The sequence below is a fragment of the Nuphar pumila genome, chromosome 4, assembly GCF_984573655.1.
Source record: "Nuphar pumila chromosome 4, dmNupPumi1.hap1.1, whole genome shotgun sequence".
In the NCBI taxonomy this organism is placed as follows: Eukaryota; Viridiplantae; Streptophyta; class Magnoliopsida; order Nymphaeales; family Nymphaeaceae; genus Nuphar; species Nuphar pumila.
The window spans coordinates 17,525,217-17,597,305 of NC_143252.1; the positions used below are offsets into that span (position 1 = coordinate 17,525,217).

The 72,089-nt window shown below is 38.1% G+C and overlaps 1 protein-coding gene and 1 non-coding gene across 3 annotated transcripts; one reads left to right on the forward strand and one right to left on the reverse strand.

Annotated features, from left to right (window-relative positions):
• Positions 1-6,274: 6,274 nt before the first annotated feature.
• On the reverse strand, positions 6,275-55,076 carry LOC149839538 (DEAD-box ATP-dependent RNA helicase 40-like). 2 transcript variants are annotated; one of them, XM_090002609.1, is made up of 9 exons: positions 54,978-55,076; positions 40,188-40,278; positions 37,088-38,274; positions 25,306-25,527; positions 10,854-10,922; positions 10,048-10,317; positions 9,334-9,684; positions 7,920-8,197; positions 6,275-7,544 (listed from the first exon to the last, which is right to left on the reverse strand). In XM_090002609.1, the coding sequence occupies exons 3-9, from the start codon at positions 38,270-38,272 to the stop codon at positions 6,548-6,550; spliced, it is 3,372 nt and encodes a 1,123-aa protein (XP_089858735.1). In that variant the 5' UTR covers positions 38,273-38,274; positions 40,188-40,278; positions 54,978-55,076; the 3' UTR covers positions 6,275-6,547. The 2 variants fall into 2 exon arrangements, with proteins under 2 accessions (XP_089858735.1, XP_089858736.1); XM_090002610.1 differs by lacking the exon at positions 40,188-40,278 and having other exon boundaries at positions 54,978-55,063.
• On the forward strand, positions 27,521-27,615 carry LOC149839539 (small nucleolar RNA snoR127). The gene has a single exon (XR_016431757.1). It is a non-coding gene; the product is annotated as a small nucleolar RNA snoR127 (small nucleolar RNA).
• Positions 55,077-72,089: the final 17,013 nt, after the last annotated feature.

Sequence of the window (72,089 nt, forward strand, 5' to 3'; positions counted from 1 at the left end):
ATTTGAAAATTTTGAAATTTGGGTCAAAATGACCAAAATACCCCTGATAGCAAGACTATGGCCTTGAAATCAAGGTTTTCAGAAAGATATTTTGTAAAAATGAGGTTTTGGAATTCAAATGAGAATAAATCAAACTAAATATGATATGATATGATTAAAAATGAGAAAACCAAAGTTTGGAATTTCGAAATTGAGGTCAAATGATCAAATTGCCCCCGCTAGCAAGACTATGGTCTTGAAATCAGGGTTTTCTGAAATAGATTTTGGTAAAAACTTGGGATTTATGACTGAAATAAACATAAAATCAAACATGAAACATCCTAATATGATTCTAAACATGAAAAAACCCTAAAAACATGAACTTATACACGAAAATCAAGAAATATCATGAAAAACATGATTTTGGCAGTGTTTTGGGATCCTACGGGTACCCTGTTTTACAATTTAGCTCATCTAAGCATCAAATGTATTCCAAAATTCAAATAAAATTGACATTTGCACTTGTTATAACCCTAAAATCAGATTGTAATCATAAAAATATATTTTTGATATTATTCCAATTCGAAAATTGCACTAAAACCTTAAAATAAGCTATGTTTACCCATGGTCACAGACCAGTGTCAGTGTTAGACCCAAATCAGGTGTCAATTCACCATAAAAATTTATGAAATTTTACAGAGATAAACTAGACAGATAAACAGAAAATCTCCTTCTTACAGATTGGAAAAATCATCTTGATGAGGGAGAAACCCTTCCGACAATCTGGACTAAAATTTAACGAATCTAACATTGGTTAAACCAGATACTTTCGGTTAAAAATACAGAAACAAATAGCAGCCTTCATAAAAAATTTCTGAAATTTCAACAGTGAATAGTAGACAGAAAAATAATGATTTTTTTTTTTTACATATCATGAATCGGATCTACGGTTTGAGACCTATGATCAACACAAGTTAGATCAGAGTTTGTATAAATCATAACGAGTTTTAAAAGATGGATCCGACTTTCTAACCGAGAAAAAATATCAAACAGAGGCAAAAAATTATCAAAATTTTTGAGTAAATAGTTTACATTAACATGAACCCACTTCATTTTACGGATCTCGAATCGAATATCGGATGAGATAAATAACACAACTGCAAGTTATGTTTGAAATTAAACAATGATTTTAATCAACAAAAATCCCGATTTGACTTTGTATTTTATTAACAAAGTTTCCGAATCCCAAAACATATGGAATTTTTACAGTAGTTCACTGACATATCTTTGTATCACATATAAAAAAATCAATAATTTATAAACAGTATTTCAATATGAACTAACATGCTTTCTACTTATCTGAAATTAGAATCTACAGAAATCTAAGAAACACTAAAAAAAATATGATTTAATCATAAAAAACCATAAAAATTATCAAAACTGCAAAACAAAATTGATTTTAATGATGGAATGCATGTAATAAACACTCATATGCTAAAAAAATAAATAAAACACAGGGAATTCATGGCTGGAATTGCTTTTACCATTGAAATCATGGATTTAATCTATTTAACGGATAGATCTCATGTTTTCTTGGTTAAGAATATAAAAAATAATGCAATAAATGATTCTAATGAATTAAATTCATGGAAAACAGCATGGAATAGGGTTAGATCATCTTCTTGAATTGAACTTGAGGTTTTTGAGGTTGAATCCATGGTTTAATCCATGAAAGGGGAGGTGCCAATGGTGAAATCTAATATAAAATCATAAAAAACTAATAAAAAATAATAAAATAATATTAAATAACTCACCTTGGGGCTGCAGCTGCAATGGAGGAAGGTGGAGGTGCTGGAGAGGAGAGAGAAGCCACAAAAATTTGAGAGAGAAAAGAGCTTTCTTTGACCCTCTTTAGGTCCCCTATTTATAGATTTTTTTTATTTGTTTAGGAAGAGTTTTGATTTTTTGGGACTCTTTTTAATTATTTTTGATAAACCACATGGGGAGGACGTTTTTTTTGGAGAATTCTAACCTAAATGGACTCTAATTAATCCCTAATTAACACCTAATTAAACCATAGAAAGTCCAAATATGACACCACCTAGTATGGACCCACATTTGGTTTTTAAAACTTGAATTTAAAACCTTTAAAAAACATTGGTTTAAAACTTAAATAAAATGGATATTTAAAATTGCTTTTGACTCCTCTAAACCCCTAACCAAACTAGTACATTGACTAACCCTAGTCTAACCTTGACTTCTTCAAATGTGGCGCCACCCCGAGTGGGCCCAACTTGATTTTTTCAAAAACGATTTTAAAACTTGAAAATGAGTGGTTTTTCAAAAGATATTCAAAAGTAGGTTTTGAGATTGAAAGATTTGAAATGACACAGAGTTTTGACTGGATCAGAACTCCTCTAGATATGGCGCCAACTGAGTGAGCCCCACATCGAAGTTTTGAAAAACTTGAAACAAAGACTGAAAATGATTTTGAAAAGGGGTTAAAATCATAGTTGAAATTCAAAGTTTTGAAAATAGAGTTTTAAGCAAACTGGAACTCTGGACTAGAGTCCTGATTTTTTAGAACTCTGAGATTTTGGATTTTAAAAGACAAATGAAAGAGTTTTTGAAAGATTTTATCAAAAAATGGTAAAACAAGTCAGAAAATACAATCAGGGTTAGACTCCTAACTCAATCAGAGCTTTGAAATAGAGTTCGGAATCAAATGGGACTCTACAAAATTACCTAATTTTTGGAAAAAAATGGAAAAGAGTAAAATGGGAGCAAAAACAGACTCTAGAACAGACTCCTGACTGGATTAGGACTCTAGGACAGAGTCCTGATCGGACTAAAACTCTAGATTTTTTTGGTATTTTCTGAAAAACAGATGAAAGAACTTATGAAAACAGTGAAAATAATAACAAATATTGAAATAAAACATAGTTCTGATTTAACTGAGACTCTGAGGACAGAGTCCTAATTGAACTAGGACTCTCAGATTTTTGGATTTTCTGAGAAAGCTAATGAGAGAATTTTGAAAAACAGTTAACATAGGATAAAATTGAAGTTTTGGTTCATAGTCCTGATCTGATTAGGACTCTGAGAAAGAGTCCTAATTCGATCAGAACTCTAAGAATTTTTGGTTTTCTGATAACCAAGTGATGAAACTTAGACAGAAATTTTGAAAATCAGTGAAAATGAAGTGAGAAAACCGACTTTGAATAGAGTCCTGATTCGATCAGGACTTTGGGATAGAGTTCTGATTCTATCAGGATTCTAGGATAAAATCCCAGAATTTTGAAATTCTTTGATAAAAGTGTAATAGTTTTGATAGATGGAAAGATTTTTGAAAGATTTTCTCAAAATTGAAATCAGGATCAGAGTCCTGATCCAACTAGGACTCTCTGAACAAAGTTCTGTTTTGACTGAAACTCTGAGTTTTTGACTCATTTTGAAAGATTTGGTTAAAAACAAGTAAAAATAGTGACAAAAGACAGAGTCCTAATCTTACTGAAACTCTGAAGAAGAGTCTTAATGCGATTGAGATTCTTGAAGAAGAGTCCTAATCCAACTAGGACTCTGGGATTTTGGCCAAAACGGAAGGTTTTAAAAGGTTTTCTCCCAAAACAGGTAGAAAAGGTAGTAAAAAGTAGAGTTCTGATCCGACTGAGACTCTGGAAAAAGAGTCCTGATCCAACTAAAATTTTGGAAAAAGAGTCCTGATTGGACTGGGATTCTGAAATTTTGGCCAAAAATGACAAGAATGAGCAAGGATATGACCACAACTGGTTTAAAATCAGAATGGAGTTTTAAAAAGGTTCAAAAAGATGAAAATACAGTCCTGATCCAACTAGGACTCTAAAATTTTTGAGATTTTTTATAAATAAAGGAATCCAGAAGCGACGCCACCTAAATGGGCCTCATCTGAGAATTGAAATCAATTAAAATTGAGATTGAAATGAATCCAGATTATTTTCTGATGAAAACATTTCGAAATATAAGATCCTGAGGGTTGGTAACTGACAGAATGCTGATTAAAAACCCAGGTTTTTAAAATTGATTTTGAAAGAAAAGTTTTAAAACTCGAATCTGGATTAAATATTTTGAAAACAGGAGTTCTGAATCTCGATAATGAGATGCAATAACATGCAATGCTATGCAATGCAATGAAATGATATGTCAAATGCATGTAATGATATGCAGCGACACATGAAATGTAAACACTGGATGAAGGTGAAAATTTGAGGTGTTTACACAGAGGCGTCTGGAACAGAGCCTTAGATCCCTAGAACAGGGATCCAAGGTCATTATCTTCTGTTTAACAAAAAGGTTATGTGACCAGCTTGCTCGTAGCATTGGACGAAACTTTCGTGCAGCTGCTATTCATGGAGATAAGTCTCAAGGTGAGAGAGATTGGGTGCTGAATGAGTTCCGCGCTGGCAGATCGCCAATATTAGTTGCTACAGATGTTGCTGCTAGAGGACTTGATATCAAGGATATAAGGTTAGATTTGCTTCTCATGGTTAACCATAAAATTGTGCCATTAGCTTTCAATGGTTGACTTGCTTGGCAATTCTTAACAAGCAAACTGAACCTGGCCAAGATGGTCGGTGATTGTTGAGACATGGATGTGAACTGAGATCAGGTTGTATAATTCATGTTCATCCATGCAAGTTTCTGCATATGTAGATGACTCGGTTGTCAGTCAGAAGGTTAGTCAGGTGGACATGCCTGAGCACATCTGACCCTTGCTGCCATTTCATGTTTGATAATGCTTGTTTTGCCAGCTGAATAAGCATGCATTGTAGTTTTTGTGTCATGTTGATGTTTATATATTTACGGCTGAACCATTCTTCATCCAAACTAATTATGCCCCAGGGTGGTGACCAATTATGATTTTCCAACCGGTGTTATTTTCCGAAAGAAAAAAAAGTTCCTCTCCAAGGCATTGGCAGTAGGGATGCAAACGAATGAGATCCGGTTTGGATCAAGTACAGTCAAAAGTTGCAAAACCTCCATCCTGGATCCGACCCACTGAAAGGCATGTCGCACAAATCTTAAACCCTTAAACGCACATTTCGACTATCTTTTGATAAGGTCAATTAGCTCGAGCAGAATCGACCTTGAATATGGCTGTTTAATTTTGGCTCGAGCTTGAGTTGAGCTTAAACATTCCTAATTCCTTTTTTAACTGGTCCAAGCTTAAATATCCCAAGCTTGGCTCGTGTGCAAACTTGTGGTGGGTGGTTAGGGATGTAAACGACCTAATCAATTTTTGCCTAATCAGATCTGATGTCAGAAGGAAAAAAACTCATACTAAATCTGGATTCAACTAGCATAAATAATTAATCAAGTATGTAATCAAATTCCGTTCTGATTTGAAGGGATGTAAAACTTTGAACCTGATCCCCAAGTGATTGTTATTTGGATGTTCCTTTAATGAATCCAACTAAATGGATTCAAATTGGGTCAGATATCTGAGCCTCATCGAAGCAAATTGCATCCCTATATTGATGAACTTGACTTTTGGGGTTGTCAATGATCAAGTTAACACTGACATCAAGGAAATCTTGCACCTTGGATGCGGGACCTCATGGAATGGATATAGGAATTTCCTAATGGGAACCGAACCAACATGTTTTTAGATCTTGTGATCAGATCCCGGTGATAGTCAAGTCCTGGTCCTACTAGGTTTTTAACTGTAATTGGTTAGGCACTTTTTAATTTTTTTGATAGGCAAGATGGGGTTAGGCAGACCCCTACCCTATGTGGCAAAGGGATTCGAACCTAGGCCTTCAGCTTGGCATAGGACCTCGCTTACCACATGGTAAGCCACCTCAGTAATCGGTTAGGCACCTTGTTATAGAAGATCAGAGGTACTTTCTAAGCTTAAAGGACTATAGAAAAAAGCTTTCACAGGTTAACAGTGTTTGGTCGCAGATCACGAAATCTTCACCGAAAAAGTTTCTGGCTTATTTTTCAAATTTACGACTGGCAAAGAAACAATGTTCATTGTGTAAGAAGATGAGCAGCCACAACAAAGGCCAAGATCCAAAGACTAAATTGTTTTTGCTTGTACAAAGACTGTTACTTTGGTGATTAATGGGAAGTATGCAAAAGATTAGGGGGGAAAAGCGGAATAGTTTAAAGGTGGCTGCAGGCATAAGTTAATAAGGCATTCATATGCAAAGACTACCAATAACACTCTACAATCCAATCAATCCTTGATATGACAGATTTACACAAAGAACAAACCACAGAAACTCACCGCATAAAGGGAACGAAGACAGTTGGGTCATGGCAGCAAAACAATTATCAATAATTTCATAGGAATACTCGAGATAAAAAATCATGTCACTTTCTCACAATTTCCTTTGTTCTTTGCTTTAACCTTCTCTCTATCTGCTCTGATCGTTAAAGTTACACATTTTATAATATCGGTTTAGTAACGAATGTACGAACCCCACACGCTTGATTCTGAAAAAGAAATCCGGTAAATTTTCATTATAACAAAGAAATAAATCCCAACAAACAAGCGTTGAGGGCTAAATTGTTAATGGAAGACGCTTCATGGTGTGACCGCTGGTTGTTGAATCAGCTCAACCCCTGGTTCGGTTACATGCGCTCCATGCGAACTTTCAGGAGGCAACTGCTCAAGTTGTGGCTGTGTTGGAGGGGCCAAGTCACCACCTGGTGGATTGGTGGCATAAGGTAATGGTTCCGGCAATGGAGACCTTGCCCTTTCTGGTGGGCTATCCCTTCTTGGAAGGCGATCATAGCTCCGGCTTCTGCTCCTGCTGCGACTGCGGCTGCGGCTCCAGCTCCGACTTTGGCTCCTACTACTACAACTCCTACTCCGACTTCGGCTCCTATTGTAGCCCCATGTCCGTACCTTCTCTGGGCTTGAACTGTAACTGTGTCCTCTATTACGATCACCACCAGCTCTTCGACCATCAAACCTTCCACGTCCATTCATACGATTAAATCGATCATGTGGGCCACGATCATACCGACCACGCCCAGCAGGGGCCCCAGAAAAACTTCTTCCTCGATTTCCGCGGCCCCCAAACACATCACCACGACCACCACCACCACGGCCACCAGGAAAGTCATGATACCCACCACCACCACGGCCACCAGGAAAGTCATGGTACCCACCACCACCACCACCACCACCACGGCCACCAGGAAAGTCATGGTACCCACCACCACCACCACCACCAGAGAAGGCATTGTTGCCACTGCCGCCACCACCACGGCCACCGAACCCACCAACACGACCACCTGCACCATCACGGGTTCCCCGGCCACCTGAATCCCATCGGGTGACGCCTCCACTACGGCCACCTTTTCCAGAATTACCATAACGTGAGGCTATCTCCCTCACTTCGGGAGGCACCTGTTGATTAGCTCCCTCCAGGACCTTGATCAGATCTGCAGCATACTTCCAATCTTGGTCAGAAAAGAAGGTGTAGGACACACCAGTAGCACCAGCCCTTCCTGTTCGGCCAATCCGATGAACATAATCCTCGACACCGGTTGGAAAATCATAATTGATCACTACCCTGGGGCATAATTAGTTTGCATGAAGAATGGTTCAACCGTAAATATATAAACAGCAACATGACACAAAAATTACAATGCATGCTTATTCAGCTGGCAAAACAAGCACTATCAAACATGAGATGGCAGCAAGGGTCAGAGGTGATCAGGCATGTCCACCTGACCAACCTTCTGACTGGCAACCGAGTCATCAACATAGGCAGAAACTTGCATGGATGAACATGAATTATACAACCTGATCTCAGTTCGCATCCATGTCTCAACAATCACCGACCATCTTGGCCAGGTTCAGTTTGCTTGTTAAGAATTGCCAAGCAAGTCAACCATTGAAAGCTAATGGCACAATTTTATGGTTAACCATGAGAAGCATATCTAACCTTATATCCTTGATATCAAGTCCTCTAGCAGCAACATCTGTAGCAACTAATATTGGCGATCTGCCAGCGCGGAACTCATTCAGCACCCAATCTCTCTCACCTTGAGACTTATCTCCATGAATAGCAGCTGCACGAAAGTTTCGTCCAATGCTACGAGCAAGCTGGTCACATAACCTTTTTGTTGAACAGAAGATAATGACCTTGGATCCCTGTTCTTGGGATCTAAGGATCTGCTCCAGACGCCTCTGTTTCTCCGGTTGGGGAACCACCTCAACATACTACAAATGATGGGAAGGAACAGAAAATTCGAGCTTCATAAGAATGAAGAAACAATGTGAAACTATTTTCAAAAGTACAAAAGAGATCAGCCATATGGAATCCATGTGTTTGCATCCATGTGCAGGTTGATGCAGGTTTATGTGTGCAGTGTGCACGCATGTGCACCGAATCATTGGCAGTTCCTTAGCAGCACATTATAAACACACAACATCTGTGTTTATTTACAACAGTAAGCTATCTACAACTGACCAATTATTAAAGTATTATACGATTATGAAGCACATGCTACCACTAACTTCTGCTAGATTTCTCAATATTCTTTCAACAAACAAGTTTCATCACCTGAAGTTTGAAAGATGGACTAAACTCCTGGAAAAGCCTGGCCTTTGTCTCAAGTCAACAAGCATCCCAAAAGAGTGCACCAGCAGTCCATGATACCTTAGACTAAGTCATGGTCCTCAACACAAGATCCATATCCCTGATTCTCCAACCCTTTCCCCCAACAAGGATCAAGGATAACAAAGACAAAGTATGCATAGTGTGATATTCCACAACAAAGTTATCCAAGCATAACACCATTAATGTCCAACTCATACCACAGAGACAAGTAACACATCCAAGTTGCATCCAAATTTCATGTGAATGTACAAGACATTGAAAACAGAAACCACATAGAATGTCAGGAAAGGTGGAACTGCTACAACCAGAAATAAAGAAATTTGTGTCTCTTTCTTGTTTACATCATATGTTGTGGATTGGTCAGCAATAAAACTGCGTTGAACTTTCTTTTTTCCAGATCTATCCAGACCAGACCACCAAGATAGGGCGTCACTGACATTAAAAGCTACAGCATAAAATCCATCAATCTGCTGAGAAAATGGTTTTCCCTTTAAAATCACAAAAATCAACTCCTACATTCCAGTCAATTTTTTTCCTTATACAATCACAAAAAAATGGACTCACACATTCTGATCAAAGACATACTGATATTTCTGATTATTTATTCTTAACTAGATTCTAATATGATATAGTAGTACTCAACAGTAAACTTTTGACGAGTCAAAAGTTCCTAATTGTAGCATTCAACAACCTTGAGTCCCAACCAACCAAATGGGGAGAGAGAGAGAGAGAGTACCTGTGTAATTGCTTTGTTGGCCTCAAGTTCATCCACACTCCCAATGTTCACCTGTACTGGATTCAGAAGCAAGTCCCCAGCAATCTTCCTCACCTCCTTAGGCCAGGTTGCTGTATACATAAGAGTTTGCTTGTGCAAAGGTATCTCATCCACAATTTTACGAATTTGGGGTTCAAAACCCATGTCCAACATCCGGTCTGCTTCATCAAGCACAAGAAAGGAAACTTGACGGAAGTTAATCTTTCTCATCTCTAAAATGTCATTGAGTCGACCAGGAGTTGCTACTACAATATCAGCTCCCCGCTCAAGCTCTCTCAGCTGAGGACCCTTTGAAGCACCCCCATATAAACACTAAACAGATGGAAGGTTCACTTAAGAGTGCACAGGTGATACAAGAAAATTAAATATAGAAAAAGACTGAACTGCAATTTTGAATTTCAATGAGACATTTAATCAGATCAAATTTAGAATGATCATGAGTGTTTAGCATTTTATTGGATTCACAAGATAACCAACAGGAAAAATAATACCGTTTGGTGGCAAAGAAAATGAACTTCCACCATAGGCACAGCTTACCAATTAAGAAACAGACAAGAAAAAGAGTAATTTCAGTGATTCCAGTGCACAGGCTAAAACAATCACCAGACTGATATGAAATATCTTTCAAAGATGAGAAAGTTTGCAGTACAAATGCAATAAGCAAGGTGATCATACCGTGCAAGAAATCCTTGATGACTGCCCAAACTTGATGACCTCAGCTTGTATTTGTGTGGCAAGCTCCCGAGTTGGAGCCAAAACTAGCACAGTTGGACCTATCTGAGGATTATTTCTACATTGTCTCAGATGAATAAAAGCAGGAATGATATAGCCCAGGGTCTTTCCTGAACCTGTTTTAGCAATAGCAACGATATCCCTCCCCTGTAGGGCAACAGGCCAAGTTTGTGCCTGTATAGGTGTTGGGGAAGAAAAGCCGGCAGAATGGATCTGGAAGACAAAAATCGAAGGAAATAATTTCAGGCTCAGAAGAAATCAGTGAAACAAAATTCAAGAAATCACAAAACAACCAATTACAAGGGAAAAAACTGCTCCACAAGATGCAATTTCATTTGATGTAATTAGTTAAAAGAATAAACCCCATGTGTACATTGTTGCTTACAGAAGCAACTCGAAGCAGCAAAGGGGCATTTTGGACATAGTGGCGGAATCAACAAATAGGGATCCCCACATGCAATTTCCAGAAACCCGCCCTCTGAAAACTTGTCCACAGGAAAGGCTCCAGCTAATATTTTCCAGTTCCCAAAGAACATTGCAGTAGCTGTAGTAGGGGTATCTAGCAACACAGCGTACGACATATGCTCATCTGGAGCAGATATCGCACCTGCGACAAGCGACAATAAGTTTAACTTCCAGCAAATACGAAAAAGAAAAGGGAAAGAGTAAATGTTTCAAGTACCTAAATTTATTTACAAGCAAAAAGTTGGGGGAAAGAAAAAAGTATGAAGCAACCTAAAACATCGTACCTCTCTGAGTATCTCTTGAGGAAAACCGGTTGCTTCAAAGGTAATGAATGGAGCAGGAACATTTTCTCCCTAAGAAAATCATGCATAAATAGATAACCATAAAATCATTAATGAACCAGTCACAGAAGAAACAAGTTATTCATACAAAAAACCTTGTCTGAAAAAGCAACCCTTTCTGGAGAACAGAAGCAAAAAATCTTGTCTGAACAAGCAACCCTTTCTGGAGAACAGGAGAAGGCAGTGACAAATAAACCATAGAAGGTAAGAAACATGAAGTAGCACTCAGAAACAAAAGGAACACCTGTCTCCGTGTACCGACTGCTAAAGCACTTCAAACTGGAAAGTTCTGACTGTGAACAGGTAATAGTTTCAACAGAAAAACAAATTCATCTGTCCTGAGCAGAATAATGGAGGTGCCAACAAAAAGAGGATGGTGCCTCCAGTTTGAGGGCGAAATAATTGTCTAATCTCATGCAGCTCAGCCTTTTCTTCTCAAAAGTCTATGTGCCCATGAATTTTTCAATTTACAAAGTACATCATAAATATTTTATTGATATAGGAGTAAGCAAAACTCAGCCAAGTCATTGGGCTGACCAAGCTGAGTCTCAAATCAAGACCGAGCAAGTCAAGTCACAAATTGATGAGTTTAGGAACTATGCTGCACAATCCACTATAATTATCTCCTTCCTCATCCCTATTGGTACCAGTAGCTTCAACGTCCCTCCTAGTTATACTGGCATTGCCAGTGCTGGATGTCCCAAGGGTCTGGCTTTTATTATATCCTACCTATGTCACATAGGTGCAGGTATGGGTGCAGATGCAGCACTTTAAAAAAACTTGGGTGCAGGGCTGCAGGTTTGATATATATAATTTTTAACAGTTTTAAGTTAACACTACGTGTATTTGTGTGCATTTATGTATTTATATATATAATATAGATAAAAATGGACTTGATTAGGGTTAACTGAATCTACTTTTGGATAGAAATGGACCTCAGTGTGGTTGACTTCACCTAACACAAAGGAAGCTGTGTCCAAGTGTTGCACCCGCCTGGGTGCGGGTGCGATGCAGGTGCGGTGCCATGTTAGAAGAGTCTGTGTGACATAGTATCCTACCTACGTGACCCACATCCTGTTAATATATATATTCTAATGCCCACTAGGGGAAAATTGGTCTTTTTCATCTATTTGTAAACAGACAGATCCATTAGTGGCATTTTTTTAGTTTTTTATTTTTTATTTCTCTTTTTTCCTTTTGTTAATTAAAGTGGTAAAAGGGGATTCCCTTAAGAGTCGTTGGGACTCTCCCCAACAGTCACAAATGTGACCGTTGGAGAGCTCCCAACGACTCTTTTGGGAGCTCCCGTTGGCCGCTCTTGTTGTGTATATAAAGGGGACTTCTCTCCTATTCTCAATGCTTTTTCAAGCATTTCAATAATAGATTCATTATTATTTCAAGCTCTCTCTTCTCTCTTGTGTGTGTTTGGTGTTTGCCCTTTGTGGCATATTGTATCTTGTCCATTAAAGAGATTGTGCTTATGAAATTGTGCTTTTTTGTAGACACTTTGTAACATTGTTTTTTGGCACTTGTATTTTATTACATGGTATCAGAGCCCCTAGGTGTTGAAGCACTCTTGGGACTTCTTTCTCATAGGCTAGAGTGTTATTAAGCTTCATACTCTTGTTCTTCTTCAATTCTTCCGCAATGGCCGAAAAGATGCAAAGATTGACCTCTCATTTAAATTGAATGAGACCAACTATAGAATGTGGATGGTCGCTATGGAAAACAACCTCAAAGACAAGAAATTTTTGGGATATGTACGTGGAACCATTCCGGAACCACAATTAAAGCTCACCAAGAAGAAAGGGAACGAAGAAAAAGCTTTGGGTGATGAAGAAACAATCAAAGCTATTGAAGAATACCAATCCAAAGTTGAAGATTGGGAAAGTAAGCATGGTTCATGAATAATGTAGAACTCAAGATTTGTGCTAATCTAGCAAAATTTAAGAAGGCAAATGAAGCATGGTTTTTTATAAAAGATATGTACACTCAAAAGGATCTTACTAGACATTTTTTTTACAAGAAAAAGTAAAAGAAACCAAGCAAGGGGATATGAGTATTAGAGACTATTATAGTATTTTATCTCCTATATGGGATGAGTTTGTTCTCCTTGAATGACAATGGGAAGGAAGTGATACTGCCATGAGGCAAGAGCAAATGGAGAGAATGATTTTTTTAATTTATTCATGCGTTTCGTTCTGAATTTAAACAACTAAAAGAATTCCTTGTTCATAGAGCTTGTACTCCTCTTAGTAAAATTATTGCCGATTTATGTCAAGAAGAAACTCGCTTGGCTCTTAAAAAATACTTTGATGAGGTCCATGTGATATCCAAACCAGGAAATAACATGAGGAGATATAAATCTCATTTTCGCAAAAATAACAATGGTGGAGGAGAAAAAATTGTTTGTCACCATTGTAATGAACCGGGTCATCTTAAACCCGATTGTCCTAAGCTTAAAAAGAAGATGACTTCTATTAAAGATAGTTCAAACAATTCAAGTGAAGAATCAAGAAAAGATTAAGATGTAAAGGATTCCATTGCTCAACTTACAAAAACTCTTCAATAATTCATGAGAAACAACTCTTCCACACCTTCCACCTCCGGTGCCGCGGTCTCGTCGACTTTCGATATGTTCTCTTGAATCGTTGATGCGAGTGCTTCCTTTCATATGACTCCAAATGCATTTTTTTATCCAAACCAAGTCTTAACTCTTTTAATCATTTGTTTCCACGGCCGATGGAACATCAATAGATGTTAAAGAGATGGGAAACCTTGAAATTTTTTTAAGCTCAAGCAAAGAATTTTATGTTCCAAAAATTAAGATTATTTTAAAACTTAAATTAAATTTTTTCTTTGTTTCTCAAATAACCGATTTTGGATATAGTGTCTCTTTTTCACCAATTAATTGCTATGTGTAGTATCTTCGGTCCGGGAAGCGGATTGGGAAAGGCCATAGAAGAGGAGACGTATATTACATGAATTTTTTGTCGTTGTCATCCAAATCATTTTGTAATCATGTTCAATATAAAGATATTGTTACTTGGCACAAAAGGCTTATTCATCCTAGTGTCTCTAAGTTGTATCTTTTTTTTGGAAAAATTTTGTAATGAAAAAAATTTACATGCAATGATTGTATTCTTGGAAAAATGAATTCTCTTTCTTATCCACGTACTTTATTTCTAAGAGACCATTTGAATTATTGCATTCGGATGTACAAGGACTAGCACATGTTATGTCTAAAGGAGGATGTTCATATTATGTTGTCTTTATTAATGATTTCACTAGATATACTTGGGTTTACTTTATTAAAAACCTAAGCCACAAGGACTCGGCAAAACAGGTGTTGCATCAGCGTCGACGCGATGCAGGTGCGGCATCGGGTGCGGTCAACACGGCCCTGGGTGCGGTCAACGCACACAGGGTCATTTTTGTCCATTGTTTGGCATTAAAAAAAAACCTGATGAAAAGGAGCATTAGGGCAAAAAAAAAATTTGCCCCTAATCTCTCCTCTCCCCCTCAGCTCGAGCTATCTCCTATCGACGCCCCAGCTCCAGCTCCTAGGCTCCTCCTCTCCTTTTGAAGGTGCGTACCCTCTCTCGCTCTCTTCTTGTGACGACAGGGGAGGGGCCGAGCCCCCCCTGCACCCTCTCGCTCTCTTATTGGGTCAGCAAGGGAGGGGTTGAGGCCCCCTCTCGCTCCCTCTGTTTTCAACAGGTGAGGGGCCGAGCCCCCCCCCCCCTCTCTCACTCTCTTGTTGGGTCGGCAGGGGAGGGGCCGAGCACCCCCTTCCCTTCTCTCTCTCTTGTTGGGTCAACAGGGAAGAGGCCAAGCCCCCCCCCCCCCTCTCTCGGTCTCTTGTTAGGTCGGCAGGGGAAGGGCTGAGCCCCCCACCCCTCCCCCTCGCTCTCTTGTTGGGTCGACAGGGGAGGGGCTGAGCCCCCTCTGCTCCCTCTGTTTTCGGCAAGGGAGGGGCCGAGCCCCCCCCCCCTCTCGCTCTCTTGTTGGGTCGGCAGGGGAGGGGCTGAGCCCCCCTTGCTCCCTCTGTTTTCGGCAGGGGAGGGGCCAAGCCCCCCTCACTCTCGCTCTCGCTCTCTTGTTGGGTCGGTAGGGGAGGAGCCAAGCCCCCCCTTCTCCCTGTGTTTTCGACAGGAGGAGGGGGTCGAGTATAATTGATTTGAAAATTTGAATGCATTTTTTTTGTGTTTTCAAGATAAAAATGACGAATAAAGGAAAAGGACTTGCGTCATCCTCGTCCCAACATGTGAGTTCTGCTGCTAGTTGCAGTGGATTGATGATGTGGGGCCACTAGGAATACATGTAGATAAACTTGCAAAAACTGAAGAAGAAAGTCGTGGAAACAAGAGATTTCAATGCAAGCTCTGCGAAAGAGATTTTGTTGGGTCTTAAACAAGAGTGAAGGCTCATTGACATGGCATTTCAGCTTGCAGAAAAGTTGATGAGGCAATGCGAAGAAAATACAAGAAGAATATGAGAAGAGAGGCAATGGCCGATTCTTCTGCAGTTAGTGTGACATTTGCAAGCTACCAAGAAGATGAAAAAAAAAATAAGTCAATGTAGGAGGTAGAAGAACGATACAAGCAGCATTCAATACATATGGAAGAGAAGAATTGGATAGAAAAGTTGGAAGATATTTTTATTCTGGTTCACTCCCATTAAATGTGGCTAGAAATCCTTATTAGAAGGATTTAGTAACATCCTTGGCAAATTGTAATTTGAGTGGTTATGTGCCTCCAAGTTCAGAAAAAATACAAACCACACTTCTTGCAAAAGAGAGGGCAAATGTGGAGAGGTTGCTGGAGATTAAGAAATATTTATGGGAGTAAAATGGAGTTTCTATCGTGTCTAATGGATGGACAGATATTCAAAGGCGTCCATTAATCAATTTCATTGTTTGTTCGCTTAATGGCCCAATATTCTTGAAAGCAGTTGATGCATTTGGGGAATATAAAAATGCAGAGTATTTGAAGGGATTGTTTATAGAAGTGATAAAAGAAGTTGGTGATCAGAAAGTTGTACAAATCATTACAGACAAAGCTCCAGTTTGTAAAAGTGCAGCGTTGAGTTTGGAGAGTGAGTACCCTCATATTTTTTGGACTCCTTGTGTAGCACACAACTTAAATCTAGCCCTAAAGAGCATCTGCAACCCCAAAGAAAAAGAAAATTCACAAGCATATGTTTTATGTTCATGGATTGAAGATTTAGAAAGAAATGTCAAAAGCATTAAGAATTTTGTTGTTAACCGCCATCGTGCTAATGCTATATTTAATAGGTATTCTGATTTGAAATTGTTGAAGGTCGCTGAAACACGTTTTGCGTCCATCATTGTGATGATGAAGAGGATTAAAAGAGTAAAGAATGCTTTGATTAACATGGTGGCTGATGAAAATTGGACATTCTACTGTTCTAATGGTGATATCAAGGCTCAAGAAATTAAAAAATCCATTCTTGATGATGAGTTTTGAGACGGAGTGGTATACTTCCTTCAATTTACGCAACCTATTTGGGAAATGTTAAGATGAGTTGATAAGGATGAGCCCATATTTCACAGAGTTTATGAAATGTGGGATAATATGATTGAAAAAATACAAGCTATAGGTTTCAAGCATGAAGAAAAAAATCTTGCATTGGATGATTCAGATTTTTTTAATCATATTCATTCAATTTTAGTCAGAAGATGGGATAAGAGCAACACTCATTTGCATTGCATGGCACATTCTCTTAATCCAAAATATTAGGCAAATAAGTGGCGGGCTGGTGGTATTGGTCGTGTCCCTTCAAATTTAGACCCAGAGCTATCAAAACATAGAAATATGTGTATGACAAGACTTTTTCCAGAAGCTTTTTCCATAAGCATATCTTTTACATCAAGTCGCACAAGAGTTTGGAAAATTTTCATCGAGATTACATGGACAGGCATTATTCGCGAGAGAAGAAAATAATATAGATCCTATCAAATGGTGATCAACATTTGGATCAGAAATACCTCTTCTTCAAAATCTTGCATTAAGATTGCCATCGCAGTCTACTAATTCATCTTGTTGTGAAAGAAATTGGAGCACATATTCTCAAATCCACAACATGAAGAGAAACAAACTCATCAGCAAGCGTGCAGATGATTTAGTATATGTTCATTCAAATCTTCGATTACTTTCGTGAAGCAATGATGAATACAGGTACTAATTTGCTCTCTTAGTTATTTGATTATTTCTTAGTTTTCATTTAAATATACTTGTATTGTATTTAACACTTTCAAATTGGGTTTGTAACGCAGACAAAGAACATCCAAATTTTAGGATATAAACCCAGAAGAGTGTGACTTCGAGGGAGAATATGATTTCAACATAACAAACATGGATTTAGCTGAGCCCAATATTCCTTCTAATGATGCATTTGATGATGAAGAAGAAAATTATTAACATTCATTACTTCATCAGGATATACTTTGGTATGTAATTTAGTTCTTTTATGCTTTACTTATTTGATTGATATTTAGGTCGATTTATGTAATTGCTTTACTTATTTGATTGATAATTTGATATTTAGGTTGATATATTGCATGCATGATGAATGATATTATGACAATGTTAATTGTTAAATGTTAAACTGTTAAAACTTCAAAATTATATATATATATTTTACATTTTTGCCCCTGGTGCACCCCCCACCCCGGTTTTTTGGAAGTGCCGCATCCCCGCACCCGCACCCGCACCCATGTGACATAGTTAAAAACAAATTCAATGTTTTTACTATTTTTAAAAAAAATTATATACTTATTCAAAATAAATTTCAAAAAAATATAGTTATTTTTAGATCTGATTCCGGAGGTGAATACATGTCAAATGAATTTCAAAACTACCTTAAACAAAACGACATTATTCATCAAATATTTTGTCCTAAAACTCCTCAACAAAATGGCCTTGGTAAAAGAAAACATAACTCTTCTTATTTCTAAAAATATTTCAAAGAACTTTTGGGCCAAAGCCGCTCTTTCCGCAATTTATCGTATAAATAAGATGTCATCCTCATCTTTAAAATATGTTTTTCCCTTTGAAAAATTGTTCAAAATATCTATGAATTTTAAAAGATTAAGAATTTTTTGTTGTAAATGCATTGTTCTTCTTCACGGACACAATAAACTTTCACAAAAAGCTCTTGAATGCGCTTTTATTGGCTATAGTGAAAATCAAAAGGCATATAGTTGTTATGATATTAAAAATAATAAACTTTATATTTCAAGAAATATGACTTTTCTTAAAAAACAAAATGGATTTGAATATCAAAAACCCAAGAAGTTTATTACTTTTTTTTCTTTGACTTATTACCTAGAAACGAGTCTAAAGATTTTAATGATATTATTTGTGATAATGTTTGTGATGACAATTCTCATCAAAATGATGATTATCACAATGAGAATTCCAATGATATCCATGTGTATACTCGGTGAGAGGGAAATGAACATCAAAATGCTTTTGACATATATTCACAAAACATTCCTTAGAAGACCAAGCAAAAGAATTTGTACCTAGGCGATCTTCTAGGAATAGTAGACCTCCTCAAAAATTTGTGTCATATGATTTTTTTTCTCAAATTATAGAACTTGTCTAATGATGATCCATTTCTATCATAAGTCTTCCAACTTTAAAGAAGTCAAGCAACATCCACATTAGATTGATGCTATGAGACTTGAATTAGAAGACTCAGCAAAGCTAACACTTTGACAATTGTAGGTCACCCTTTAGGAAAACACGTTATTGGACATAGATGAGTTTATAAAGTCAAAAATAAGAATAATGGGTCATTAGAAAGATACAAAGCTAGGTTAGTTGCTAAAGGGTATACACAAGAATATAGAATTGATTATGAGAAAACCTTTGCATCAGTTGCTAGGATGATTAGCGTAAGAACCTTAATAGCCTTAGCATCTATTAAACAATGACATATCTATCAATTAGACGTCAAAAATGTTTTTTTAAATGGGAACCTTTATAAAGAAGCTACATGGATCTTCCGCCGAATCTTGAAATTGAGAAAGAAAAAATTCTTAAACTCAATAAAGCTCTTTATGGTCTTAAACAAGCTCAAAAAGTTGGTATGATCACTTTAGTAAAGTTGTTCTTGATAATGGTTTTACTTCTTGTTATATTGATACTTATATTTTTGTTAAGAATGAAAGTGATCACATATTTTATTGTCATATGTTGATGACATGATCATCATTGAGAATGATAAAAAGGGCATTGAGTTTATTAAAAATGTTCTTGTAAACAATTTTGATACGTCTGACCTTGGATTTCTGAGAAATTTTTTAGGGATTGAAGTTGTATATTCTCCTCGGGGATATGTTTTGTCTCAAATGAAGCTAGCATCAGATATTATTGCTAAGTTTGGCTTAACTGACGAAAAAAAACTAGAGACACCAAAAGTAATCAACGCCAAGATGAGAGTCTATGATGGAACTCCTTTAAAAGATCCCACTCCTTAACGTCAATTGATTGGATCCTTAGTTGTCAAAAGTTGCACCTAGGCTAGCTAGGCATAAGGCCACCGCCTACGCTCTAGGCGTAAGGCCACCGCCTAGGCTTATGGGTCTAGGAGGTAAAGATCTATTTTTTCTTACCTAAGTTGCCTAGGGTATCCATGCCTAAGCCACAAGGACATAGTTGTCATGTTTTCTAAAAAAAATTGTCTCCTTTCTTTCTTTCTTTTTTCTGCCCAAAAGCTTTCTTTTTTTATTCTCTCATTTTCTTCTTTTGTTTTTCTTTTTTATCTTACTTTTTTTCTTCTTCCTCCTCCTTTCACCCCTCTACTTAGTTGTCAAAAGCGGAGCCTAGGCACCACCTAGGCAGCCTAGCCAAGGTAGTCTCTGGGTCTGATGCTCAGTTGCACACACATATGTTTTCTATGTAATTGTATATAATTATATATATTAACATATCATAAACATATATTATAAAATTATAATATTATGTGTTTATATTATATATAATTATATATATACATATCTGTGTACTTAATTCAGATATAATCTATAAGCGTATGAGTTATTATATATAATTATATATATATACATATTTATTTGACTGTTTTTATTATTTGTCTATTGCTTATTGTTGATTGATTTTATGTTATATACATGTTTGTTATTAATTTTAGTAGTTTGTTTACATATTTTGTATTTTTTTGTTTTTTATTTGGGATACCGCCTAGGCCTCGCCTAGTCTTTTTAGGGGCTCACCGCCTAGCGCCTTTGACAACTAAGATTCGATCACTGACATATATGTCTATTACCAGGCCAAATATTGCTCATGTCGTTCACAGTGCAAGTCAATTCCAAAATGCCCATACTACTACTCGCATGGTTGTCGTCATGCAAATTATCAGGTATTTGAAGGAATCCATAACTAAAGGATTATTCTTTTATTCTTCATCTCCTAATTTAATTACTTATACTGACTCTGATTAGGGTGGTAACCCCAATGATCGTATTTCTACCACAAGTTATTGTGTTTTTCTTAAAGAATCATTAATATCTTAGATATGTAAAAAACAACAAAATGTGTCTTTATCTTCTGCAGAAGCTAAATACAGGGCAATGTCCACAACTACAATTGAACTTCTACAACTGAACTTGTTTGGTTGAAAAGTCTGCTCAAAGATATAAGAGTCATTATCTATATTCCTTTGAAGTTGTGTTGCGACAATAAGAGTGTCATCCACATTGTTAGCAATCACACCTTCCACGAACGAACAAAGCACATCGAGATGTCCTGCCATTATGTTCGAGATGAATTTTTACGGGGCACCATTCAACTACCATATGTCACTTCAGGGTATCAGCTCGCAGAATTTTATATCAAAGCGTTGTCATCACCTCGTTTCTACTTTTTCCTAAGCAAACTCTAGGTGATCTCACCGTCAGTTTGAGGGAGGGTGTTACAATTTCGTCTTTTCATCTATATGTAAATAAACATGCCCATTAAGGACATTTTTGTTTTTTTGTTTTTTTGTTTTTTTGTTTTTTTGTTTTTTATTTTTGTTAATTAAAGGGGTAAAACAAGATTCCCTTAAGAGTCGTTGGGGAGCTCACAACAACTCTTTTAGGAGCTCCCCTTGGCCCTTCTTGTTGTGTATATAAAGGAGACTTCTCCCATATTCTCCTTAATGCTTTTTCAAGTATTTCAATAATAGATTCATTAATATTTCAAGTTCTCTCTTCTCTCTTGTATGTGTTTGGTGTTTGCCCTTTGTAGCATATTGTATCTTGTCCATTAGAGACATTGTGCTTATGAAATTGTGACTTCTTGTAGTCACTTTGTGACATTGTTTTTTGGCACTTGTATTTCATTACACATCCTCCAACCCAAGTGACCATGATCCAAAATGACCCATCCCAAGTACTCTGTGTGTATTATTAAGTAAATGCTCCCAATATGATACAGAAATTGTCCCAATTGATTACATATATCTTGGTCAGATTAGACATACCAAAACTAGTCAGATAACTCATCCAATGACAACACTAGCTAGAAAGAAAAAGTTGGTCAGATTTAAGCTAGACTACGCTAATATATACACATATTTATTTTGCCGGATAGACCTTTATGTAGGTCAGACTTAGAATTAAGCAGAATCTTAGTTTGGATAGCATTGAACCAAGTAAAGCATGTGAAATATCAAATATGAATTGAATCTTCGTAGATTCACTTTTGCCACATACAAAAATAAAAATAAATCAAAATAACACTACATCCAAGCATAGTTACCAGGATAGAATGAAGCAGACGCATGGAAGCAAGTGTTAAAAAGTAGTATGAAGTGTGAATCATGATTCATTTTGAAAGTGATTGTGGAAGTGTGGGAGAAGTGAAAAAGGAAACGTGTAGGAGGTGAGGGGAAGCAACAAACAATAAATATTAACATGAAAAACACAAAAAAAGGGGGGGAAGCAAGTGAGAAGCGATAGGAATCAAGTGGGAAGAAAGGGAGAAGCAAGAGGGAAATGATTAGAGAATCGAGTGGGAAGCACACTTCCCACAAGTGAGAAGTGAGTTTCCCCACGCTTCCCGCCTTTTGGAGGAAGCATGGTGCTTCCCGCTTTGATGGTGCACTTCCTCCCCCTAAGGAGGCGCTTCCAGTAAATATGGATGCAAGACACACATATCACCTCAAAACAATAGATACCTGAAACAGCCAACTGCAAGCCAGCCCAAACGTATACAACATAGCTATGAAATAAATTAGATTTGGATCAACCATTCAACACAGATTCATCGCACAGTGCCAAGGGTGTTTTGGAAAAATAACCTTTTATGACTTACAAAAGAACTCAGCAATAAGAATGTAAGCATTTCAGATCCAGATGGAAGGGGACTATCAGTTTAGTGTATCTATACAGGGTCTGGATCTAATTCTAGGTAGTTGGCTTCATCGGACCTAGATGTAGATGGCTAAGAACTAGGAAAATAAATCCTTAATTGTTGTAAATTATATGTAGATGATTGGGATCTTAATTGTCTGGGCGCCAATTCATACTAAGCCATCCAAACTTGGCCCAGCTTTACTGATTCTAGAAGCATAGCTTTACTGAGTCTAGAACCAATTAGCGTTGAACCGATGTTGGCTCAAGTGTGGAATCCACTAAAGATAAATGTGTAAAATTTCTTAGCAGATTATAGGAGTCTTCATGTCCCTTTCAAATCATGTGATTTCAGGAATCTTAGGGCATGTTTGCAATGCCCCGTGATTCTTGGATTGTCTCCAGATCCTGTGACTGTAAATCACAATCACAACACTTTCTCAAGGTTAGTGACATGAGAAAAGTACAAGTTGTCATTGTGACTATCAGATATAACTGTTTTTGCCTTGAATATTGTGAAAATTGGTTGTAAGATTGACCTTGTGACCAACAATCACAGCTTCAAGTTTATCAGCTGTGATTGTTCATCCCACCTGTGACCAAAGCAAACATGCCCTTAATTCTATATAAAATGGTAGAACTCGGAGGCTCCCATGGATTCTATGAATCCTAGTGAATTCTGAGTTCTCCAAACAAAGGACCTGAAGAATCCCAGGACTCTTAAAGGTCTTAGAATTCTGCAAACAGGGCTCAAATTTTGACCAGCACAAAAGACAACTTCAAGCAGCAGAGGAGATCAGCCACTCACAGCAATGGTTACTCTACCGTAATCCTAATGCCACAAAGAGATCACATAATTACCAAGGATCGACAAAAGGAAGATGATAAGCCTATGACACTAGATTCAACTTAAACTTCAATTAACAATTTGTTGCCATCAAAGATTGTCCAAAATTTTCTTTTAGACACTAGCAAGAAACATGAACTGGAGAGCAGCTGTTAGCATATTGCTGATAGCCCGATACCTTCCTCAAGTCATCATTGTCATAGCAAGAAGAGGATGACAACGACAAAGAACAAGAAGAAGACAACAATAAGAACCAGTTATCAGCTGTTTGGAATAAGGAACCAGTTATCAAACTCTGGAACCATCCAGGCTATATGCTATCATATAGGATTCAGTAATATCCTGTGTCAACACAAGCTCAGACTGATTAAACCATTGGATCCAACTTGTGTTTCAAGAACTGATTCAGGTCCATATTTAGCATTGGCTTTTCCCCTCCCCCACCCAACCCTTTTCCGAAAAAACACATCTAGGTTGGAGAAATTTCCCTCGAACGAAACAACATCCAGCAGAATGGATAGCAATAGCCCCTGAGGTTATCATTGAATGCTCACATGGAAAAGAATTCACGCTTTCCTCCAAACAACTGTCTTTCATGTTTACGCATAAAGGAAGCCTTCTAACTGAATGTGCATATATTTCCTTTCCAAAAACATCAATATAACATGTGAAGCATTGATATTATCTGGAGACAAAGTCCCTGCAACTTCAGATCTTCCAGTAAGACAAACACAGACAGGCACACAAAACTTTTGTACATAAAATAGTACATGTTTCTCCCGAAATAATTAAAAAATAATAATAATACATGCATCATATTCTTCTAATGTCAATCCAGGAGCCCTTTTCTTAGATATTTTCAGAATATAAATGTGGAACCTTTTTATACAATCATTCATTAAAATAGACCCGCAGATAGGAGTTCTAGTGCCTCTGACAGCCCGTGTTAATGTCATGAACCAACAGGACCATAAGAATATGGACATATCAATAGAACTTTGTTTATGAAAGGTCAAGATTCAGTCACTCTGCTAGATTGAAGTTGGATGCACTGAAATATAGACATTATATCACACCTTTTGAAGGATCGAAACCACAATCATTTCACCCTCGGTATAAGCATTCTCATCAACAAAAACGCATTCTCATCAACAAAAATATGGTTGTTTCATGTCGGCGACTACAAAGAGAAGCGTATGCAAAGAACTAGAATATAAGCTCTTTGTTTTCTATCCACTTCCATCTTGCACCTCAATGATGAATTGGTGGTGGAATATGATCCACTCCACAAATGTTACTGAGAGATCCCTCCCATGCCTAATATTGTATTCTCTGTCCCTTCCTGAAAATTTGTCAGCAAGGTTAACAGTGACTAGGTAAAGAGTCTTGGCACCTAACCAACAAAATGGTACTATCAAAAGATAGATTAAGGAAATGAAGAATTTACAATGTGCTTTGAGACTCAGTAAGACAAGAATGTTGGTGTTACATTAAATTTTAAATAACAATGTAAATAGTTCATGTTTTGTGGCCAGGAGCAACACCTTCGGAAATATGGATACAATATAAACTTTATCACTGACATTAGGCATGCACTGTGGTCGGGGACAAGGTGGCATGCAGAAATATGGAGATAATGGCTTTAACACTGATATTAAGCTAGGTAACGGAATAGCATAAATACAACAGGCATAATCCACCTATCCTCTCAGTCCTTTTTTTCTGCTTCATGTTCTTCATCTATTTTCTCTTCCGCTTTCGCCCCTCCGCCCACATAAATTATTCAATTAAAATGCTGAGAAAATATCAAAATATTTTCATCTTGTATCCTCATTGAAACCCTGGTTTTTATTTCACAGCAATGAAAAATTCTGATTATGCAGTATTCCAGAAAATCTTTTACGGTTTTACCTACAAAGATGCAGTTTCTAACTTCAGAGTGATAAAGTTACATCCACTCCAATAAACTGTTAGTAAACTTTGTGATTAAAAAACCTCACATGAATTGATAATGGTATTGTCATGGTGGCTTAACAACAGATGACTGATATTTGAAGGGAAAAACAAAAAGAAAATCAATTCAAAAAAAGAAGAATACCAGGAAATAAAGCATAACCAAATCATACAACATATTAAACCAATGAGAAGCAAAAGATAAGACAAACCATAGCAGTAACTTCATGATGCTGCTTATATGCTTCAACAGATAAGGCATTGCCCATGTCTGGAGGGCCATGAACTCCTAAAGATGCCCTGACAGGCCCATTACTAGGATATGGCTGTCCACCAGGACCATAACTATACATGTGGAGCATTGGAGATCCAGCTACTGCATTAGTTGCAGGCATATTCTGAGGAATGCCACCACTCGATCTCATTTCCTGATGCTGAACAGCAACCGCAAATAAATAAGAAGCTCCATATACTTGTAAATTCAATCTAATAACAGACTAACAGAATGCACTTCAATGTCCAAGCAAAGAAAATATGATTCTGCCAACACAGTCAACATTTCAAGAAACATGAAAGAAGGGTCAGACAGTAACTCCACATACATAATGATGGAGAAAAACTAAAAGGTATCACCTATACATGGAAGCATAATTACTAGAGGAGGTAAGTCACCTAACCAATGGATGATTAGGCAAGCAATCCTTTAATGGAAGTGCTATCGAGATGACAAGATAAAGAACACAGATGATGACCTCATAATGGTCATTTAAAGCCAGAATGAGACCAATTCTGCAGTACTTCAGAAATTGCATGCACCTAACTGCTTTGGATGGAACTTGCCTTATTATGTGTTGTTTAAAAAGCCTCGACCATTATTTGTTATCTGTCCTTGAATGTAAGTGTTTTTCATATGTTAATAATTACTTGCACAACAACGTTCTCCACAGGCATAAATTTGCAAGTTCATTGGCAATGACAGTAATTATAAAGGATACAGATGTCTCCAGCAGGAGATCAACTGACCAAGTGAGTTATATTAACACATGTTCCACATAAGTGAGGATGAAGACAGTGATTCAGTGACATAAGTCCTGTGAAACCTCAATCTTTAATCCACCTTTTAGTTGATACCTTTTAGTTGATTACAGAGTACTCCCCAGAGTTGCCAGTCGGGGAAGCGATTCGAGAAGCGGAAGCGAGGCACTTCCAAAATTTTAAGAAGCGGGAAGCATGAGACAACTTAAAAGCGAACCAAGAATCGTCTCAGAAGCGAGAAGAGAAGCGAACCGGAAGCGAGGGAAAGCGAAAAATGAAAAAAAGAAAGAAAAACAAGAAGAAAAAAACAAATAGGAAAAAAGAAGGGGAAGCGAGCTTCCCATATAGGAGGAAGTGCGCTTCTCAAATTTTTTGGCACTTCCCAGCACGTTTCGAAAGCGCCACATTTCGCGCTTCCAAAATGCGCTTTGGGAAAGCGTGCTTCCTCAGGCCCTATGGCGCTTTCGGTATCCTTGGTACTCCCAACATATTCTTTCCATGCAATTTATGTCCCAAAACTAGTGATGGAGCAGCAAACAACTGGTGACAAAACTGAGCTAGCATCCCAAGGGCAGAAAAAAATGACCAGTTTCAATTTTGTCCAGAAGCTATCATGCGAAATAAGATAACTTGATCAATAAGCCTTCCCATAATGGGCAGCATCATGTGTCATCAATGTTCCCAAATCAAATGAAGTTGACTAACACTTTCCAACCTTACCTATGCCAACCAATTATGTCAATTATGATCCAAGAAATATAAGTATCACTCAAGACCCATTAAAGTAAAGGCCTTCTCTTTGAATTTAGAGTGAAACATGCCTGGTAGATGCAATGAATGAGGAAATTTCAACGGTCGTTAAAGGATATATCCACGAGCATGGTTGAATTTTATAAAATCTTCAACCATGTAGAGGGTGGACATAATACAATTATTATCTTTGGCCACTACTTTTGATTCAACATTCTATCAGCTGGATGCCAAGAATCCATTTTGCATAACTTACATGAACAAACATATGTAAAGCATCAGTATCATTATCCTAAAGGAGATTCACACTAAAGATCAAGGTAATTTATGGACCCAAACAAGCCTCTAGAGCAAGGTTTGAGACTTCTAGTGTAATAACTCTGCCTCTAGGTTTAGGAAGAAGTCAATATTACTCTTATCATTTTTTTCACAAACAAATTTGATGTTAATGTGGTCCCAATACATGTGGGAATATTGGGAGTGCAGCTAGAGATGGAGAATTGAAAAGAACAATCACAAATTTCACATCTAGTATCTATATTCCTTGAGATAATTCCTTAGTGTGCAGTTGCATCAGTGGAAAACTGAAAACTCCTTGATGTTGTTACGACATAAGTATGCAATGGATTTTATGTGCTGCAATAGGAATGTTGATTATTAGCCTAAACAAAACTAGTGCCCCCAGAGGCAAAATTAAATGCAAACCAAGAAGGTGATGTCCCACTTAAAGAACCTGAATTTTTTTATGTATAGTGGGTGTTGTCGATATTGAATGTTTACTAAGTAGATTTGGTTAACACTACAAAACAAGTCTCGCAATGACAAGGAGTGACATGGACATAACTAGGGAAGATTTTAGTGTACCGCAAGGAGCCATTCTATGTAACACGGACTCTTATAACAGGGCACTGGAATATCGTGTGTGTTTTTATAATATTAAATTTTGAGATTTCAGAAAAATTGACTAAGTGTTTTGGTAAAGTTGATAAAATCCTTTATTTTAGGTGGAGTCAGCTCAGTCTAGACTTGGCCCAGGACCCATTAACAAGACCTAAATGAGCCAATTAAGATTTGGTGAAACTTTTTATTTTTGAACTTTAAAGTCGAGCGAAATTCGAGTTAAATTCAGACAAAAATCAGAGGCGAAATTCAAGTAATATATCATTAGATGTGTCTTGAAATTCTGAAAACATTGATATTTTTTTTTCTGAATTCGGGCTACGATTGGCCGAAAAATCGCATTTTTTCAAAAATGACCCACCTCGATGTAACCAGTTCTGAATTGGATTAGATCGGTTCGGATCCAATCTGTTTGATCCAAGTTAATGTGGATCTGGACCCAGTACAAAATCTATATTAATTAGGATCCGGTCCAGTTCGAGATACATATAGATATTGGATATGGATTTGGATCTTAAATCTGAATCCAAATCCAAAATCCAAGTCCAAATATAAAGGTTAAATTGAGTTAAAATCCATGTTGAGAAAACTCCTACAAGAGTGAGATACCCTCTAGAACTTTTTGAAAAATTATTATTTAATAAATAATATTTACTTATTTATTTATTAAAATTTAATTAATTCTAAAAATTAATTTTTGGTATGATAGAGTTTTACATTAGTGGAACTCTACCTAATATTTAGGGATTCTAGAAGAGCCCAAACGGGGTTAAAGTAAAATAGTAAAACAAAATAAAATACCAAATAGATAAAAAAATAGTTAAAAAAAATAAGTGGAGGTTAGAGATAGAGTTCTATGTTAGAAGAACTTTATCTCATAGCCAAATGGGTGAGAAACTCAAGAAGGGACGTCACCCTCTCTTTAGAAGACCAAAAAAAAATTATAAAAGGGTCTAATTCGCCCCTCTCTAGATTTCGTTTTCTAGAAAGAAAGAGAGAATGAGAGGAAAGAAGGGGAAAGAAAAAAAATAAAGAGAAGAGAGGAAAAGAGGAAGGAAGGAAGAAGAAGGAGAGGGATCTCCTTCCGTTCCGATCGTCCGACGTATATTTTCGATCCTTTTTTTCATCTCCGATCGAAGGTATGGGTTCTTCTATCGATTCGAACAGGAGAAATAGCCTAAATTAAGTTTATGTGATGTTTTTGGTGAAAAAAAAAGAAAGAAAGGGGGAAATCTGAATTTGAATACAAGATTATATACATATTTACATAACATTGATTTGGGTCAATTTTTCCTTTCTTTTTCAGCCGACACACGCACACACACACACACACACACACACACACACACACACACACACACACACACACGCACACACACACATAAATATATATATATATATATATATATATATAATGAATCTGTTCTACTATCCATATGGACAGATATGTCACACTTTGAGTGTGGACAGATCTGAACAGACCTGTCGCACTGTCTACCTGGACAGATCTGTCACACTTTGCGTGTGGATAGATCTGGATAGACCTGTCGCACTGTCCATGTGGACAGATCTATCGCGTGTGGACAGATTTGTCCCACCGCACGTGTGAACTGATCTTGACAGTGATCTGGTCCAGATCTCCGGATTGATGGGTGCATGTGAATCCATCGTTAGATTCCCATCATGTTGTTCATGACAGCTGAAATATATATGTTTTTAAAACTGATGTAACGGCATATGTTCACGCATTAAACCCGGCTTGTCGCAAGATCCCAACATGCTGATTTTTTTCTATATATATTGTTGCTGATGTGGCTGGGTTTGTAAAACCAACTTTTAGACATGATTACTAACACTGAAAATCAGCCGGTTGTACGATAAAGCAGAGCTGATTTTCTGTCATAATGTGCACCAGTGTAATTTTATTTTACAACACTAATTATGTTATACAAACTACCACAAAACTGTGTTCATATGTGTGCAAAAACCTATGACAGTTATACACGATGTCTGGGAATAACTATGTTTGCAAACCTGCCATTAAAATATTATACACAGGCTGAAAATCGTTGGCTGTTAAAAGCATAGAGACCCGAATTTTTGATAAGTAGTAATAGCAGATTTGTTTTCCAGTATCGTCATGGTTCATATTAGAGTTGTTTTTGAGGTTATTATGAGTGTTGAAAATTTGTAGTGATGCAATTAGGCATGTCTAAATGGTTTTTAATATAGAGTTATGAACTGCTATCATGACTGTGTTATACCGAACTTTTATTGGACCCTGTTAGGCTGTCAAAGCTAGTTCAATATCGACACATGACTTGTAAGAAAATTATGTTTTAGTTAGGATTTGCCAAACTGTGTATGAGCTGAATATATATTTTTCGGTTGGCCTGTTCTGGAATGCAGATTCTATTTTGTTATAGGACTGCTAATTGCGTAGAGGCAATCGAGTGTTGATAAAAAATTAGATCCATGTATTTCTTTGTTCTCGCATCTGAAATATTTATTTTTGTTCAAGTCTGCCATATGGGTGGGCATCGAAACAACCTTAACATCATAAGTTTTTGATCGATGTTAGCAATATGATAAAATATTTCCTGCATGCTGAATTTTAATTGTTTCGTAATGCTGTCAAATGAGTTGTTCTAATGTTGTGAGAGGTGTTTTATTTATGATTTTGGTGAGTTGTTATAGGGCAGAACAACGTTGCACATTTATGTGCAATATTGTTCGCCGTCAACTATCATTGGCTGTATGTTTATGCAAGAGAACCATGTGAACAATAGCATGCTAGTGATGTCAGATGTATGGAGGGTAGCATAGCTTTGGTTCGGTAGTTATGTTAAGTATTTCGAGCATGCCCGAATTGGCAAATGTGTTTATTGGTTACATATGCTCATGAAATTGAATATTATGTTGGCATAAAGGTGTATATCATAGACACGTAATTTCTGAAGTTATCTTAATGTTGCATTATCATAATCATGTGCATGTTTGGATGTTATGCATGAGATGAATCATGAAAGCAAAATGCATGTTGCAAGCAAGTGTTCATATGCAAATACAATTTGTTTTATACGTACATTCTTGATTGGGAATGAATGAATGTGTATTGTGAACATGTTTCAATAGTTGTGTGTGTGAATGTTCACTGAGAATTTTGCATAAGATGCATTGGTGGTCAGATGTGAACCACTATAGGCTATGTGAGTCAGGAGCATATGTGGCTCCAAGATTAGTATTTATGCATTGCAAAATTTACTTTCAAAATTATTGGCTTTCTAAATTAATTGCACTGTTAAATTTGTAACAGGCAAGGTTTCGTGTTGTATTTTGCATATTAATTTGTAAAACGATTCTTTTACAGAGAATTTGACTTTTGGCTAAAAAGATAAAAGAAACATACAGCGTAATTAATGTTTTTCTTCCTAGATATTTCTTTCACAATATAGAAATCCCGGATGGCAGTTTTGGAAAAACCATGAGGATACTAAAACTTCGTGTGTGATTGTGCCCCTAAACCCGATATGGTGGTTTGCCTTCCGACCACGGTTTTAGAGAGTTTTCAGTCACTTTATCTAGGAGTGGTGTTGTAGACACAGCTGTTGTTATTGGTATAGCAAGAAAATGACATCAGTGGATGTTGATTTCCCTGTTGTCCCGATATTAGATGTTGATTTTTAATATTCCGATAGATGGTGTTGATTCCTCTTATTGATCGAAGAACAAGTGTTGAACCCAGTAATAAAATACAAATTATGTGTTAAGCTACAACTAAGACTCTATCTTAGAGTTCGAGAATTGTGGTGCCTGTTTTGACTATATACAGGTTTAATGAAAAATGAAAGTAAAACTTGTATACATTTAATAAGGACATGCATGCAAAAGAGAACTCTGATAATAACTTAATAATTTATTCATGCATGTGTAGTGGAATCATGCATATTTACTATTATGCATTAGTTCATGCATTCTTACTTGTTTTGTTTCATGTGAGATATTGTTATTGCATGATAACTGTTTTCAAATGCTTGAATGGTAAATGGTTTATGAAATCATTGTTCTTATATTTTCTCTAAAAACTTGCATAAATTTGATTTAAGCTTTTTCTTGCCTATTTGGATTTTTAAAGGAATTCATACAAAGAATCTTTGATTCTTACCGAATACTTTCTAAGTTTTTCACAGGATCTAGAGCTCAGTGATCTGCCACAGGGAGCCTAAGAGACTACGTGACTTACTTCTATTATTTTGGATAGTATGGCTCAATGATTTTATATTTTATTTTCATTTTATTATCAGACTTTGATTATTGATTAATAAAGTTAGTTGTTTTGATTTGTTGGTTCAATGTTATGTCACATGGGTACGGGTGCGAATGCGCGGCACTTTCAAAAAACTTGGGTGCGGGGTTGCGGCAAAAATATAAAAAATTATATATATATATATATATATATATATATATATATATATATATATATATATAAATAAAAAGTTCAAAAGTTGGACATAACCAGGGTCAGGTTGTCCGCATCGGGTGCGACGCGGGTGCGGCACCTAGTTAGAGAGTCCCTGTGACATAGGTTCAATGTAGAGATCCATTGTAGTTTGGAATGTTATTAAGTTTGTGAGGCCTCGGATCCTTGGGTTTTGGTTTCCGCAATTGTTTTAAAAAAAATCACTTTTCAAAAGGGATGAGTTGGGGCCGTTACAGGGCACTGCACCCGCACCCGGGTGGGTGCGACACTTGAACAAAGCTACCTTTGTGTTAGGTGAAGTTAACCACATTGAGGTTCATTTCTATCCACAAGTAGATTTAGTTAACCCTAATCAAGTCCATTTTTATCTAATATTATATATAAGTACTCAAATGCACACACATACACGTAGTGTAAACTTAAACCTGCTAAAAATTATATATATATATATATATATACCCTCCCTGCACCCAAATTTTTTTAAAGTGCCGCATCGCCGCATCAGCACCTATGTGACATAGGAGCCATTATAGATGACCCTCTACACAAGAAATCAATAAAGAAGAACAGTTTAGGATTTCTTTAGTAATTGAGGCTTACTTGACAAATTAGACAAGAGAACCCATAACTAAAACATCAGTGACAAGATATGGAGTACATGTAGGTTCCCATCTAGTTTATTGGCCTAGCAAAACGCAAAGAACCATATCGCATTCAAGTATGGAAGACTGATACTGGGAAATAGCTGGTGTCACAGTTGAGACTTTTTTTTAGAGATAACCGGGAATAGTTCAGACTTTTTTGGATAATCCATCTTCCCACAATTTTGCATCAAAATACATTTAAGTATAGAAGCATACAACAACAACAACTACGCCTTCATCCCAAAACAATTGGGGTCAGCGATATGAACCAAAAAAGAAATTCATTTTGGGTCTTCCACATGAATCCTTTTCCTCCAATCATTTATATCCAATGCCATGTCCTCGGTGAGGTTCAAAGCATTCATATCCTTTCCTATCATCTCCATCCAAGTCTTCCTAGGCCTACCCCGACCTCTTTTAACTAATATATTTTCCCATTTCTCCAACCTTCTAACTGGAGCATCATTAGGCCTTCGTCGAATATGTCCAAACCACCGTAAACGATTCTCTCGCATCTTATTTTCAATGGGTGCAACACCTACCTTCTTATGTATCTCCTCGTTCTGAATCTTATCTTTTATTGTATATCCACACATCCATCTAAGCATTCGCATCTCAACTACACTCATTTTTTGAATATGATGTCTCTTGGCAGCCCAACATTCCGTACCATATAGTAAAGCGGGTCTAATAGTCGTCCTATAAAACTTTCCCTTCAACCGCAATGGCATTCTACGATCGCACAGCACTCCAGTTGCACTTTTCCATTTCATCCACCCAACCTTTATCCTATGATTTACATCTCCATCAATTTCTCCATACTTTTGAATGATGGATCCCAAATATTTGAAATAATCATTCACCGGTATTTCTTGCTCACCAAGCTTCACTACACTCTCATCACTACTTTGTTGCTTACTAAACAGACAATCCATATATTCAGTCTTACTCTTACTCAACTTAAAACCTCTAGCTTCCAATGTCTGTCTCCATAATTCTAACTTAGCATTAACCCCAGCTCTAGACTCATCAATCAAAACAATATCATCAGCAAACAACATACACCACGGTACATTTTCTTGAATTGATCTCGTAAGCTCATCCATCACTATCGCAAATAGGAAAGGGCTTAAAGCAGATCCTTGATGTAACCCAACCGTTATCGAAAAATTGGTTGTCACCCCTCCACAAGTGCGGACATTGGTTACTACTCCTTCATACATATCTTTAATTATTTTAATGTACTTGAGAGAAACACCTTTCTTCATCATTGTCCACCAGAGAACGTCCCTAGGTACTCTATCGTATGCCTTCTCTAAATCAATAAAAACCATATGCAAATATTTGTTCCTCTCTCTATATCTTTCAATAAGTTGTCTAAGAAGATGTATAGCTTCCATAGTTGATCTTCCAGGCATAAAACCAAATTGATTCTCCGATATCATGACAACCTTCCTCAACCTAGACTCAATCACCCTCTCCCAAAGTTTCATAGTATGACTCATGAGTTTTATACCACGATAGTTTGTGCAATCTTGTATATCACCCTTGTTCTTATATAAAGGCACCAAAGTACTCTTCCTCCACTCATTAGGCATCTTATTTGTTCGCCAAATCAAGTTAAAAAGATTTGTCAACCATTCTAAACCTTTCTCGCCCAAGCATTTCCAAGCCTCGATAGGTATACCATCTGGGCCAACTGCCTTCTTGATTTCATTTTCTTCAAAGCCTCTGCAATTTCTTTCTTTTGAATCTTGCACATGAAGTCACGATTTATCTCATGAAAAGGAATGGAGAAGTCTCCAAGATCTTGAGCATGACTATCATTAAATAGCTTATCAAAATAATTTTTCCATCTCTCCTTAATCTCCTCATCTTTGACTAAAACCCTTTACGTTTCATCTTTGATACATCTAACCATACCCAAATCCCTCGATTGGCATTCTTTAGATAATCCATCTTCCCACTTCTTCGCATCAACATACTGGGAAATTATTAGAAAGTTGAAGCACATGGAGTTATATCATTTTCAAAAGAAGTTTGAAGGCAAAGGATTGCAATCTACATCACACAGGCATGGGCAAGGATGCAGGTACACAGGGTATGACATGGAAATTCTAATATGTACAGATATGAGATGAGGGCGTGGATACCTCTCTCTCTCTCAGGTGTCAGTCCCTAAGAAAACAGGTAGCTGACCAGGTCTAGAACAGGTCAGATCCATGGCCCCACATACCTGACCAGGTGTCAGCCATTAAGAAAACATCTAGCTGACCAGGTCTAGAACAGGTCAGATCCGAAACTGGTCTAACCCATACCCATAAAGCACCAGTACTCGTACTGGTATCATGCCTTGGTGACACAAGCAAGGGACCCTTTTGAAAGTACCCATGTTACATAGGTTGCAACCACGATTCATTCATTCATGGAAAAAATCAAGTTGTTGATTTGTTTATTAAGATTTTGTCCAATTGTCTACAATTCATGACAATGTCCAATTTGAGAGGGTGTACTAAGTCTAGATGTGTATTACTTATCAAGGGTATATTTGTCATTCAAGTGAGATGGTACTAAGGATGTAATACATAAAAAATGTAAGGGTGTTATTGTGAATGGGAATATTGAGATATTAGCACATGGAATGTAGCCCTAATGCTTTTGGACGTCCCCCAGCTGCATCACCTTCTCTACTTTTTCTTGTGTTTCTCCAGATGCAATAAAAAGCTCTCATTTTTTAACAAAACAAATAAAACATATGAATAAGAAGAGTCCAGTGGTGACGAAGATAAATAAGTACTGACCATGGATGATTAGGCAAGCACCCTTAGGCTGTCAAGATGATGATCAAGCACAAGGCCATAGCCCATTAATGGTAATTTAGATTTACAACCTTAGGCAGATTATTAGCTTGAAAACCTATCAAGATTGGAAGAGTGGTATCTATATGCAGAGGCTTAAACACTCGAGGTGATGACATAATAGTAAAGCTAAAGTTGGCCAAAACTAGGAAGGATGCACAAACATATAACCCAAAAATGTTTTGTTTGTTTTTATTTATATGATCCATATAATTTGAATAAGCGGCTTATCAAAGGCTATTCCACAATAGATCTTCGGCTAGAATCTTGTGCAATATCATCTCAAAAGATGAAATAATACATGCAAAAATTAAGTGGCCTAATCTGACACCATCTCCACTCTTTTATGCCTTTTTGGACAACTGAATAATTGCCCTTCTCTTGCACTTTATTAGCTTGTTGGTGATTTCTCATCATCTTTGCAATGAAATTTAAGAAGCCGTGTAGTTTTTCTAATCTAGTTGTTTCAAGATTATAGTCAACAATCAAAAGCTTGTCCATAATCAAAGTCTTATGGTTTATGCTTCACATGGAGGAACTAATATAAAGGCAGAGGCATGTATAGTTAATCATGTACTTTTGTTATTTTTCTTCAGTTTTTATCATGTCTAACTTTCATTAACAGTTTCCCTGTTTTTCAAGTTCCTTCATGTTCTATGGCCTAAAGTGGCAAAACGATTCCAACCGGATGCATTGATTGCATTAGAAATATAAACAAACAACACAAAAATAAAAAGTGATTGAGATGAGTCATGATATAAAAAGAAAATCTATGAAAGTTGTTCAAAATCAAAAGTTTCCCTATTAACAGTAACATAAGTTTAGTCACCATGATATGTGGTCATTTGATGAGCACAGCAATTTTCCGGTTTCACGGTCGTAAGCATCATCTTCAGTTGACGGAAGACTAGAAAATAAAAACATTTACTAATAGACCACAACTACACATTTTTTTCAGCTCTGCAAACCCTAGTTACTCATAGTCAACAGTGCCTCCCTTTATTCTAGATGTAAAAAATTGCAGGGCAAAAGCCATAAAACAAGTCAAGGAATAGATTTTAAAACCTTAAATCAAAAAGAATATCTAGAGCACTAGTTCACAACTATCCACTTTTCTCAGTTCTGCAACCTTAGTTACTTCCAGGTTACAAAATTGGCGTTTAAAAAAAAAGAACTGCAAAGGCAAAGGCCATAAGATAGATCATTGATAAGGTCTATGGAACAGGATTGAGTATTTAATCAAGAAAGAAAAGACGAAGTAGGCAAAACACAAAGCAAACAGTCATGAACCGCATGCAGAAAATAGAAGAAAAGGTGAGAGACATACTTGTTGACCATGCATCAAGGGAATAGGCCTAAGCTTTGGTTGTGCCATCATCATGCCACCTTCACTGCTATTATGCAAAAGAGGATTTCCACTGGATCTTCCATTTTGATCATCTTCATGATTCCTACCAGATGCCACTGACAATCTGGCTGTCTGATGACTGTTGATTATAGAAGGTTCCATCTGAATCATGGGACCACCTGCTAGTGTTCTATGGGGAGGGGGATCAACAGCATTCTGTGTGGGAGCAGATTTAATTCCAGTTTGCAACTGAACAGGGCCAGGCCCAAACTGTTGCATCTGGATGGAAGAAATTCCAGCTGATTGCACTTGAACAGAAGGAAGGCTGCTTTGCTGTGTCTGAACATTATTAACTCCCATTTGCTGGACTTGGATGGAATGGTTCCCAGCTTGATGACCATGAAGAGATGGTACTCCTGCCTGTCGGATCTGAGATACAAGCATCCCAGATTGGTGGACCTGAGAAAATGGGGGCCCTTTTGTATGGGGCTGAGAAAAAATTGGTCCTGTCTGTTGTAACTGAGATGAAGGTGCCTCTCTTTGTTGGACTTGGGATAAAGGGGCACCCGTTTGCTGGACCTCTAGCAATGAGGCACCTGTTTGCTGGGAAGCTAAGTGAACCCTGGCTTGATGAACCTGAAACGAATTCTGCCCTGCCTGCAGTACAGTAGACTCTGTTTGTTGCAGCTGAGATGAACCAACATTTACTTGCTGAACCTGGGAAAAATTAGAACCTGTTTGGTGCACCTGAGCCAATAGCTGACCTGTTTGCTGAACTTGAGAAAGAGGTTGCCCTGTCTGTAGGACCTGAGATAAAGCATGTCCTGATTGTTGTGCCTGAGTCAAAGTTGGCCCGGCTTGTTGAAGTTGAGACAATTCAAGGCCTGGTAGCTGGACATGGGATGAAGAAACCCCTGTTTGAGGACCCAGCTTGGAAGGTAAATCATGCGTCTGTGCTGTTGGGATAGGAGCCAACTTTGGTGTAGCCGTTGGATGAGAGCCAGCAGGGAGGGGAGGCAACTGAGAGAAGGGCCTCTCATACTGTGTAACATTAGTTTCTGGATTCCAGTAATATAGATAACCAGTGTTCCCATCAATCAGTCCTTTCCAGGGCTTGGGAAGAGTAGGATCCTCGGGAGCATACCGTGGACCCGAAGAATCCATGCCTGCAGTTTCCACACAATTTAAGACGCTATCAAATCCAGAAACCATGGAACCATGGTTGGAAGTTACAATCAATCATCATCTTTGCCTCCAAGCCAAGTCAAATGCAGGCAAAAAGTCATAATACAACCTTCAACACAAAAACACTGTAAACCAAAGTTTATGTTTGAATTAACACACATAAAACAAACACAAGTTTATCACATTCACTTGTCAATCTCAATGAAGAGAAAATTGGAAAATGGAATAGCAAAAAGTTCCAAATGCAATTACAAACAAATGAATAGCAAGAAAAAAAAAGAGATGAAACATGACACTGCCACCAAGAGTTACCAGAAAAAGGAGAGTGACCAACAACTTAGTGGCCCATTTTCTCCAGGATTTTGGAAATGTGGGAGTCCAAGAACTTTTGAATTTGTTTTGTGGCAGATAGTAAATGTAGCAGTGAAATCCTATAACTCTTAGAATTCCAAAAGACATAAAATCCTATCACCCACACATTCAGAGGTATGGGTTTGGTTAGATATAATATATGAACTGTTAACTCAAGAGAACAAAAATTCCCGAGATACTAGGATTTTGTAGCTTACTATGTATAAAGGGTTCATTTTTTGCAGTGTCAACCACCTCTCCCCCAACCCCAACTGCAAATTCATAAAATCTCTTTTTATACTAACACAGTAATTTTTCTTTTGCCTCCTTTGTTTCAAAACCTTTTAAAGAAATGTAGTAATCTTTTTTCATCTCATATTCATGTGTGATGATACATACACGTCAACGTAAACATAGAAACAGTAAAATCTTTTTTTACCTTTTTTTTTCATCTAGAGTGCTAGACAGTAGACACCCTGGCCATACCTTAAGCCCCCACATCTCATAATTTATTTCCCTCTTCAAGTTTCTAATATGCAGTTTGTGTCTTTCACAATTTCAGATTCTATCTCTAACCAAATAAATCTCGACTCTTTAGAAGACGGGCTCACCCCTATCCCCCTTATAGTTGCAAGTCAATATATCAGCAACTTAGCGTTTGCCGCCCATATCACATATTGGCTTATAGATAGCCTAATAACCCAACTATTATTAAAATGCGTACAGAAATCAGTAAAATTGGGTTACTAAATCAATTTCGCTAGATGCAGCGATCAATTGATCTTTATAAAAGAAAAAGACATAAAACAAAGTGTTTAAAATTAAAGCTCCACTTAAAAAGCAGTGTGTGTGCATGTGTGAGTGTGTTTGTGCTCTACACCTAATTCTTCTTAGACCTTAATCTTCTTCAATGCAAATACTTGAGTTGGTCTTTAGACTTACAGTTTATGTAATAAAAATCACAGCAAAGGCTTGAACAAGCAAGGTACCCTTCATGAGTGGCAATATGCACCAACTAAGGTTTGCTCGAGCAAATCAACAAAGTAGGTGATGTAGTAAAATATCTCACACATTTGGAATAGGAAACACTTCCCATATTATGATTGCAGTTCAGCCAGTCAGACAGAATGTATCGTTCATTCAATCAATCACAGTTCCAGAGTTATTGGATAAAAACTTAGAGACACTTGGCCAGAATGTGATAGCCCTCCGTGGATTCGTTCCAGTTCCATCTATGTCTGCTTGAGTGTCCATAAGAATAGAAAAGAGCAATGATAACATCCACATCATCCAGATTACAGAACTTCTTGCTCAGAGCAGCTTGATGCTGCCCAAACAACAGCAACCGCGCATTGTCCACAACCATCACGCAGTCAGTATAAACAAGGACAATATTTGACAATTTCTCAATGAACTTCAGCATCAGAACACATTACAAAATACCTAGTTCAACACAATTTTATCCCCTTTCAAAGTAAAGTTTCATGTTGTGTTTATGAAACAAGTATACTCAATTTATCACAAGGTAAGGACAAGAAAATACCAGAAAGAGAGGAGAAGATGATCTCCTCCAAGCCTGGCCCACAAAGTCTGATGAGCTACCAAAGTAGGTTATGGTCGTCAAACAGAAACCTCTGCAGAAAAAAAAATAATTGAAGGGAGAAAGAAAGAAGGAAAAGAAAATAAATGAAAGAAAAATAGGACAATGAAACAAATTTATTACCTAAATGGATGATAAAATGCCAAGAAATTGAAGAATTTTGATACTTTAATTTTTTCCAAACTGAATCCCCAAATAAGTCCATTTTTTCTTTAATTAATGTCATTTGGAAGACAAGAAAAAGATAATGTGGTTTTTTCTCCGTAGTTTTTGCCCCGTTTATAACAAATTCAGGTTTTGTCTATGTGAAGATATATTGTGTTATATTGGCAATATATCGCTGATAATGTCACACCGATCCCCCTTCCCTCCAACCATCCAACAACCACACACGCAAGGGCCTAAGTTCAGTATGATGCATAGCATAGGCTTTAACAAACTACTAGAGAAAAATCCTTGCTCAGCCACTGAATTAACACCAATTTAATAAGCTTCTACTAGATACAAACAGAAAAAGCACGTTTGGATCAGGCACGTTGTTTTCCATCTAAATTTGTAAAGAAGATGACAATATCAATATTTGACCATATTAAGATATATCTTAGCAGGATCTAGTGCTGCACACATGTACACATACATGTATGTGCGGAGGTGCACACCAGAGTTACTGCAAGCTTCTTAAATAGGTGAAAAGTGTGCTTTCCAAAAACTCGCTTCAAAAGAGTGATACTCCTCGCTTCCAAAACTTGATGGGAATCTCGATTCTCCCACACCTCTATGCTTTCCACACACTTCGTCCATGATTCTTATATGTTATCTATATTTGTCCAAGCATATGTATTTATGCATGTGTATTTACTATTTACATGTATGTCCATGCATGTATTGAACACTTCTTTCATGTTTTTTATGTGTTTTCTCTAATGCTTCTCACTAATTTTTCATATGGTTTCTCTAAATTGGTAGTTATCATTTTTAGATGTCGACAAAAATTTAATTCTTACACTAAAAATTTACGGAATTTAAGAATAGTCATTTTTATTTTAGTTTTTATTGGTGTTCCATTTCAATTCTCATTTAATTCTTATATCGCTTTTTTTATTCCTCACTTCTCGCTTCCTCCAAATTTTGAAGTGTCTCGCTTCTTGCTTCTGCTTCCCATACCGTTTTCCACTTCCGCTTCCTAGTCTAGCAATCTTCGTGAACACACATTCAGACAAAAGGCCCATGATTGATATCTTTTATGCTATAGGCTTTGTTGCATTTCCCAGAGAAAATGCCTTGCTCTGCCACTGTATTAACTCAAATTTAATGAGCCCCTACTCATCTGATTAGAAAAAGGAAACTTAGATTAGCCAGGCAGCTTTCTATCCAAATTTGACAAGGGGCAATATCAGAATATGTTAAGATGTACATATTGTATATATATAATGTGTATATATTATATATGTTTATGTGTATGTATACATACATATGTATGTATATGTACACATATATACACGTATACATATTATATATTTTATTTTATTTTATTTTTTATTGCAAACAATTTTTTTGGTCAACTCAAGTTGACTAGCCATTACAACTGGTCTAGTCTCGCAGTTAGACTAGCTCTAACGGCTAGATGGCAATCACATATTGTGTATATATAGGGGATCTCCTCTTTATTGTTTTGTATGCATCTTGCATGCATTTTTTGAATCAATAAAATAATATATTTTTTTATATTGTGAGCTCTCTTTGGTGTGTGCCCTCAGTGACCTTTGTGAGTGTGCCCATAGTGGCTCTTCGTGCTCGTCCATTTGGATTCTTTGGTGGACATTTGTTCTCATTTGGAGATTTCACTCTCTTTACATGGTATCGGAGTCATAGTGATCTTGATCTTTGAAGTTGGAAATCTCATTGTTAGTGTGCTCGTGGATCGTTCCTCAAGTGTTCGTGGTGCGGTGTTCGTAATAGCTCAAGTGGGAGTGCTCCTCTCTCTCTCTCTCTCTCTCTCTCTCTCTCTCTCTCTCTCTCTCTCTCTCTCTCTTATCACTCTCTCACTCTCCTCTTTTTTTTTGTAATCAATCATGGAGGACAAGGAGAGTGACACCATTGTACCCATCAAGCTCAATCACACTAACTATGTAATGTGATCTTCTATCATGAAGCACTATATTTGGGGCAGGGGCTTGTGGGGATCAGTGGATCAATCCGATCTAAAACCTAAACTTCTCCTCGCCAAAGTCAAGAATGGGAAGGATATTGCACTCTAAGGGGATGAGAAAACTAAGGACAATAAAGAGTGGAGAATGAGACGTGAAAATAATGGCATATCAATAGTGTAGACATTAAAAAATGATCTATCCTAGCGAATTTTGAGCATGCCAATGATGTTTGGGACTACCTTAAAAATAGTATTCACTCGAAGATACTGCACATGGGTGCAATTTACAAGATAAGATTAGAACCAATGCTCAAGGGGATATGAGTCAACGGGTCGGGCCAGACCCGACCCGTACCAAACCTTATAGGGTCTGAGTATGGTGGTAAATAAGAAGACCCAAGTCCAGACCCAAAGGTCTGATTAATACATGGAGCCGAGTATAGTTTGTGAAATTGTATACCAGACCCGGGCCGACCCGAGTTCAGATTAAGACCCGTAATTTTTCAATATAAAAATGATAAAAAATTTATCATTTTACCGGGTATGGCTCGGGTATGGCTCGGGTCTGGTTCATGTAGTTCTTATCAAGTCTGAGTATGGTTTCTCTTATGGTGGGCCTGATTAGACCTGGGTCTGGACCCAATACCACCCCCGAAAATCAGGGTCGGGTTTGGTTCCACCTGGGTCCGAACCAAAACCGACATGTTGACACCCTTAGATATGAGCATCAGAGAATACTATAATACTCTATCCAAACTTTTGGAAGAATCGGCTCTTCTTGAACCAAAATGGCATTGTCATTTGGATATTGAGCTATGGCAAAAGCAAATAGATGTAGAGCACTTACCAATTCATGAATGGGTTGCGAGCCGAAATTGAAGCTACCAAGTTAGCTCTTATCCATAGAGGGAAGAATCCCTCTATTTTTTATACAGTCGAAGAGCTAAGTATGGAGAAAAAATAGGTTGAAGAGACATACTCAAGAATTAAGACAAATCTGTCTTGGCCATATCTAGGTTGAGAACCTATGCTCACACATACAAACCACCTCACTTTGAGAGATAAGGTAATGAGTATGACAATAAGAGGAAAGACAGTTGTCACTATTGCCATGAACCGTGACACATCAAACCCGTGTGTCCTAAATTGAAGAAAATTGAGAAAAAGAAGGTGGCTTCGGTTGGTCTACCTCAAGATACTATGGACATGAGCAACCCTCAAGATACATCTGTTGAAAGCATGTTCATATCCCAATTGGTGGAGGCGCTTCAACCTCTTTTTAGAGGATCATCTTCCTCAACCAGAGTCGCGGGCTCATCCTATTCTCTTTTATTTCTTGATTCTGGTGCATCGTTTCATATGACCTCCAACCTAGATATCATATTTGCATGTCGTATTAATTCAGACATGTCTAATGTATTCACTCTCGAACATCGCTTGAAATCAAAGGAATAAGGAATTTTGAAAGAAATCTTCAAAACTTCAAAAAAAAAATCAATTCTAAAAATTATATATATTCTTAAACTAAATTTAAATCTTTTATGAGTCTCACAAATAATTGGCAATGGATGTAATGTCTCATTCTCATCAAATAGTTGTTGGGTGCAAAATCACCAGTCAGGGAATCTGATTGTGGAAGGCCAAAAAAAATGAGGCATCTACTACATGAATTTTCTAGAAATACCGAAGAATATGTTTTATTGTAATGTCAAAAAATTAGATTTGAAATTATGGTACAAAAGATCACCTGTCAGAGAATCTGATTGTAGAAGGCCATAGAGAATGAGGCACCTACTACATGGATTTTCTAGGAATACCCAAGAATATGTTTTATTGTAATGTCCAAAAATTAGATTTGAATTTATAGTACAAATGATTAGGACATCCAAATGTATCCAAAATTTTATATTTTCAAGTCTGGAAAAATTTTGTAACATTGATCATTTTACTTGTAATGATTGTATTATTGGCAAAATGAAGAAATTATCATTCTAAGAAAGAACTTTTGTTTCTAATAGACCACTTAAGTTAATCCATTCGAATGTTTGGGGTCCGGCACCGATCATATCAAAAGGTAGATATGCATATTATGTGATATTTATGGATGATTTTTCTATATATACTTGGATTTACTTCATTAAACATAAGTCTAAAGACTTCTTGCATTTCCAATTTTTTCATAATTTGGTTAAAAATAGGGAGGAGAGTTTTTGTCTAAAGAATTTAAGGATTATCTTAATTTATATGACATTACAAATCAAAGATCTTGCCCGCACACACCACAACAAAATGGTTTGACTGAAAGAAAACATAAACATATTGTTGAAACCACAAGAATTTTACTTATTTCAAGTCATGTACCTAAAGTTTGTTGAGCCGAAACCACTTTGACCGATATGTGTTTTATAAACAGAATGTCATCTTCAACATTACAAGATATCTTCCCTGTTGAAAAACTTTTCAAACTTACTATTGATTATTCCAGATTAAGAGTATGAAGACGACCAAAAAGGTTATAGGTGTTATGATTCTAAAAATGAAAGGTTGTATGTTTCAAGAAATGTGTCCTTGGAAAATGAAAATATCTTTGAGTGTAAAAGACCTAAGTAATTGAGAATTCTTTGCTATTTGATTTTGTTTCAAAGCACGATATTGATGATTGTGATTGCGAGTTTGGTCTTGAAAATGTCGATGAATCAAGAGATGAAGTGACTTGTGAAGAGCAACCCCATAGTGATAAAACCTACTTGTAATACACTAGAAGCCGGATTCAAAAACCTATGTGTGCACTTGAAAAATATTCAAAGAATGAAAGTAAAGATAATGTGCAATCTAGGAGATCATCTAGAGTATCAAAGTCCCCAGAAAAGTTTGTCTTCCTTTTAATCCAAATAAAAGGCATGTATTGTGTTAATTCACTCCTACGTAGAGCCATAATCTTATGCCCAAGCTAAATAACATTTTAAATGGATAGAAGCCATGAAAGTATAATTATAGGCCATAAAAAATGTCAAAACTCAGACACTTCAAGATCTTTCACAAGGAAAGAAACCTATAGGATGTAGGTAGGTGTATAAAGTAAAAACCAAGAGTGATGAGACCCGTGAGAGGTATAAATCTAGATTAGTATTTAGTAACCAAAGGATATTCCCAAGAATATGGGATAGATTATGAAGAAATTGTTGCCCTTGTTGCCTGAATGACCACTATTATGACCCTTATAGCAATTGCTTCCATTAGGAACTGACCCATATACCAAATGGATGTTAAGAATGCTTTTCTTAATGAAGATCTAGTTAAAGATGTCTACATGGAGGCACCACTTGGTATGAGCATCCTAGAAGGGAAGGCACTTTATGGCTTGAAGCAAGCACCAAAAGCATGGCATGATAGATTTAGTAAGATCTTGCTTGACTGACACAACTTTGTTTGTTAAGGAATCTAATGCAAGTATTATCATTGTACTCCTATATACGAAGGATATAAACATCATTGGGAGAGACAAACAGGAAGTTGAAAATACCAAAGAACTTTTTAAAAGCAATTTTAAAATGACTGATGTGGGTTTTCTAAGATACTTTTTAGGAATTGAAATTGCTTATTACCCTAGAGGGTATTTGTTGTCTTAGTCTAAATTTGCTTTTGATATTGTTTTCAGATATGAGATTATGGATAACGAGAATTGATGATGTTACTAATGTCAAGATGAGAATAGATGATGGATGACCTCTTGAAGACCTGACAGCTTATGACAACTGATTGGAGCACTCTCCTACCTATCAATTACTAGACCAAACATAGCACACATTGTTTATACAGCTAGTTAATTTCAGCATGCTCCTACATCTGTTCACATGGGAGCAGTCTCATGAATTATTAGATGCACCAAAAATTATATTTCTATAGGTTTTTTTTGTCTCTTCATCTACATTAGATTTAATTTTTTATGTTGATGTTGAATGGGGAGGTCAACCCAACAATAGTCACTCAACCATGGGTTTTTGTGTTTTTCTAAGTGAAACTCTAATCTTGTGGATGTACAAGAAGCAACAGAAGATCTCACCTTCATCAACAGAAGTTGAATATCAGTTCATGGCCACAACTACGATGAAGGTGGCCTGGCCAAAAAGATTGTTGGCTGACATGAGAATTCAAATAAAATGAGCTTCGAAGATGTGTTGTGACAATAAGAGTTGTCTATATTGTCAGAAATCACACGTTTCACGAAAGAACAAAGCACATTTAAACATATTGTCAATATATACGAAGAGTATCTTTAAGGCAACATTGGTTTGCCCTATGTCCCATCAGAGTATCAATTGGCAGACTTCATTAAACCTCTCTCAGCTCCTAGATTTCACATATTAGCAAACTTTCGCTCATTATACTGTAAGTTTGAGGGGAGAGTGTTAAAATGTACATATTGTATATATAATGTGTATATATTACATATGTTTATGTATATGTATACATACATATGTATGTATATGTATATATATATACATATATACATGTATACATTATATTTTTTATTCTTTATTATTTATTGTAAACAATATTATTTTTTGGGTCAACTCAAGTTGACTCGCAGTTAGAGCTGGTGTAACAGCTAGATGGCCATCTCATATTGTGTATATATAGGGGATCTATGCCTTATTGTTTTGTATGCATCTTGCATGCATTTTGTGAATCAATAAAATAATATTTTTATATTGTGAGCTCTCTTTGATGTGTGCCCTCAGTGACCTTTGTGAGTGGGCCCATAGTCGCTCTTTGTGCTTGTCCATTAGGATTCTTTGGTGGACATTTGTTCTCGTTTGGAGGTTCCACTCTCTTTACAGAATCTTTCTCCATATTTAAATGCATCTTTATAGGACAATACCCCTCCAGCATAGTGCTGGATCAGGATTGAAATATAATCAGAACATGAATGATATCCTGTCAATTAGGACTGAGTGCTGGTCAGCATTGGTCACCAATCAAACTGAGAACTTACAGAGAGAAAACAAGACTGGCCAAATTTCCAATCAATTTTTTTCCTAATCAAAATAGAAAGCATGCAAAAAAATTGGATAAAGAATCAGAAATAAGCTACTCCTTTTATTGAGACAGTTTATGATATATAAGTAGATCCTACGTCACATGGATATGACTGAGGATACGAGGATACAGCCATTTTTGAGTCAAGATGGAGTATCTCTGTGACATACTGCAATTCAAACCACAATCTGACATATAGCCCACTAATTCAGCTAAATCACAACTTTGCTTCAACACATGGTAGAATAATAAATAGTTAAAAAAACAAAGATATTATTGCAACACACTCTAATCACACAACAATAGAATAGTCTCCAAAATTTGGAAACTCTTACTGGGTAATAAGTTCTACAGTAAAACCGCTATCTTCAACCTGACTAAAATATTGTTCAAAGTCAAATTTTGGTACATTCACAATCCAACCTACACGTATAAACCTATATAGGATTAACTCCCAGAGGCAAAAGAAATTTTATCAACAAACCTCAACATGTACATTGAATATTCTAAAGCAGAAATTAGGACACGCTATTTGGGGATTACAAACAATTCTCCTATCAAAACATATATTCTTATATCTGCAAAGTTATATTTTTTTTTTTTTGAAATCACAAGGCTGCATGAAAACCCCAATGATAACCAAAACCTAATAACATGAATGTGTTCATGCATGAAAGCACATGTCTGCACGGACAAACACACACACAAGCAACACATGCACACACACACACACATTGCACACCTGAACGCTTGCGGAAGAACACACACACACACACACACACACACAAAATCATGGAGGTATCATTTTTTATTCCATCACCTTAGGAGGCAGAGTCGAAGCCTACTCAATACCAAAATTTCCCCTAGATACCAAGGATTTTTTTAGTTGGTTATGTTTGGGAGCCTTGCATTGGGCTGGAAACACGGATTCCATGCATTGCCAAAACATGGTTTTGGGGATAACAACTCCACAAGCTGTTTGGGAGCTCTTTTCAGGTTTCAGATGGATTTGGCATTTCATGAAATTGGAGTTGGCTACAAAACAAGTATGGCTTTTTGGAGTAAAAAACAATCAAACCTTAAACATAATATTGAGTTTTAAGAGTTATAAACAAGTTCGATTTTACCATGTCTTTGGTGATTTTTGCTTACTCTTGATTATTCAGCCATTTATGAAGGTTTATATTATTCAAAGCACAAAATATTACAAAGTGGAGTTCATTTTCTTCCTACTGATAAAAAATACGACCAAAATTTCCAATTTCATCCAAACGCCCCCAAGAAGGGTTGCGGACAGCATGTATATCAAATTAAGAAAATTGAAAATTTATATGAAGAAAGTGAAAAGATCAAAATTTTGCTAGTTTCATTAACTGCATCAGCAGAACTACGCATATTAGACCTTAATTTTAGTAGTTGCATTTTTTTGAAAATTTAGAAAAATAAAAGAAAAGAAAATGATGTCTCCAATAAAAAGATTTTCAACAAGTAAATAAAATGGTTTTTCTATATCTAAAAAGATTTTTAAAAAAGGCACGATCAATCCTCCTCCATCACAGAAACCATACAGTGAAATCCAAAGAAAACAAAATGGGAATTTTAAGTAACGAAATAAAACCATTTTTCTGCACCCAAAAAGATGAGAAAAAAACACAATCAATCCTTCTACCCATTCTAGAAACTACACAAATAAATCCAAATGAAAAAAAACTAATAGTAGCAGTCTTGGGTGGCGGTGTTAATATTGGTAATGGAGGAGAGGAGTGGAAGGTGGTTATTTTGGTGGTAATTAGGGTTGAGATTAGACACACGTTGGATAGCGATGTAGGATGGTGAAGAAGTTAAGGTGGGTCACCAAAGACCATCGAATGATGTTGAGAGGTGCATCGGAAGCTGAATTCAGCAAAACCCACTTGTTGGAAGTGGGAGTCGAAACCAGGAGATGGGGAGGGATTTGGGGTTGCTGAATCCTTCCCCATTTCCATGATCTGTTGTTTCCCTTGGTTCCAAATGGCCAGAGGTGGTGCCGATTCCACAACGCAGCTCCAATGCATTGCTCCCAAACAGAGCCTTAATGTGGATAGTTGTGCCATGAGTAGCATTCCTCCCCCCCCCCCCGAAACAAAAAGAAACGAACTTTTATAGTAAGCAGTGTCTTGTTTGCCCTATTTATTTCTAGTCTTTTAAGAATCGATGGTGATCTTTTTTCATCTCACATTCACTTGAGGTGCTATTTTCACCTAAATGCAAAAAATAGAAAAAGAAGCAGCATTGTTACCTTATTGTAGACACTTAACCATAACCCCACCTTGTCATAGTATGTTTCCTCACCTCTACTTAAAGGCAATGCCTTTCATAATTTCACATCCCAACAAACCACCTCCCCCCCCCAACACACACACAGCGCAACCTGCCTGTCCACCTAGATTAGGCATCTTGCATGACATAGGTTTTTTTTGCACTCATATAGAAATATCCCAGATCCACCACTGTATTAACTCAAATTTATTGAGCTGCTGCTAGATCTGATTAGGAAAAGACAGTTTGGATCAGACTGTGTTCTTTTTTTGAATTTATAACCCGAAGAAACCGCACAGGGCACAAAGACCTGGTCACACTGGCTCAGCTGGACATACACACGGTCATCGTGCTGACTGCATAAAACTCCGAAGCTAGGACCCCGGGGCCTATGCTATGCATTGGCTTGATGCCCATGGGAATCAAACCTTGACTGCCTGTCTAGCAGCCAAAGCCCCACCGCACTACGCCAACCCCCCCTTGGGGCAGATCAGGCTGTGTTCTTCCATCCAATTTTGGTAAAAGGATGATCATATCAGAATCTTTCTCCAGATTAAGACATCTCAGTAAGATCAGGTATTGCTCCAACACTTGAATGGATTGGACTAAAACCCCATCAAAACATGAACCATATCGTATCAAATAAATTTTAGACTATGGTAGGATCATATACACTTTGTCATATCCTATGAAAATGAACCAATATGAGAATTTCGTTGGGGCGTTCCCTACTGAGCGACGCGCTGTACTCTCTAGGCCCGGAGGCAGTGATAAATGTGCAAGGGTTGCTAGGTCGTCGCCCAGAAGCGACGCGTCACACCGGCGCCCGGGTGTGGTGTCAAATAGGCAAGGGTTCCCTCACTTTGTTGGACGGGTGGGGGTAAAGAAGTTAGTCCAAGACCATAAAATTAGGTTAGCCACTTGGAACATAGGGTCTTTAACTGGTAAGTTGGTAGAGTTAGTAGATGTTATGTGTAGGAGAAAGATTGATATTTTATGTCTTCAAGAGACCAAATGGGTAGGTGAGAAAGCTAAAGTGATAGAACCTTGGGGATATAAGATTTGGTATACAGGAATAAATAGGAATAGGAATGGAGTAGGGATTGCTATGAGTCGTCAGTTTATAGATAATGTAGTTGAGGTCCGTAGGAAGGGTGATAGAATTTTACTTATTAAATTAGTATTAGGTATGGATATTATTAATATTATTAGTGTTTATGCACCTCAAGTAGGTTTAGATGATTCCATTAAGCATCAATTTTGGGAAGATTTAGATGGAGTAGTACAAGAGACATCTTATGGAGAAAAGCTTTTCATCGGCGGTGACCTTAATGGACATGTAGGCATTAGTAGGGATGGATTTGAGAATATCCATGGAGGCTATGGTATAGGAGAAAGAAATGAAAGTGGAGAAAGGATTTTAGATTTTTGTTTGTCCTATGATATGATCTTAGCAAACACTTGGTTTAGGAAGAGGGAGTCTCACCTAGTAACATTTAAAAGTGGGGTTAATACGAGTCAGATAGATTTTTTCCTACTTAGAAAGAGAGATAGGGGTTGTTGCATCGATTGTAAGGTTATACCAGGAGAAAGTGTAGCTACACAACATAGAGTCTTAATTTTAGATCTTAGAATTAGACAATGCCGCAAAAGGGATAGACATAGGATAGATCCTAGAATTAAGTGGTGGGCACTGAAAGGAGCTAAACAAGGAATGTTTGTAGAGCAGGTAGTTAAGGAAGTTGATTGGTGTCTCGAGGAGGATTCAGAATCAATGTGGAATAAGATAGCGGGTGGTATGAGAAAAGTAGCTAAGGAGGTATTGGGTGAGTCTAAAGGCGGTGCACCACTAGGTAAGGATACATCATGGTGGAACGAGGATGTCAAATTAGCTATTAAGGTTAAAAGAGAGTGTTATAGAAATCTAAGTAAGAGTCGTGATAATGAGAATTTGGAGAAGTATATGATAGCAAAGAAGGAAGCTAAAAAAGTTGTTCGAAACGCGAGGGCTAAGGTATATAAGGAGGTTTATGACAAGTTGGATACCAAAGAAGGCGAGAAGGATATTTATAGGCTTGCAAAGATGAAAGATAGGAAATCGAAGGATTTGGGTATGGTTAGATGTATCAAAGATGAAACGCAAAGGGTTTTAGTCAAAGATGAGGAGATTAAGGAGAGATGGAAAGATTATTTTGATAAGCTATTTAATGATAGTCATGCTCAAGATCTTGGAGACTTCTCCATTCCTTTTCATGAGATAAATCGTGACTTCATGCGCAAGATTCAAAAGAAAGAAATTGCAGAGGCTTTGAAGAAAATGAAATCAAGAAGGGCAGTTGGCCCAGATGGTATACCTATCGAGGCTTGGAAATGCTTGGGAGAGAAAGGTTTAGAATGGTTGACAAATCTTTTTAACTTGATTTGGCGAACAAATAAGATGCCTAATGAGTGGAGGAAGAGTACTTTGGTGCCTTTATATAAGAATAAGGGTGATATACAAGATTGCACAAACTATCGTGGTATAAAACTCATGAGTCATACTATGAAACTTTGGGAGAGGGTGATTGAGTCTAGGTTGAGGAAGGTTGTCATGATATCGGAGAATCAATTTGGTTTTATGCCTGGAAGATCAACTATGGAAGCTATACATCTTCTTAGACAACTTATTGAAAGATATAGAGAGAGGAACAAAGATTTGCATATGGTTTTTATTGATTTAGAGAAGGCATACGATAGAGTACCTAGGGACGTTCTCTGGTGGACAATGATGAAGAAAGGTGTTTCTCTCAAGTACATTAGTATAATTAAAGATATGTATGAAGGAGTAGTAACCAATGTCCGCACTTGTGGAGGGGTGACAACCAATTTTCCGATAACGGTTGGGTTACATCAAGGATCTGCTTTAAGCCCTTTCCTATTTGCGATAGTGATGGATGAGCTTACGAGATCAATTCAAGAAAATGTACCGTGGTGTATGTTGTTTGCTGATGATATTGTTTTGATTGATGAGTCTAGAGCTGGGGTTAATGCTAAGTTAGAATTATGGAGACAGACATTGGAAGTTAGAGGTTTTAAGTTGAGTAAGAGTAAGACTGAATATATGGAATGTCGGTTTAGTAAGCAACGAAGTAGTGATGGGAGTGTAGTGAAGCTTGGTGAGCAAGATATACCGGTGAATGATTATTTCAAATATTTGGGATCCATCATTCAAAAGTATGGAGAAATTGATGGAGATGTAAATCATAGGATAAAGGTTGGGTGGATGAAATGGAAAAGTGCTACTGGAGTGTTGTGCGATCGTAGAATGCCATTGCGGTTGAAGGGAAAGTTTTATAGGACGACTATTAGACCCGCTTTACTATATGGTACGGAATGTTGGGCTGCCAAGAGACATCATATTCAAAAAATGAGTGTAGCTGAGATGCGGATGCTTAGATGGATGTGTGGAAATACAATAAAAGATAAGATTCGAAACGAAGAGATACGTAAGAAGGTAGGTGTTGCACCCATTGAAAATAAGATGCGAGAGAATCGTTTACGGTGGTTTGGACATATTCGGCGAAGGCCTAATGATGCTCCAGTTAGAAGGTTGGAGAAATGGGAAAATATATTAGTTAAAAGAGGTCGGGGTAGGCCTAGGAAGACTTGGATGGAGATGATAGGAAAGGATATGAATGCTTTGAACCTCACCGAGGACATGGCGTTGGATAGAAATGATTGGAGGAAAAGGATTCATGTGGAAGACCCAAAATGAATTTCTTTTTTGGTTCATATCGCTGACCCCAATTGTTTTGGGATGAAGGCGTAGTTGTTGTTGTTGTTTGTTGTTGTTGTTGGTAGGATCATATACAGGCCAAAATCAGCCATCAATCAGACTGATGTTCTGGAAAAAATAACTTTGGGCAAACTAAAACTTCCAGCTAATCCATGGCCCCAATCAGATGAGACTTTGAAAGAAAGTATGTAATTTGGGAAAAGCCCAAAGGAAGCTAGTCCTCCTGTTGAAACAATTTTCAATAAATGTATAAGCAGAATCAAACTACAAATCATGATACAATTCACTAATTCAACCAAATCAGAAGATTGGCTGTAGGCATTGTATAATGATATAAACAGAAAAAATAACTTATTCCAACATATCCTAGTCACGCAGAAGTAGACTAGTCCACAGCATTCAACACTCTTGAGTGGTACAACTCTTACAGTAAACAGGCCACGTTCGACCAGCCAAGAGTACCAAACCCCCAAAAATTTGCTCCTACCGCTGGCTCTACAAATGATGGAGCCGCAGAATCTTGGCTCAAGCCCTGAACAAAAATCGATCCAACTCAAGGTTCTATCCAAATAAAAATATATGTATGCATCGGATATGAAAGTAAGCCACAATGGTACACAACCATAATCTGCTATTTGCATCCCGTGCAACTGTGGAAGCTCAAATATTCGGTGCGGCTAATCATTAACTTCACATATCTATGAAATATCATCACTCTTCGAATGAGACTACATGCATCCAATAAAGTATTTAGCTAAACTAAAGTTTGATGACTTCATGCTCCAACCTAAAACGTCTATAAGATCAACTAGCTGAACCGCGGGTAAATGTAATTTCCCAAAAGCAGCGTATCTTATGATGCCGGACTTTCTAAAGCAGACAAGTTTAAGTCACACAAATCTTGAATCCAGACAATATTCTTCTCGACAAATTTGCACTTGGATCCTCCTAATTGCAAGAATTCTTTGTTAGCGCAAATTTCACTAACAACGTCAACATCCAATATGCCCAGAAAAAAGGGATTAAACGAAAAACACGAATCCGAGGCACCAAGCTCAACTATGCGAAAAGATAAAACTCGATGAAATGGGGTCGAGATGAACATAAAAGAGCATCGTATCCGAGAACTGCATGCAACAAAGATGGACAGAAAAGAGACGCTGCAGACACCCAAATTACACTCGACGGCAACACGAACCCAAACAGTGATTTCAACCGAACAAAGCAATCAAAGAATTTGGATCTCCGTACGAAAGGAAGAGTGGGAGGGCAACAGATGATTGTCATCGCGGAACCAGTGAAACCAACAAGACCCAATAGAAAAGAATAACAAAGACGAAGAAGATGAAAAAGAACGACAGAGAAAAGGCAACGGGGCGCCGTTTCTTTCAACCCCTTTTGATTCCAGCTAAAAAATAGAACCCTAAACCAAGCGAGACGACTAAAGCAGTTTGGGTTAGAGAGAGAGTACCTGTTACGCAGGAAAGTATCAGACGGGCGCGCCCCTTTCTCCCTTCTCCACCGAGAGAGAGAGAGAGAGAGAGAGAATGGGGAAGAAGGCGGGACAGACGAGAGAATAAAAGGGGAAGGGCTTGCGATATTTTCTTTTGTTTTCACCGGTGCCCTTTGCTTCCAAACGCAAATAATATTACAAAGAAAATATTGCATACGCGATGGTACCGTACTCTCCAGTAAAAGCCACCTTCTTTTCAATACATGATTCGGGTATAGTTTGTGAAATTTATACCAGACTCAGGCCCGACCCAAGTTCCGATCAAGACTCGCAAATTTTCAATGTAAAAATGATAAAAAATATTATTTTACCAGGTCTGGTTCATGTAGTTCTTATCGGGTCTGGGTATGGTTTCTCTTATAGCGAACCCGATTAGACGAGGGTCCGAACCCAATACCATACCCAAAAATTGGTCCCAAGTCTGGTTCTATCTGGGTCCGAAGCAAATCCGACCCGTTGACACCCCTATGTATTGCTTTGTTGTGCATCACCGGTCGAAAATATATTATTGTTCATTCACTTGTGTTGCATAAAAAGGTCTTTTTAAGAGTGGAAAATATTTTTTACAGTTTAGAGTATCGTACCCTCCAGCTTAAACTCATAGACAAGAGCTTTACTTAATCAATCTGACCTCATAAATGGGTTCAACATAGTCGATTTACTAGGAAATGCACTTTGGATTGTGCAGTTTTGACGTCTAAACATGATTTTGTCAATCACAAAATTTTGAAGCATTGTAGGCAATTGAAATTTGAAGCCCTTTAAAAAACTAATTATATAGCACGATTGGACGTTCTAAAACTTTTTTTTTACTAAACAAATCATATATATCACAACTATAGGGCTTGATCCATTTCAAAAGCCTTTTAAGATAGGAAAATTAACAATGATTTTAACTATTTAATCAAATTTAGTTCCTTATAAAGGAACCAAATCTCATGATTGAAAAAAAAAAACGTTCACAATATTGAGAAAAATGTGTATGCTGCATAAAATTGATGATAAAGAGCTTACACCTCCAAGAATTGTCTAGAGTATGGTACCGAAGTCAATATTTTATCATAATTGCATACAACAAATATATATATATATATATGAAATATCAGACTCAATTTAACCCCATGAACGTGTTTGGCATGGCCGGTTTGTTAGAGATCAATCTTGGGTTTTGTGTTTTTCTAAGTTGAAAATATTATTGTTTTGAGTTGTGATTTTTTTTTTAAAGTCAAGCTGAGGTTAGGCAGACCCCCTACTGGTAGGGGTGGCAATTTCTGACATGACCCGCCAACCCGTTTCTTAGCGGAGTTCGAGTTTGGCTTAAATGGGTTTAAACGGGTCGACCCACCTAACCCATTTATTAAACGGGACAGGTTCGTGTTAGGTGTATGCCAACCCACCAACTCATTTAATAAACGGGTTAGGCGAGTGGTCAACCCGTTTACCTGAACCCGACCCGCTAACCCACCCGCCAACCCATAAACTTTTCAATGTAAAACCCTGAAACTGACCTGCCAACCCGTTTACCCGACCCGACCCGTTTATTAAACGGGTTAACAGTGTCGTGTTGGGTTACCCGTTTAATAAATGGGTCGGGTTCATGTTTGCCACAGCCGACCCGTTTAATAAACGGGTCGGGTTCTTGTTGAGGTATGCTGACCCGCCAACCCGACCCGATTGCCACCCCTACCTACTGGTGTATTGATCAGATTAAAGAGCAATTACAACTACAGATTCTCATCTTGTGGGTTCCAATCCAGCGGGTGATCCTTCTCGGATTTGGTTAACCCCACTCTAGCCAATTTGGCTAGCCATCAGGCCAAAAAGTTGGAATGACAAAAACACTACACTTGAATATTTTTCAATTTGTACAGTATGGACAAAATCTCATGAGGAACCTCATCTGCTATTCCCCTTCCTTCCAAGTTGTTCCTTATCTTAGCAGCAGTGCCCAGACGACCTGTTTCAATGATGAGCCGAGAGTGAGGATTCAAATCTTCAAGATAGAAGGTCATCCACACCATTCCTTGTCCTTATACAAAGAAAAGCAACCCGCCTTGCCAAAGAAACCCCGATGATCACTCATTGTGAAACCCAAATTCCATCTATCACTAGAGATTCCGCCAACATTCAATTTTAGCCAACCCTCCGTCCAAATTTATCCACCAGAGGGCCACCTGATGAGTGGAGTGCTTTAATTATTTCACTATGTTCCCTGATTATACGAATGTTGTCTCCAAGAATCCAATTGGCTGATTTTACTTCCTCCCCCAAAGTGACATTATTACCAGCTGTTCAAGTTGGGTCCAAACTCTCCTAGGGTTTCTTTTTCAACATTGACTAGTAGGCATCTCTCAGTGGTTCCACTCTAATTTCTTTGGGGTATTCTAAGGCAGACCATAAACTATTTTTGGAGGGATTCATTAAGCTTATACATCGCCTTTTCACAATACATATCTTGTCATTCGAGTTCTTCCCCAAAAAAGTGAGAGAAAAGGCTTTCACCGCTTGCTGAAGTGGAACACTATGCTGATGTGTTCGTGGGTCCGATTATGCCCCCTTCAACAATCTTTTGAGAACTGTGTCAACCTTAAGGATGACGACAAGAATCACTCTTGTTGGTTTGATCAGGAGATTGACACACTTTCAAGACCTTTACTTTTGGTAGCGGGTCGAAGGTGTTGTTGTATGATTCGGCATTCTACCTACATTTGCTATTGTATGTTCATCTTTTGGAAATTCATCATGAACCGAGACATGTGGTTTTCCACATAAATTAGCTTGGGGTCATTCCTCTTCTTGATGGATTTGATTGCTGAGGCAAAACTCACTTTTTTTTAAGATTAGAGAAACGAAAATCATTCACTTTAATAACACTTTGATGTATTTCGGTGGGCTAGGTTAATTTCAAAGTTAAGTCAAAAAGTCAATTTGGGTGATAGGGTAGGTTAGTTCTGAAAGGGTTCGGTATAAAATCTGGTATGCCCAAATGGGGTGATAGAAAAATCCCAACAATTAGGAGATGATTCTAGACACCTTAATGAATATACATGCCAAATTTTAACACCAGAGGATTTGTATTTTGAAAATTAAAAATCGCACAATTTGCAGATCAGGATTGGATTTTCTGCAAGTTGAAATAGGTTTGGGTAAAAGAGACCTGGTTTGTAAACTCAATATATATATATATATATATGACAAATTTTTATTATTGAAGGGTATGATATATGTATCATAAGGGCATTAGGGTTAAAGTTTTAGACCCAAATGACTAATAGTTTGGGTTGGGCGTCTTCTGCAAGTCTAACAAAATTTCAGTTATAATAGAAAACAGATTTTGGACAGGTTAGGACTTAGGACGGATTAAGGCTTAAGTGGGGCTTAGGAGAGAGGTTCCAATAACTTATGCATTTTAGTATGGATATTATAAGTCTAAAAAAATGTCTGGTTCATTCGAGGTTAGCCAGGGTTCTACGTACAAGGTTGGGTTGAGTCAAGTCCTCCATGATGTTGGTATAGTCCTCAAGAACACAAAGTATATGTAGTCCTACTTTATATTTAGGCAATTCTAGACCTAAGCATGGTCTAAAGCACCTTTAATTAAACAAGGGAAGAGCCTTTAGAGAAGAGTGAACTAGATGGGTAAGGAAGGGGAGAAAGAGAAAGGTCAACAAGAGAGGATAACACTAACTAAAGAGAGAGAAGAGAGACATTTTTTCGACAAGGGTTCTAATTCATTTTTTATATCGTAAATACATTAAAATGAGACCTATATATAGGTTAGAATGATCCTTATAATGACTACACATAATAAAAGGTAAATTAATTTAGAAAACCCCCAAAATAGATAAACATATTCTTAGATAAAACCTCCCTTGTATTATAAATGAAGACCATAATTCATAAGATCCATTTGGTCTTCCAAAGTCTATTAATGAGGAAATTCAAAGGGTTATACACTTCCAAGAGAGCCTTCATGAGGGCTCCATGAGGCCATTTACCATGGCTAGGGTGCCAAAAGAAATGGGCCCCACACATCTTCCTTGGCATTTTAAAGGGCATGTGGGTCTCACTTGCTTTTAATGCTATAAGAGGAGGTGTCCAAAGGGGGGTCCTACATTGTTGATGTGGCTGCTAGCTGAAATGAGTTGAGTAGCTTGTACCAAATGGAGCTTGGGCAGTGAATTTCAATGAGTCATACTTGTATCTATTTGCAAGATTTGGACCCTTGAAATTGGATCAGGCTCACCCAAGACTTGGTCTGCATCACGGACTTGGGGTAATGGATTTGGCACAGGGTCTTCAAGAATTTGGTATGCATTAGGTTGTGTGCACATAAGACTTCAAAAGTTTATAACAAGCTCAGAGAACCCCAAGTCCTTGAATTCTCTTAGTAATTCATGTCTTCTAAGTTCAAAAATATATGATTCAGTGCCAAAGTAGAAGAGAGAAAAAATATTCTAGTGAAATGATTAATTGAATAGCATACTAAAAAATTGGGCTGGTAGAACATTAAGTGGCACAATTAAATTTGATTGATCTCTTTTGAACTTGAGAAACTCATGACAGAACCCAAATTCATCAATGAAGATGAAAAATAAGAGATTTAGCCCACAAAATTGAAAGAGAGATCTTGCGAGAAGGTGGCATATCAGATTTAATCCTTCTATAGAGGGCGGTGGCAGTAGATCAGGCAATCTCCTGTGATAGGGTGGGGGATAGAGCAGACCTCTGGTGAGGAAGGGGGCTGCAACATCGAGACGAGAGAGAGAGAGAGGGAGAGAGATCACCCATGAAATCAAAAGAGAGATAGAGCAGGGAAGAAAGAGGACAAGAGCAAATGAGACAAGCTAGGAGGCAGAACAGATTTTCAGTTTCATCATTCTGCAGTGGGCGATGATGGTAGATCAATTGACTTGCAGAGAGAGATGTATTGTGTTGGTTCTAGTGGGTACGAATTTACGACCCCCCAAAAAAGAAGCCAACCTGGATTTTGAACAGTCGTCCGATCTGAGTTGATCGAACGACTGTTTTGGGTCCTGAACAACAAACATATTTCCCAGTTAACTAGGGGAGGACATAATATGGTGGTTGCACTCTAAGGTGGGAGAGTTCTCCCAGGGCTCAATGCACACCATCAGTGCAATGGCTCTCGGATAAGAGGGATTGCCACTGCGAAGCTCATTTTTCCGATGGCTGGTTATTCATAAAAAAGTGAAAACTAAGTTAAGCCTACAACAAATGACAATTCTGTTGGATCATTTTTTAGATCACACAGTTTCACAATCGTCATCATGATATAAAACACGAAATAAATCAAGAAATACAACAGTGTAAATAACATGATTAACAGACGACCGAAACAGTAACAGGGAGCAAGCATGGCATTTTCTGCATCAGACCAAAATCCAGACGACAGCATAAGATTAAACAGATGGATAGAACATAAAGAAAACAACAGGAACATGTTTAGTTTATGTAATAGGCTAAGGCGTACGAAAGTACTCCCCTTAGAGAAGATTCGCCCCCACATACTGTGCAAATCAGGGTCTGGCGTCCTTCCCCCAGGATACAATAGCCACGACGAACCGAACGGTGCACTCCGGCGGATCGTCCTTCGAAAACAGCCTCTTCGAACCAAAGTTGCAGAACAACCCCTTTCGGGATGACTAAGGAAAAAGAGAGAGAGAGAGTAACAGGGGAGATGGGAAATCGCAGAACTCTCCTTCAGAAAATCGCCTGTCTCAGCCTCTTCGTAACCCCACCCCTGACCACGCTTTTATAACCCACGAACGGTTTTGAAACGTGGAAGGAGCCCGTTACGGAATCCGAGGGGACGTGATCCGTTAACGAACTTCGAAAGATCGAGATCCGTTACGGAATCCGAAGTTCCATAACGGGCACGGAATCCGAGGAGTCGTGACCCGTTATCCATTCTCATAACCCATTACCGAATCCAAAGAAACTTTGGGTAAAAAGATACTTGTCTTGATTGGATATGGCCCTAAAGGGCCAATTACCCGAGCCCGGTCCGGCTCGGCACGACACGACACGACACGGCATGGCGGGCGGGCGCGCGCGTGCGTGTGTGTGTGGTGGTCATCCCACTCCCTTGTTCTCAGGAACAAGTGTATGAGTTCACTAATTGCTTATAAAGCTCTCAGAAAACTCAAGCAAAAGCAATATGGGACTATTCCACCTCATCAAGACCACCTCTTTCAAAACAGCCCAGTTTCTCCTTTGAATTCTCTCTACCTTCCTTCTTACACCTAACATTCCCCCACAAATTCAAAGAACGAAACGGGAGGAAACCAAGATGCAAGATGAGACAATCTGCAACAGGACATATCATGCTTTAAGCAATGGTACCTTCCGGTTTGAACCACTACCTTAGTTGACTAACTTTACCCCCACAGGAACGAAGTGAACTGAAATCTTGAACTTGAACCTTTGGTGTAGGAGTGTCCATCAGCAACAACATGATAAAGGTTCTGGTTGTAATCTTTAGGGGCAGCGCGTTAAAGGCCATGCGCCCGAATCCTGTTTCATGAGTGACTTCAGGAATAACCCAATTCCTTGAACTGCGGCCACACAGTCACACTCACATAGGTGGGTTTCTCCAAAGATGCACTGCTAACATCTTGCCTAGAAGGCTTTGAACCCATTCAGAGTTTTAACTCTTCCTTAACTTGCAGCTACAGCACCTTTCCAGAGTAAACAGGGGAACAAACACACATACAAAGTATCACCTTTAATAAGGTGCTATCTAGTTCACCCTACAGCTTTTATTACCACATTGAACCTACTTTGTGGGATCTCCACTCAGATAGGTTGGGTTGCTACTGTAGATGAACTACTGATGGGTTTCAGTCTCATCCCCTCTCTGGATTTTAGGACTAAAGACTTATCTAGTCTTTTCGTTAATGGATCAGCTGTGTTCTCTTTGGATCCAACATAGTCCACAGCAACCACTAACTGAGACACCAGTTCCCTTACAGATTTTATTCTGACTTGGATGTGTCTCCTCTGCTTTTGGTTATATTTTTTGCTTTTAATCTTTGCAATTGTGACCATATTGTCACAATGCACAGATATCGCAGGAATTGGCTTACACATTAAAGGAAGTTCCTCAAGAAGTCCCTTTAACCATTCAACTTCCAATCCTGTAACATCTAAAGCACAGAGTTCAACCTCAAAAGTAGACCGAGACAAGATGGTCTGCTTTACTGATCTCCAGGCGACTGCGCCGCCACCCAAGGTAAATACATACTCTGTCACGCCATAACTGCCAGAGTTCATGGCTATCCAGCTAGCATCACTATATCCCTCAAGAACTGCAGGGAATCTCTTGTAATGCAAACTCAAGGATATAGTTCCTTTCAGGTATCTGAGTACTCTGTCCAATGCCTTCCAATGAGTGTGATTTGGACAACTTGTGTATCTACTTAATTTTGTCACGGAGAACGAAATATCCGGTCTCGTGCAATTTGCAAGATACATCAAACTTCCAATAATCTGGGAATACCTCAATTGAGACACAGGAACACCAGTCGTATTCTTATGAAGAGGGATAGAAGGGTCATATGGAGTTGCTACAGATCTCCCTTGGTTATAACCAAATTTCACAAGTACTTTCTCAACAAAGTGAGATTGTGAAATGGTTAACCCTTCAGCTGAACGAGTCAGCTTTAAGCCTAAGATCACGCTTGCAACACCCATATCCTTCATATCAAACTTACTACTAAGAAACGACTTTATCTCATTAACAATTCCCATATTGGAACCAAACAGTAGAATATCATCTACATACAGGCATAAAATAATACAACCATCACTTTTAACTTTACAATAAACACACTTATCAGATTCATTGACAACAAAGCCAAATGATAATATAATATTATCAAACTTTTCATGCCATTGTTTAGGGGCTTGTTTAAGTCCATATAATGACTTAACAAGTCTACAAACTTTATCTTCATTTTCAGGAGCCACATAACCCTCAGGTTGATCCATATAGATCTCTTCTTCAAGATCGCCATGCAAGAAAGCGGTCTTCACGTCCATTTGATGGACCAAGAGATCATAAATAGAAGCCAGTGCAATAAGCACCCTAATAGTGGCCATCCGGGTAACCGGAGAATAGGTATCAAAGTAATCTATTCCCTCCTTTTGTTTGAACCCCTTGGCAACCAGTCTCGCCTTGTACTTGTCAATGGATCCATCTGGTTTCAACTTCTTCTTAAAGATCCACTTGCACCCAATTGTGGAACTACCACGAGGGAGGTCAACCAGTTCCCAAGTACCATTAGAGATAATGGAGTCCATTTCACTCTTAATGGCATCTTTCCAATGCTTTGCTTCAGGTGAAGCCATTGCATCTCGGAAAGTGGGAGGATCATCTTCGATAAGGTAAGTGATAAAGTCACTTCCCAAATCCTTGGTAATCCTTGGTCTCTTGCTCTTTCTAGGTTCAACCATTTCCTCAGACTCATCGGGTCTAGGATGGGAACAAGATGGTTCTACCCCCCCCCCCCCCCCATCTGTCATCCTTTCTACATGTTCGGGAATGGAACCAGAAGTTGAAGGTATATCTAAAGAAGAAAGATTCTGAGGTACACCAACTTTCATGGGAAATACATCCTCAAAGAATGTAGCTTCTCGAAGCTCTACAATAGAGTTAACATCTATGCCAGATATCTTAGACTTAATTACTGAGAACTTATAGGCATAGTTGTTCTCTACATAACCCAAAAAGACAGCATCTACTGTTTTAGGACCCAGCTTCTTCCTATTGTGTTCTGGGACAAGTACCTTAGCAAGGCACCCCCACACTTTAAGGTATTTTAAGCTAGCTTTCCTATTTCTCCAGAGTTCAAAAGGGCTACTATCCTTATGCTTCTGAGGTACTCTATTCAGAATATGGCAAGCCGTATTCAGAGCATCCCTCCACATATAGGTAGGTAATCCAGAACTCCCAAGTAGAGTATTTATCATGTCAGTTAGGGTTCTATTCTTTCTTTCTGCAATCCCATTGGATTGAGGAGAATATGGAGCAGTAAACTCATGAACTATTCCAACAGATTTGCAATATTCATCAAGTTTATTAGAGGTATATTCTCCTCCTCTATCAGACCTCAATCTTTTAAGTTTTCTACCAGTTTGTGTTTCTGCTTCATTCTTAAAGTTAAGAAACTTATCAAAAGCTTCATCTTTTGATTTTAGCAGATACACATAACAATATTTAGTGCCATCATCTATAAAAGTGATAAAATATTTTTTATGATTTCTAGTTAACACTCCATTAAACTCACAGATATCTGTATGCACCAAATCCAATATTTCAGAATCTCTAACAATCGTATGGAATGGTTTCCTACATTGTTTTGCTTGCACACAAATTTCACATTTTTTAGTTTTATCAATGGAATGCTCAGGAATCATTTTCAAGTTCATCATGCGTTTCACAGAGTTGAAATTCACATGACCTAATCTATTATGCCATAAGTCAGATGATTCTATGTTATAAGCAACATTAGACAATGAGTCAAAAGAAACATCATTTTCTAATTTATCACTGCAAACATGTTCAACACGAAGTTTAAATAAACCATCATCTAAATACCCCTTGCCAATAAAGTTTCCAGAATGTAAAATAACAACTTTATTACATTTAAAGTTAAATTCATAACCCTCTCTAACAAGACATGAACCACTTAGAATGTTTCTTCTAACTACAGGCACATGATGCACTCTGTGTAAAGATAGAACTCGTCTTGAAGGAAACTTCAGATCCACGCGTCCAATCCCTAACACCTTTGCAGCCGTTGAATTGCCCATAGTCACGGATCTGCCTGCAGCAGCCTGGTATGAGACAAAGATAGACTTATCAGCACAAACGTGCATATTAGCCCCAGTGTCAACCAACCACTCTGTTGGCTCATAGACGTGATAGATTTGCGGGTTAACAGAAACATACCCAGTACTGGTCCCAACGACCTCAGTCACCATGTTGACTTGAGGCGTTCCGTCTGTGGTCCCATGAGCTTTGACCTTCTTGGAAGGACATTCCTTAGCCCAGTGCCCAACCTGCCCACAGTTCCAGCACGGTTTGTTCTTTGCCTTTTTCTGGATTTTGGCCTTAGGTTTAAACTGGTTTTTCATTGCAGATTTCGATTTTTGTCCTTTGCCCTTAAAAGCTCCGGTCATCATGTTCACCTTAGGCAGTTCAGTTGGCATTACGATCTGTTTCTGGCTCCTATGCTCCTCTTCAATGGCAATGGCTACCATAAGATCATCTAGAGAAATTTTCCTTCTACGGTGCTTGAGAGACATACCGAAGTCTACCCAAGACTTAGGAAATTTCTCTACGATGGTCATAACCTGAAACTTCTCAGGAAGTTTCATTTCAGCCTCAGCCAAACTATGGAGCAGCAACAAAAACTCGTGTGCCTGCTCAGTGACCGACTTGCCTTCTACCATCTGATATTTCAGAAACTTGGCAACAGAGTACTTTTCAATACCTTGGTCTTCTGTATTGTACTTCTTGTCAAGTTGGTCCCATAAACCCTTAGCAGTGGTAGAGGAAGAATAGTACACATCGAACAATGTGTTGGACAGAGCCAACAGTATGCAACCACGACATATATTGTCCTTTTCTTTCCACTCTACAGCTGCAGTAACTGTAGCAGGGTCAGGGTTAGTATCAGACACCGAAGGGCAGTCGATTTTCAGAACATTCAACAGCCCTATCGTAGTGAACCAGATCTTCATGCGTTGCTGCCAACGCTTGAAGTTCTGTCCGGCAAACTTTTCCAGCATACCGGACATGTCCACTTTTGGTACAAACGCAGAAAAAGACGACATGCTCACAATCTTCTCTAAGACTGTTGGATCATTTTTCAGATCACACAGTTTCACAATCGTCATCATGATATAAAACACGAAATAAATCAAGAAATACAACAGTGTAAATAACATGATTAACAGACGACCGAAACAGTAACAGGGAGCAAGCATGGCATTTTCCGCATCAGACCAAAATCCAGACGACAGCATAAGATTAAACAGATGCATAGAACATAAAGAAAACAACAGGAACATGTTTAGTTTATGTAATAGGCTAAGGCGTACGAAAGTACTCCCCTTAGAGAAGATTCGCCCCCACATACTGTGCAAATCAGGGTCCAGCGTCCTTCCCCCAGGATACAATAGCCACGACGAACCGAATGGTGCACTCCGACGGATCGTCCTTCGAAAACAGCCTCTTCGAACCAAAGTTGCAGAACAACCCCTTTCAGGATGACTAAGGAAAAAGAGAGAGAGAGAGTAACAGGGGAGATGGGAAATCGCAGAACTCTCCTTCAGAAAATCGCCTGTCTCAGCATCTTCGTAACCCCACCCCTGACCACGCTTTTATAACCCACGAACGGTTATGAAACGTGGAAGGAGCCCGTTACGGAATCCGAGGGGACGTGATCCGTTAACGGACTTCGAAAGATCGAGATCCGTTACGGAATCCGAAGTTCCATAACGAGCACGGAATCCGAGGAGTCGTGACCCGTTATCCATTCCCATAACCCATTACCGAATCCAAAGAAACTTTGGGTAAAAAGATACTTGTCTTGATTGGATATGGCCCTAAAGGGCCAATTACCCGAACCCGAACCCGGCTCGGCACGGCACGACACGGCACGGCAGGCGGGCGCGCGCGCGCGTGTGTGTGTGGTGGTCATCCCACTCTCTTGTTCTCAGGAACAAGTGTATGAGTTCACTAATTGCTTATAAAGCTCTCAGAAAACTCAAGCAAAAGCAATATGGGACTATTCCACCTCATCAAGACCACCTCTTTCAAAACAACCCAGTTTCTCCTTTGAATTCTCTCTACCTTCCTTCTTACACTTAACATGACAATTCATCTAGCAAACTAGTGTAGGTTATGTGAAAGGGACTAGGAAAGTACAGAGTATGTATTCAGCAAATGTAAGTAGTTGAGGAAAATTCATCTATTGGAAGTAGTCACCACCGAGACAGGAGAATGGTAGGCTCCCGTGAGACATGCTTCTAATCCATCAACAAAGATCAAAATGAAAATATGCATGTCGAATACATATATGTTGATTTTCTTGGCCCTCCATCTAAAGATATGCATATAGTTTCAGTCATGTCGATTTTAATATTCATGCATCCAATTATGTATTTATTGTTTTCAGACTTGTCGATTTTTAAATACTCATAAATCTGAATATATAAAGATGGGTATAGGTTTAGATTTGTTGACCTTGTCCATCTTGTATCTTAATATGCACATTATCGATTTTCTATGTACATGCATATGAAGTATATAGGTATATATATTTTAGGTTTATTTATTTTCCATGCTCATGCGTGCATCTGAAAGTTGATTTTGTTGATTTTCTTATTCATGTATATTGAATATATATGTACATATATATTCAATTTTGTCAATATTTTGGTTCATGAATCTAATATATAAAGATAGATATATGTTAGGCTTGTTGATCTCGTCTAAATATATTTTTGGTGATTTAGATTTGTTGATCATGCAAACTGAATATGTATATATATATCCTAACTGTTGGTGTGCCAAAAACAAGGTGATGTTGAACCGTACATTTAGTTTTTGGTAGAATGAGACTCAAATAATCCAAGATTAAGACTGATATATGCTTGTTTATATACATTTATCACAAAACATCATTGGATAGATATATATACATATAGAGAGAGAAATTTGGTAGTTTCAACAAAAACAACATTTTCAATTGTAAAGGAGTAATACATAATAACCAAACAGGTGGCTTTGTTCGGTGTAGCTACAGAGTGTGTGTGGGTGGGTGGGGGGGGGGGGGAGGGTGGAGTATGTTCGCCCCCGATGATTCACTGAATCCCACGTCTGTGTTCGGGGGTCTGAATGAGCACTGCATATACAAGCACATGTGGGGGCTCGTATTCCCATGTATGTTGACATCACTTAGCATTGGAGTCTAATGTGGTTGCAAAGACTTAAGTATCCTTTTTTGCTATTCTTTTCATAAAGCGATGGTTTGAGAAAATGACAAAAATGCCCTTCATTCAAACAAGAAAAAACAAACAATTCAAAAAAAGGATAAACATGTCCTTCATCCAAAAAGTCAAGGATGATGTTGACTCTTCAAAGTCTACCCAGCGAAACGAATCTTAATCGTTTCGCCGATGGTAATCCGGCGAAACGATGGTAAGCCGACGATCCGATGGTGAGCCGGCGATCCGATGGTCATCCGACGAAACAAACTTGAGTCATAAAAAATGTTTGTTTGAACTTTTCATCGTCATTTTCTTCTTCTTCCTTCTCCGTAAAACACTATAAAACCCTCTTTCTCTCTATAGAAGAAATCAAGGGAGGTAAAGAGTTCCCCCTAGAGGTCATGAACATCAACCTTCTCACTCTCTCTCCCTTCTCTCTCTACTTCTGTGCACATCCAAGAGACGATTCTACATTGCTCCATCAAACAGCAACTGACATGCACACTGACTGTAGCATTGTTCAACTTGATTCATTGTGGAGCCTGATTCATAGTTTTTGCCATTACAGGAGGGGGTTTGGGGGCTCCTCCTAGCGTGGGTAACATCATTCAACTTGATGTGTTGTGGAGCCTGATTTAGAGTTTTTGCCCTTACAGAAGGGAGGTTCGGGGGCTCTCCCTCTATGCGGATCCCGCTGCGCGGTCAGCGGGCGTGGGTCCAGGGGGGTCGCCTTTGGCGGGGGGCAGCGCCCTCCGGACCAAATTTTTTTGGGGCCTTCCAACAGCGATTTATAGTATTATCGGGCTTTCTTACAACGATTTGTAGTATTTTTGGGTCTCCAACGAGCCCCACAACGATTTATAGTGTTATCTGGCTTTTCAACAATGATTTGTAGTGTCTTCTGCAAATCACTATAGCGATTTATAGTATTTTTGGGTCTCCAACGAGCTCCACAATGATTTATAGTGTTGTTGGATCTCACTATAGCGATTTGTAGTTTCTTCCGCAAATCACTATAGCGATTTGTAGTGTCTTTCGCAAATCACTATAGTGATTTGTAGTGTCTTCCGCAAATCACTATAGCGATTTGTAGTGTTATTCAGTAAGCAAATCGCTGTAAATCGCTACCCGAATTAAGACCAACTTGTCAGGACCATATCTCTCTAACCGAAGGTCATATTCCAAATCCGTAAAAAGTGGTGTCTTTGTTATTAAGTATAGTTTATTCCTGTAAATTTTTAGCGATTTCTATTGTCATTTCATTCCACATTTTAACTAAAAACCAGACCCCTATTATTCTGTGTTATTTGAGTTGCACAACACCATTCTCGCTTGACATCCACATCTTGATTCTGGCATGCTCCTTGTTGGATTTTCCATTGATTTCTTCTAACCTTGCTTAGAACAAACATATGTCTTTCTCACCACGACATTCTGTGCATTTTTTTACCATGACACCCGGGACCCATGCCGGGGGAGGAGCCCCTGGACCCCTCTTCTGTAAGGGTAAAAACTCGGAATCAGGCTCCACAACGAATCAAGTTCAACGATGCTATCCACGTTGGGAGGAGCCCCCAAACCCCCCTCCTGTAAGGGCAAAAACTCTGAATCAGGCTCCACAATGAATCAAGTTGTACAATGCTATCCACACTGGGAGGAGCCCCAAACCCTCCTCCTATAAGGGCAAAAACTCTAAATCAAGCTCCACAACTCATCAAGTTGAATGATGCTACCCACGCTGGGAGGAGCTCTCAGACCCTCCTTCTGTAAGGGTAAAAACTCTGAATCAGACTCCATAACTCTTCAAGTTGAATGATGCTACCCACACTGGGAGGAGCCCCCAGACTCCTCTCCTGTAAGGGTAAAAACTCTGAATCTGGAACTACAACTCATTTAGTTTAATGATGCTACCCACGCTGAGAGGAGCCCCCAAACCCTCCTTCTGTAAGGGTAAAAATTCTGAATCAGGCTCCACAACAGTCAATGTGCAGGTTAGTTGGTGCTTGATGGAGCAATGTAGGATCTTCTGCTGGATGTGCACGGAAGCAAAAAGAGAAGGGAGAGAGAGAGTGAGAGGGTTGATGTTCATGTCCTCCTCCAGGAGAGATTCCTTTCTCGGATAATCCTGCAGTGCAGAGACTGGGTCTTAAATAATCATCTTCGGGGCACTTAAGTCTTTACAATCACTTCTTTTCTATAATCGATATTTTTTTGGCACCAATGGAGGAGAGGGTACTTAAGTCTTTGCAATCACATCAAACTCCAATGCTAATTAATGCTGACAAACATGGGGGTACGTGATGCACAAGCTTAAATACGTGGTGCTCTTGGGAACCCCCGAACATGAGATGGAGCTACCGGCCCTGTTCGGGGGGGGGGGGGGGTTGCACATATAACTTGCCCCACGTTTGATAGAAAGGTGAAAAAGAAAAAGAGGGGAAAAATCAGCTTATCTCAGGCCGTGGGTGCCATTTAACTAATCATTACACTAAAAAAACTTGTTCACACAGGGGAGTGAGCTAAGTCATAAGTTTGTTGTTACAATTCTTCACTTGCAAGGAGATGCAGTTGCAACCCCTCCTCCAGGGCCCTTGAGGTTAACCTCCTGAACTTTAATGTTCTGGCAAGGAAACCCAACACTGCACTGCAGACTCACTGCCACTGGCGTCTGGATGTCCCCTTGATGTTGCTAAATGTGATATCACTGATCTTAACATGCGATGGTGACTGCATAAAAGGATTAATTAGCTTCTTGAGTGATTAATCAATGTGGAGAAGTGAAGATGGAAATGCAATTTAACGAAAAACATGCAATATTCAAAGGGGAGCAACTGTTTTGTCTTGTTGGTAGTTGTAGCATGCAATTTAATGCATGGAGGGTTCGATATTTATGTGAACAAAAGGCAGAAAAGGGAAATTATTAAAGAGGAAAGGAGGCTATATTTACCATTTTAGCACAAACAAATTTTAAGGGGCAGTAGTTTTGATCGATGATGATTGGGTTGCCGACATTTTGAACGGTAATGTGGTCGAAGGTCATGTTTCTTGCATAGGTCATGGCTGGGGATGATTGCCATGACTAGATCCTTATACCATTCATGGTGTTGGTGAGGGTGCACCCTGTTACCATCAACCCGCTCACATGCTTCTCGTAAGAATACCTACCCAAGCTGCCCACATTGCAAGTTTTGAGGTAAAGTGAATATAGTTAAACATGTCAGTATATGATATATTAACCTTGTATAATTAGATTTTTTTGTGTGTGACTATTAATTTGTTATTGCATTTGTCAAATTGCAGCTTGCATACATGAGCAAATCCAATGATTAGGGTCGAATGCATTATTCAGCCCCACCACGACCCCCTTCGATAGGTTATATGCCCCCCCCCACCCCCACGCAAGCACGTCTTCGGGGGTCTGAATGAGCGCCATGTATATAAGCACGTGGGGCTCGTATCCCCGTGTGTGTCAGCATCACTTAGCATCTGGTACGGTTGCAAAGACTTCAGTATCATTTTCGCCATTCCCACCATGAAACGATGGTTTAAAAAAAGAACAAAAATGTCTTCCATCCAGAAAAGAGAGGATGTCATGAAACGACGGTTCGAGAAAAGGACAAAAATGTCTTCATCCAAAAAAGGAAGGATGATCTTAACTCTTTAAAGTCCAAATGTTCCGTTTTTGCCCTAAGCAGTAAACGATGCACCATCTGCTGTAACATGAGCTTCCTTTGACGACACACCATTTGTCGTCGTCTGCTGCTGTCGAAGTACCTTTTATCATCGTCTGCTACTGCCAGAGCAACCTTTGTTGTCGCTTGCGCAGTGAGAGCATTGTTGACACCATCAGCTGCATCTGCCTTCTGGGTGTTTCTCCTCTACGATTTGTATGTCATATTCCATCTGAGTCGTTAAGTGCCACTGAATAAACATTATGTGATTTTTTGTATCCCGATATTTATTTGTTGTAATTCTATAATTATTTGTTGTAATTATATAATTCTTTTTTGTAATGTGACAATCTATAATTATATAATTTTTTTAATA

Coding starts and splice junctions, on each gene's coding strand:
- LOC149839538 (XM_090002609.1), bottom strand. CDS start 38,272: ATGGATTCTTCGGGTCCACGGTATGCTCCCGAGGATCCTACTCTTCCC. Junction 25,528..37,087: donor CCTTGATGCATGGTCAACAA/GTATGTCTCTCA, acceptor GTTGCTGTTCAG/CATCAGGAAATGAGATCGAG. Junction 7,545..7,919: donor CTTGATATCAAGGATATAAG/GTTAGATATGCT, acceptor ATTATGCCCCAG/GGTAGTGATCAATTATGATT.